Source organism: Sceloporus occidentalis, unplaced genomic scaffold, assembly GCF_023333645.1.
Source record: "Sceloporus occidentalis isolate IW3139 unplaced genomic scaffold, rSceOcc1.0.p SCAF_149, whole genome shotgun sequence".
NCBI lineage: Eukaryota > Metazoa > Chordata > Lepidosauria > Squamata > Phrynosomatidae > Sceloporus > Sceloporus occidentalis.
Genome location: NW_028317129.1, coordinates 1,608,306 through 1,680,394, shown reverse-complemented (window position 1 = coordinate 1,680,394; position 72,089 = coordinate 1,608,306). Strand labels below are relative to the sequence as shown.

General features: G+C 41.0%; 1 protein-coding gene across 1 annotated transcript; it reads right to left on the bottom strand.

The window, feature by feature from the left end:
- Positions 1–15,023: 15,023 nt before the first annotated feature.
- Positions 15,024–66,867, bottom strand: LOC149280694 (serine/threonine-protein kinase Nek1-like). The gene is made up of 33 exons (XM_089500162.1): positions 66,751–66,867; positions 46,871–46,967; positions 44,686–44,783; positions 44,501–44,584; positions 44,265–44,332; positions 44,096–44,182; positions 43,914–43,968; positions 42,991–43,191; positions 41,502–41,571; positions 40,666–40,826; positions 40,370–40,429; positions 40,094–40,159; positions 39,960–40,007; positions 38,374–38,448; positions 37,820–38,016; positions 37,632–37,736; positions 37,402–37,504; positions 34,408–34,491; positions 33,756–33,833; positions 33,521–33,616; positions 30,347–30,523; positions 29,990–30,055; positions 29,477–29,711; positions 28,554–28,697; positions 28,142–28,333; positions 25,897–26,017; positions 24,971–25,068; positions 24,329–24,540; positions 18,859–19,016; positions 18,332–18,588; positions 16,447–16,580; positions 15,775–15,907; positions 15,024–15,190 (listed from the first exon to the last, which is right to left on the bottom strand). The coding sequence occupies exons 1-33, from the start codon at positions 66,865–66,867 to the stop codon at positions 15,024–15,026; spliced, it is 4,044 nt and encodes a 1,347-aa protein (XP_089356288.1).
- Positions 66,868–72,089: the final 5,222 nt, after the last annotated feature.

The window sequence follows — 72,089 nt, the reverse complement described above, 5'->3', positions numbered from 1 at the left end:
TTCCAGCATGTGGGAACTCGATTCCTTTCAAAATTCTGGGATTGTGTAATCTCCTAATGACAGATCCTCTTTTTACAGTTAATACAAAAAATTACTGATGTACAACTTTTTTAGTGCTTTAGGGAATAGGCAGCCACGAAAAGGAGGATAAACTTAGTCTTCCCAGTGTCAAGTTAGGCTTTTTTATTGTCTAAGTTCCGTGCGTGAGAAAGGAATTGAGAAAACAGAGGTGTTGTGTCTCAAAACTTTACAATGTAATCAATTTTTAAAGCCCCAAAGCTTAAATTTATTTATTTATTTTTAATAAAAAAGCTTGTGGAAAAGAGGGAACAAATGTAAGACCACCTATGCAGTAGGTGAAATACACAAAGCAAAATATATAAAAAAAAATTTTAAGGAAAATGTTATCTGTTTATCTGCATAAGACTATAAACAACTGTTTAGTTTTAACCACCTCCTCAAATTCCCAAGAACCTTTAGAAGCAACTATGTATTTAAATGAATAACAAAGCTGAAATTTGTCTCAGTCTGTCCGTTCTAGTGTTGTCATACCCCTTGAATATGTTTTATAAGAAGTCCTGCATAAATTACGTGTGCTATATAAAAATAATAACAAAAATAATAATAAAATAAATAAAATGTTTTTTGTAACTTTTTCTGGTAAGGAAGATGTCTTTAAGACAGGAAATTGATTAGATATCAAAACATTAGCTCTGCCACAGACTACACCAATTTTTAGATTCCATGATAAAAACTTTTAAAGAGTTTATCTTGTGTTGCTTCCCTGGGGCCCTGGGAAAGTTTTTCTGATCTCTGCACCCTCCAAATCCGCCACACAGGTTTATTCACTAAACTGAGCATTTGCAGGTACCCTGTTTGAGTCGATCCTTGAGTTTTATGGCCAGCGACTGCCTGATGACGTAGGTACGGCCCGTGGCTGGGATTGGGAGGCTGCTTGCCACGTTTTTATGCTCACATAACGTGCAGCCGCGCATATTCAGTATGGGGGCCGCACACCGCAGCGTTGTCAGCCAGCAGCCTCCTGGGCATTTGCCCAGCTTGCCAGATGGCCAGTCTGCAGAAGAGTTGATTGAATTTCTCGGTCACACCAGTGCTTTACTAATACATTACACATTAATACATTACTTTACTAGTACATTTACATTTTTCTGTGCCTTTCCAACCAATAGAAAGCTAATGGTTAAAATCTGATTTGACTGTTATCAGTACCTGAAAATTAAGATCTCTGTGCTAATACCGTGATGATACTGTCATATATTCACATAAAAATTACATTAAAAAAATGTAAATGTCATCTGCCTCAATGACCTTCTAGTAAGTGAAGCACATCAGACCCGTAAAGGCACGCAGACCTGATCACAAGTATCTAAATGGCGCGGTTCCTGATACGGGGGAAATAATTTACTTGCCGTTAGATAACTCCTATAATATAGGACCAAGCAAGTGTATTTCCTATATGCTAATCTAATCACAATGGAAAACATGCACAAAGATAAACATCATTAAAATATTTATTATATGATTATATGTATGTATTATATGGAATAGTATGTGAATAGTATGTGAATCATATGAATAAAATAGACGTGTGTGTGTTGACACGTTGCTCCAATGACTCGGCTGTTATTGAGAAGGTTATTGGTTTATTGTTGGGGGGGGGGTTGTGATTGACTTTTGTTTCCCTCTCACGGTCTGCAGACTGTACAGAGCAATAGACTAGTACAGACTATCATCAGGCAATAGGCTCTGGTGTTTTCCTGAGTGACAAGAGAGGAAATATATCACAAACAAAATACATTTGTTACAGGCATTGTTTCACGGTATAGAAAAAATAGAGCTGCTGTGGACTATAACTCATGATGATGAGGGTGATGGGAGTTGTAGCTCTCAAAACAAAGTGCACCAGAGGTGTAAAAAAGTACATGTGAAAATGTGCTGTTTCAACGTATACATTTTCTTTAGTGTAATTCTGGAATTTAACTCCTTCTTATCTCTGCTACCCCTTCATAGAGTAGACTAGACGGGCAGGATATTTCTTATCCTCATCTGCCGTCAAGTTCTATGTCATATGCTGTCACCTGAGATGGTTTTGTGCAATCTATATTTATGTACGCCAGTCATTTATTATGCGGGTGGAGGGGTTAAGAAACGTATTTAGTTGCGCACACGTCACATATTGTTTAGTGAGCTGAGAAGCTGCTGTTGGATTGTAGGAAGGTAAGGAAGGTGTAGCCGGTGAGGAGTGTACTTTATAAATGATGGGGTGTGAATTCAGGTTGAATGCCGTTGGTTTACTATGACTAGCAGCCTAAGCGCTTCCTATATTTATCTTACATTCGTTTAGATGTCACTTTATCTATAAGGTCATCTAAATGAGGAGTGTGAGCTCTGAAAAAGAGTTTTGCCTCAAGGCAAAGAACAGAGAAAAATCCTGTTGTTTTCTTGATTTGGCCGGTAATAGGTGGTCAACATGGAACTATGGAAAATACTCAGTTCATTGACTTTTTAGCTTGTGATGATGCAATAAAATGAATTATTAAAGAGGAAAGTGTTGCAGAAGAGCGGGAAAGCCTGTTCGCTACGATTGTGTGCCGTCTTTTGTAGCCGGACTTCGACACTAATGGGTTGGTAAACCCTGGGTCTTTGTCAGACACGGAGTACAGGAAGCCAGACAATTGTCACAAATAAACATGCATTTTGCAATTCTTCGAGAAAATACATGGCTTGAGTAAGGATGTTTCTTTAATGCGTAACTCAATGGCCGAGAAGACCGAAGAAATCTCACAGATTTAACTATACATACAGTATATATACAGTCAGTAGAAGCTCACTGGGGTTGGACCTTCATAATGTGTAGTAAACTCAAGGAGTCAAAACCACAACTCTCTTTTCACCCTTTAGTGAATAAACCCTGTTGTGTCCCACCTAATCGAAGGTCAATGGCGAATGAAGTGCTAATCTGTTGTCACATTGGACTGTTGGCACGGGTCACAGAACTCCTAGTCAATACTGTTCTGTTACAAGGACAAAAACTATCAAGTGGGGCACAACATAATATTACTATAACACATACTTACATACTTGAAAATATAGTAAAGATAATGCAAGTTCCTCCTTAAAAGACAGTGAATATGTTTTTGTGCAGTCGTGATGCATGAAAACCAGCGTATTCCTAAAGCTGTTATAAATTCTTTCGCTAGCGCATGATTCCTTACTTTTTTATCAGCCTGTCTCTGAGACTACAATAAATCACCGGTACGTGAAGCCGCACTGACATTTCTATCACTGGGGCAGAAGGTCAAACATCCCAGCCAAAGGTTGTGAAAGAGGCCGAGTAACAAGCACGTGCATTTCATCCAATTTATCTAGGTAGGTGATGCGCTGCCAGCTCTCCTAAGGCAAGTAATCTTAATTCCTCTAGTTTAAAAACAAATCTATCAGGGACAGGGGTTTTCGTGCAATCAAGATAGCGTTTAAAGACAGCAGCTGCTGGCACAAAGTAACCTGATGTTCTAAGGTAGGATCTATTTGTACCGAGTCCCGTGTTTTGAGTTATTCCTTTAGAACCAATTACTTTATTTGCCCCAGAGCAATCTTGATGGGAGGAGGAGGAGGGGTATTTCTAATTCTAATCCATTCGTTATTACTAGTTTTTAAAACAATTCTAGTTTTTGCATAATATAATGCTTGGAGTGAGGAGGATTTGATTGTAGCAAAAGGTCAGATATAGAAGTCAGGAGCCAGGAGATCTTAAAGGTCTTTTTTTTTTTTAATGAAAGTTGCGGGTACTACGAGAGTAGATTATACGCTTCTCTGAACAGAGTGGATTTTATTTAAAATAGTTAAAAATAAAATAAGTGACATCCTGGAGATGACAGTGGGAAGAGCTGATAATGGTTGAGCGGCATAACGAACAGTGCTGCTAGGAGAGTTTCTGGAGATGGTGGTGTGGTTCTGTTTAGGACTCTGTAGGTAAGGGTCAGAAGAATTCTGGAGGGTATGGGGCGCCAGTGGAGGGACCATCACAGCGGGCAAGCCAATAATTAAAAGCAGAAAAGTAGTCTGGCAGAATAAATTGAAGCGGTGAAAGGCAGGAGAGGAGAGGCCAGTTATTAAGGAGTTAGAATTATGCAGGATGACTGATTTCTTATTATTGCTGGGGCTGTTAGATTGCGTTATTCTCAACTGAGATGGTGTTATCAGGAACTGGGAAAGGAGTGGTGTAACCAGTAGCTCACTGAGATGTTCAGCTTCAGGTAGTGGGAGGTCGGGAGAGAAAAGGTTGGCTAGAGTGTCATCAGAGGTGGAACTGGAATCCAAAAGAAGAAATTAGATTACAAGAAAGCAGGTATAGTTAGAAAAGAATAGAGGTCCTAGAACTGAGCCCAGCGGTACTCGAACAGAGAGCGGTAGGGGAAACTAGAAGTGGTGGAGGCTAATACCTTAAGGGACAGTGATGGGAAGATCCTTTGTGTTTGTGTTGGGGAAGGAAACTGGATTGAATGGGTTCAAACAGAAAGAGGAAACAAAGTGGGTTAAGCTATTATAGACTAAAAGTTTCAGTAGTTTGGAGGCCAAGGAAGAAAAACTCTACTTAAACAGGTTGTAGGATCTAGAGAATGTTTATTCAAGATAGAATGGTATGGCCAATGATGTAAGAGTTGATGAATAAAGGGGTTAAGGAAAATCTCTGACATTCCCACTAAAGTTAGTATTTTAATATGCATTCTTCAAAAACGCAAATAAGCACTTTCCTGAGGTGGAAGCTGCAGGTCTCCAGCTAGTGTCCTCCTCTGATTCTTGCTTGAAGCACCCAGTCAGTGGCATGTGAGCGCCCCCATTGAAATCAATAGAAGTCCTTTACACACATGCGCACGGAGGTATGAATAGACCCCCGCCCAAAGCGCCCATCGAGTCAGCACTGACTGGCAGCAAGTGTTTGTCACACACAAGAAGAAGTGTTCAGTTTGAAAAATAGTGGGGGGTTCGTGTAAAGAGGCAAAGGTAAATCAGTGAATTTTGGAGAATCCCCCATGCATTTGCAAAATTTAATAGGGCCCCTCAGCTGTCATATGTATGCATGTTCTGTTTGTCAAGCAATGTAATTGATTGGAGATATTACTATTTTCTACCTAATTCTCTCTGTCCCTCTTTCCTCCCTTGAGTTCAGAATGCTATCACGGCATATTACAGTCCTACCTGGAGAATGGGCAGTGGAAGTAAATGACAATTTCAAATGACATAACACACACTAACACACTGGTACAGAAGGAAAAGAGGGCTCTGGTCTTTGGATCTTACAATCTAGGGGGTGGTTGAGGGGAAAGTAGGATGGAAACGCTTGGATGAGTTGATTGAAGCATGGATGATATGGAGGGGTTGTTGATCTTGCAGAAGGTTTGATTAGGTTGCTGCTTGAGAGCGTTAGGAGGAAAGGTTTTATGCTTCTGAAAAAAAGTTGCGTTTTTAGAGAGCTTTTGAAATTAAAGCACGAGGGAGAAAGTTTCAGAGAAGGAGCAGGGAATTCCAGAGAAGAGGACCTCTGTTGGTCAGGAGTTTGATTTTGATTCTGGAGGCTATGGGAAGACAGATGAAGAACATCAAGAAAGGAAAATTAGTCCAATTGAAACAGGGGAGACCAGTTAGTAAAGAGCTGCAATAATATAGATGGGATATCACTTGAGCAGTGATTTCTTGAGCAATTGTCACGGAGCTTTCGATATTCAACGGACGAAGTGGCCATATAATGAATACATATAACTTAATTACACTAGCCTGAAGACTTATTATTTTTCATAATTTACATTTTAAAGACAAGATTTTTTAACACCTCCATAAAAGGTCTAGCGGGATTATTTCCCCTTTTTTCTTTTCGGTTGCGGTGAAGCAGGAGACATGCACTTTGTGTATAACACCAGATAGACACGGCGATTTAAAACAAGTTTTGCTTGCTATGCAGGCGATTACAGGGCTTATTCAGACGCAACCGCGGAGTGCATTAATCATCGTGACTTCCCGGTCTTTCGAGCTTCCAGGTGTAAGACAGACAAGGGACCTATATACGCGTTTACGGCTTCGGAATGTTCCTGTATCAGATGGGGGGTCAGGAAAAAAACACATTTTCAATAGAAAAATGAATACAAAACTTGCATTTTCAACACACAGGTTTTCCCGGCTTTCACACCTCAAACCTGACAATTCCCCACTGTCTCGTGGCCTGTGGATAGCGCTAAACCGTTACTTTTTTCATAATAGGTATTATTAAGGAATTCATTTTGACCTAAAAAGTATGAATACATTGTCAACAAATTCTCAAGTGCAACGTCTAAAGCATGTACAGTACATGTGCATATATATATATATATATATATATATATATACATACACACACACACACACATCTATGTCTGTGTCTGCATATACAAATATATATATATATATATATACACACGTGTCTGTGTGTGTGCATATACATACATAATTTTATATACATATATTAAAACAATATATACGCACATGCCTGTGTGTGCATATACATACAGAGTTTTATATATATCTATATATTATTATATTTATTATCTTTTCATGTGACAACACTGAAGAAATGACATTCTGCTGCAAAGTAGTGAGTGTACAGCCTGTATAACAGTGTAAATTTTCTGTCCCCTCAAAATAACTCAACACACAGACATTAATGTCTAAACCTTGGCAACAAAAGTGAGTACACCCAGATGATAGCAACGGGCATCCCCAAGAGGAACCAGCCCCATTGTCAGTAGAAAAACACTCTCCCAAGCCATTGCTTTTGTGCTCTCCAGCGGCCAGCTTCTAGCATGCCAGCTTCTGCCGACTACTTCTCTAGCTCTTTATCTATTGTTGACTACTATTCCCATAATTGTCAGCCAACCTTTTGTTCTCCAGCTTCTAAAAAACTACCACAATCATTGTAAGCCAACCTTTGGGTGACCAGTTGATTCTACATCTAAAGCAGCAGTGTAGATGCTGTGACCTAACACTCTCATCATGCCATTTCTTTATAGGGTACAGTACAGATTAATTAAGCCTTATGAACTTCAATAAATCCATGTCCAGGTCACTGTTGTTAATAATTTAATGTTTCTTTCACATCAATGACCTCATTTGCAAATAGCAGAATCATGACACGTTCTAGAATATGGAGGAACCCAACTTAAAATGTTTATTCTTACCTCCTGAAAACACTAGTGGCTGGGCCGTCAAAATCGGCTGCTAGAGCAAAAAGGTTTATGTCTGTTGTATACATTTATTACCGTATCTGCTCGATTATAAGACGACCCTGATTATAAGACGACCCCCCAAAATCTGAATATTAATTTAGGAAAAAAAGAAAAAGCCTGAATATAAAACGACCCTATAGGAAAAAAGTTTTACCAGTAAATGTTAATTCATGTAAACTATTACATTTTTTAATAAAAGCTATGATTGAGAAAAATATTTTTTTGTTTTTATTTCCTTGTATTTTCCAACCTGCCCACCAGCTACGCACATCTGCCCCAGGCTTGCCACTCCAATATGGCACTGTGGCCCATGATATGCCTTTTAACCCTCTATATGCCACTGTGCCCCATGATATGCCTTTTAACCCCCTATGTGCCACTCTGCCTCCAGAAATGCCTTATACCCCATATGCCACTCTGGCATTTAGGGGGTTAAAAGGCATATTATGGGGCCGAGTGGCATATAGGGAGGTATAAGGCATTTCAGGAGGCAGAGTAGCGTTCAGGGGGTTAAAAGGCATTTCATAGAGCACTCTGCCTCCAGAAATGCCCTATGCCCCCATTTAACACTCCCCCCCCCCACACACACACACACACACACTTACCGGTGCTTCCAATTTCCTGCTGTATACCGGGGCAGCAGTCTTCCTTCTGTCTCCCCCCCATTTAACACTCCCCCCCACCCCACACACACTTACCGGTGCTTTCAATTTCCTGCTGTATACCGGGGCAGCAGTCTTCCTTATTACGCTGCAGCCGGAAGGAGGTGTGGCTAGCAGCGGGGGTTGTCTGCGTCCATCGCGCAGACCTTCCCCGGCTGTCAGAGATCAGAGTTCCCCGCACCGGCGCGGGGAACTATGATCTCTGACAGTCGGGGAAGGTCTGCGCGATGGACGCAGACAACCCCCGCTGCTAGCCACACCTCCTTCCGGCTGCAGCGTAAGTTGTCTACGCGGATCGCGTGGACGTCAACCCGCTGCCCCGGTATACAGCAGGAAATTGGAAGCACCGGTAAGTGTGTGTGTGGGGTGGGGAGTCAGAAGGATCCAGGTCCCCTGCAGCGGTGCGGGGGATCTGGATCTTAGTCTCATAGTCAGACCTCTATTTGAGGTCTGATTATAAGACGACCCCAATTAGAAGACGAGGGGTATTTTTCAGAGCATTTGCTCTGAAAAAAACCTCGTCTTATAATCGAGCAAATACGGTGTATACTTTCACAGTAATCACCCTGTTATTTGGGATCTCCTCAGAACATGACAATGCCTGGGGTGTGTCTTTTCCAAAAAGCCAGATTTGTAATCTAAAACTAGATTTTTGGGTTAAAAAAAGATAGCTTTGGAAAAGATAAAATGGATAAACTCCATTCTTTGATGTACTCAGACTTCGTAATTAGAGAATACATGTCACGTTTTGAATTTTATATTTTGTTTGCTAAAAAACCCTAAAAAAAAACAAACAAAAAAAAAACCACAAAATAGATATTTTCTAAATAAATTAAGCAATACAATACATTAGATTATTCAATCCCAATGAAGTGATTGCTTCCTCCTAAAGTTATTCCAACCTTTGGTGGACGACGTACAATCAGGAAATTGTTGTGTTAGCCTTTCCACCGTTTGGCACAGATGTTGGCCCCACTGCGGTAAAATAGTCCCTTGGTACTTGACCGAATATCTATAAAACAATTACACTAACAAACTACAGGCTATAGGTAATGCTAATAAATGCACGCTGTATTTCTGTAGTATTCTGCCGCCTTTAAAATTGTACATTTTTATTTTGTTTACATATTGAAGGCAACGTTAAAGAATGCGATAAAAATAGCAATAATGTCAAAGAATAATATTTTCTTCTATTTTAGTAAGAAATATATGCTTTTTTCCGCTGTGGTTTTTGTTTAAAAAGGCTCCAAACTAACATGAAATACATTGTATAGCCTGTCTACACAAGAGAAATTTATGGTATAAATTAAGGGTTTAATTGGATTCAGATTCCCCATAAACCTGAACCAGCAAGAAGACCCGACATACAAATGGAAGCCAATTAAAAACCATTTAACGCAAAACAGGAATAATTCCTCTTGAAACCGGACACTTTACTGCCTTAAAGTTGGGGATACGTTGTGATTCAGCATGCATGGTACTAATAGATGGCACTTCCCTGGTGTAAGAGAATTATTTCTAAATTAATGGAGCTCACAAAACGGAGATCAGAACGATACAAGGCATCGTCCTCAGTTTCCTTATCTCACGTATCGAATGCGGAATAATGTCAGACTAGCATGTGTTTGGAATTATATAGCCTTTCCAAGCATCTGTAACATTTTAAGCGCCTCCGCCATTATAATAGAGGGAAGTTCACATTTCAGCGAGATTGTCATACAGTTGTACACTGCAATAGATTATTAACATGCAAGACGGCAGGACCAAAGCCTGAACATCCCAGTCGCTTTACCTTTTCAGATATGCGGTCATTCTAGGACCCTCTTTTCTTAGGTTAGTGTGACATTAGCTGCCTTAACTACATAATCCATCTGAAAACAAGAATTAGCATTACTATGAATGTTGCTGAGGTTCTTTTACATCCTGGTTAACGATCATGCGTTCTATGCAGAGTTAACACTACAGTGCTGAATGAATGAATGAATGAAGTCTAAGCTTGAGTGGTTGAGTAGGACATCGCTTGATGGCTCCAGATAAATATTAAATGCCATAGTACTTCGCATCACCATACACATTAAATATTTTAATTCCATTAAGATTTTCATCATGTAATCTAAAACTAGGCTTTTTATACTAAAAAAAATATCTCCATTTTGTACTTGCAGGATTAATGTTTATGTAAAACATCGATGTCTATGTAGCACACTACTATTACGTTCCAATGTCAAAGGAATCTGCATATGACGGCTTAGTGTTACCTTATAATTATTTTATTGCAGCAAATATACATCAGGATTCATCAGAATCCTCACTATATGTTCAGTCTAGTGTTTCTCCATCACGGCTCTTTTGCTGGGCAGAAAATGTGTTTAATCAGCAGTGTTTAGGGGCAAAATGGATATTAAAGAACATATGAACACATTCATGTTTGGTAGGGTATTCAGGGCACTATAACAACATAAGAATCTAAAAAAAAGGCAAAACTACAAAGATAAGTCTTTATTTTGAAATGTTAGAAATAATATACATATTTTCAACTTTTTGCATAACAAGATAGCGTATTTTAAATAGCTTTAACTTTTTCTGTTCGGTAATCCAAGCAAATCTCCCAAGGTCATTCCAATACAGCCACAAACAAAAAACATTTTTGAAGACATGTCAAATGATGCTAGTTTATCATAATACTACCTGTTAAGCATGAAATGTTTTTAAAAAGGTACATATATCAACGTTATGTGAACTGTATGTATAAATTAGGCTTTCTTCTATGTTAAACACTAGGCATTCATTGCAGGACAGGGAAGAATTACAAAAGATGATATGGGGTAGATATGAGGAATTAGATACTAAATTAGAAAAAAAAATGGTAATGCTAATGCTTTTATCGTGTTGTGTAGAAATGGTAATTTATTTATTTTTAAGAAAGAAAGAAAAGGGCTGCCAACTGCCAATAAATCAGTGTTTATATCATGAGAAAAACACCAATACATATATTTGTCTGATATTACAAATATACAAAATGTGAAATTTGTAAATAAACATGAATGCATTTGAAAATTTGTGACATGGACCAGCTGCCAGTCTTCAATGTCCAAACATGTATATGACGTGTCTATGGTCAATGTATATGGAGAAAAGCTATAGGAAATACAGATTATCGGCTCGGAAGATCTGCTCTGCCTCCATGGGACAATTTATGGCTTTCTTTCCATAGTACGGGACTGAAGACTGATGAAGGTAACGGCTCCCTCAGAAGAGACACGTGTGGAACATACACAGCATTAATAAGAGACGCTTCATTCATGCAACAGGAAAACGGCAAACGCAAATAAGAAGCGGGCGATGAAGGCTGGAGATGGGCAAAAAGAACCAAATCCCATCTTGGTCCAAGCAGCACGTAGAGAATATTAAAGTCCTGAGATATTTATTCATCATTGTCTGAAGGGAACAAGAAAACATGGGGGGGGGGGGACACATTAATAGGAAAATATAATGTAAAGAATATGCTTTAAAACTCCACCAGTGAACGGAATTCATAACTGGAGAAAGTATGGTACTTAACACTGTAAATAAAAATGCCTTGTTTCAAAAAGTGTGTTTAATAACCAATGTTAATATAATTTTTTTCTTGTTTTTAAGATCATGCCGTTCCCCCTCATAGCTGGCCCAGACTGGCCATCTGGCACACTTGGCAGAAGGCTGGTAGGGCTGCATACTTAACAGTAATTCTGCGTAAGTATAAATATGTAACAAGCAGACGAGCGTATCCAGCCTTAAAGTGTCTTAAAGTGCCAGCGCCCCCCAGTCATCCCAGTCTGGCCCATGTCACCAACATTAATCAAGTCAAATAGTGAGCCATTTCATTGATGCTCTCTGCTGGGTAACTATTTAGCTAGTATTAAAATGACTGTTTCTTGAATTACGGGAAAACAAATCTACCTTCCCGTGTTTAAAAAAACCTGCAGATCACGGATGACATTATTATTTATTGTTTTATAAGGCGCCATACAATGGGTGGACAGGACATAACAAGTAGTATGTAACATAACATTTTGATATTAAATAATAGTGTGCTTAACTCCTTGGAAAGACATGAGAGGTTCTACTCAACACCCCTTTACCGATTTACCACAGGGATTGCATCTTTTTAAAGCAAATTGTGTTTAATTAATACAGTAAAATGAAGGTTTCCCTGCTATTAATGGTGCTGTTCCACTCAGCCAAGCTCTAGCGTGGTAAATAAACCTTAGCAGATCTGTCATATTATTTAAGAACGGGTGGACTTTGTAGCGATCCAAAAACAACAAAGCAAAACATCCAAAAAATGGAAAAACTGTGGTTAGGATTGTCATTTTTAGTTGTCCTAGGGAAAGGACGAGACATACTTTCTCAATAAATACGGACGTCAAACAGTAAATACGCCGAGCACAAAAAGTTAAAATCTCTTGGTCACTAAGGTGTTAATGCCAAATTTCCCCTTCATTCTCCATGAATTATGACGGTAAAATGTCAGCCACCTTCCCTCCTTGAGGTTTTCCACATCCCAGAACTGGATGAATAGAGGCATTCAGTCCAGAAGTGGGACTTACAAACCGGCTCAAGGAGAGTTAGATGCCCGCAGCAGACGCGTTACTAAACATATGACACGTGCAAAGCTTAAAGTATTGAAGGATATGCATTTTGTTTACATGCAACTTACAGATTGTGTAGATCTGTAGATAGGCATATACCAGTTCTGGAGAGGGCCTATTATACGACTACAGACATCAAATAACACAAAGTCAAACTTCTAATAACAGATGCCCCAAATGGATGGTCAAATGGATACCTGACCATCACACCTATATGAGCTTACTGGACATCCCATTCCAAAACCATGGGCATTCATATTGATAATGTGTGTCCATTCAGCCAAAAGAGCCATTTGTGAGGTCAGGCATTGAGAAGACCTGGCCCGTAATCAGCGTTCCAATTCATACCAAGGTGGTTGAGGTCAGGGCTCTGTGCGGGCCACCTGAGTTCCTCCACACCAAACCATGTCTTTATGGACCTCGCTTAATCCCCAAATCCTAGCAAGGCGTCTATGTGAAAGTCTACGTAGGCGAAGTGAAAGCCAGGCAGCTGGGGGGGAGCTATGGAAACGTGTGAGCGATAAAATCTTATTTTACAAAGCAGAATGTTGCGGCTTAGAAATAAAGTATCCTTTAAGACAGATCGGTGGAAACGTCTGAATGCCGATGAGGTCATGTCCACACCCAGCAGGAAATCCAAGATAGCATGTGACTTATCTCTTGACACACGCGTGTCGTGTCTTTAGACAGCTTGTAGTTTATGATGTATCAAATGATCTCACTTAAAACATACTGGTTACTCCCCAAAATGGCAACACTTCAACTATTCGCAGAGCTGTTAAAATGATTCCATAAATGTCGTTTGTGATTGGAACTGCTGCTCGTCCGACACGCAGCACCGGGAAACATCTGTCCTACAATAATACATATTAACGGTCACAGGTATCCGACGTGATATTTATGTGGAGGATTATATTTTTAAAAAGTGAAACACGGCGACAGAATCCTTGTTCAGAAGACTTTCAGAAAGTACCTGATCAAAGTATACAGGGGATATAAAAAGTCTGCACACCCCTGTTAAAATGCCAGGTTCTTGTGATGTTAAAGAATGAGGCAAAGATAAATCATGTCAGAACTTTTTCCACCTTTAATGTGACCTATAACCTGAACAATTCAATTGCAAAACAACCCAAAAAGACTGACTGATGTAATAATATAAAAAGGGTGTGCACACTTATGCAACCAGGTTATTGTGAGGTTTTTTTCTTCTCAAAGATTTCAGCTTGTTTTGCAATTGAATTGGTCAGGTTATAAGTCACATTAAAGGTGGAAAAAGTTAACATGATTTATCTTTGCCTCATTCTTTCACATCACAAGAACCTGGCATTTTAACAGGGGTGTGTAGATTGCTGTCTGTTTATAGAACACACACAACCCCCACTCGTGTATTCCACTATTAATTATTTGGTTTTGGTAAGGCTTTACAAGTTTCTTATGTTACACTTTATTTTTATTAATCAGTTGGGGTTTATTCACCAAAGAAGGTTTTTGCAGGAGAATCCTTAGTAAGGGTTGACCCTTTTGTGATATATAATAAAGCAAACATGATGAAACTGCAGCTTTATTGCAAACTTCCACTGTAGTGAATAAACCCATTATGTTTTGTTACACACGAGGCACACAGGCCAGCCGATACCAGTCTTACTACTTTTCTATGAAGCAGTACAAAACGTGACAACGACGTGATCACAGTAATCATTCATCAGCAGACAATGGCTTGGCTAATTACAATTCTAATGAGACTTCCCAATATACCACATCACCTAAATATAGAAGCTGCCACTTAACATTCATAATATATTAGCCTGTATATTACACTCATCATCTTCACAATCTGCTACGACGGACTCCAGGGTTATTTAGAAACACAAACATACGCTCATTTCCCGCGGCTATTTTCTCTTTACACCCCGCTCTTCCTGAACCCGTCATGTTGCCTCATTGCCTGTCTGGATTTCACACGTTGGCCTTTAAAATGTCCATCATCTCAAAAAGGAACATGGTTGTGCTTGTTTTAACCACATAGGATTCTATATTGGATTATTAACCCCTTTGCGACCAGACTGGGTTTTGCACCCTTTGTGACAGTGGCTGTTTTAACATTTTTGTGGTATGTTTGTATTTAGCTGTAATTTTTTTTCTCTCTCATTTAAGAACCCACAGGACAAGAAGGAGATTCTTTAGATATTGTTATTATCATATCATCTAAATTTACTATAAATTTTTTTTATAAAATATGGTGAAAATTTGACAACCCCCCCCTTTTCTGCCTTTGTTTAAAAAAAAAAAAAAATATTCTACCGCTCTAATATTTATCTAATGTGAGTTCAGAAATACTCAATGTTTTTATGCAAATTATGCTGCAATGGATACAAGTAGCATATTGGTATTTAACATTTAACATTTTTTTTTACATTTTATGGTGGTATTTTAACACTTTCAATGCACTAATTCTACCATAACAAGGCATCTCGGCAACAGCGGCTGAGCTTCCTAAACGTTCTTTCCATATTAAAAGACATGACATCATTCAATAAGCGAATGTAATCACCCGGGAGAGCAATCACACGAAGCTCAGGCATACTTTTTTGTATTGCTGAATGTATTAAAGAAGCACCATCTGAGCAAAGAAAACGATTAACGACCACTTACTAAGCTCACTTAACCCCGTGATGTGCCAGGCATGTCAGTTACACCATTAAGGGGTTAAACACGCATTCAGTCATGGAATGCGTGAGAAAATCTAAATGCAGGAGAGCGTCCGCTCCCCGTGAGGATGAGATCATGGAGCGCACTAACCGCCAGTGCTGTACATGTTAATGTTTAATACGTATCATTCTTATTTGGCACTCAGAATGTACATCACTGCTACACGACGATCATCAAGTATTGTCATGTTAACTGGCAGCCGTAGCTTATTATGATGTAGTCGGTAATATTTGTCACACAAAGAGCAGTTATTACATGGAAAAATGTATGTATGCGCCATTTCACATGACTCGCATTTCATTCTGAAGGATTGGGAAAGGCTGCTGAGTCTAAACACTGCATGAAAATTGTATCAAGAGATGTCCCGTGGAGGGTGTACTTGAGAACACTATATATTTTTTTTAAGGAGTGGGATATAAGTGTCTTGACTGATAGATACGTATAGCCATACGTATGGCCATTAATGCAGCGTCTCATTTCGGACAGGTTCCTTACCTTCTTGATAAACTCCATCTGCCATGACCAAGCGGAGGATTCTGGGATACAGGTGCTGGTGTTCAGGGCCTAGAATGTTTTCTAAAACTGTAGAACACGTGTCAATATTTTCATCCTCATCTTCATGTATTGCCTAAAATCAGAGAGATCTGGTTATGGTTTTTGTTTGGTTTTTTTTTCTCCCCAAATAGATTATTATGTATTGTTTTATGTAGCAGGTCACTACAAAATGATATAGTATACTTAGTGTAGACCCACATAATGCCACATTGGCATTTATGACGAGCCATTTTTAATTTTGTTTTCGGTCTCATCTTAGATTCAGGATAGTCTTAAGACTATAGCATGGATGTCAGAATGTCCTTGTCGTGTAAACCTCTATCACTTCTGCTGGAAGTTTGGTCCACTTATCTATCACTCAGTGAAGTAAAAAAAAATGTAAGCCTCTGATCCTCTAATTCTAAACTATGATCTTTTAAGACGTCAAAACGTAAAGGTCATGTAACAAAAAACTCTGCTCTTTGAAGCAGTCCCCTAGGTGCTAGAATATGTTCTAATGAACAGGAAACCCCATACAATAAGGACGTTTATCGTCACTGTAAATAACTTCAAAATAACCATCACACACTTCCAAAACCGGCAGACTAAACAGCAAAAAAGAAAAGCAATCACCTTAATTTTGTTGTAAACTTCTATGAATGTATCAAAACCAATCTCGTGCTCCAGTTTGAGTCTCAGCTCCTCCAGATGACCAAAGACACTGTCCCCATCATCACATTCGCTGGCAAACTCCTCTCCGCTGTCATCTGCAGAGACAGAGAGAGCTAATGTGTCATAGACCCGATGATCCCAAAAGCAGAATTATTACATCATACCTGTTAAGAGAATTTATAGTGGTGCCGGATAACTGACTTTTTATATTCAGTTTAAGGAACGGGAAAATAAGTCAGAGATAGTTGCAATGAGCGCTTGTAGAATGGGTATTAGATCAGGGGTGGATTGATAGAGCTTAAGGTGCTGAAAGATGAACCTAAATGCGATAAACTTTCCATATAATGGTTTCGTCCATGTAGGATGCACACGAAGACCTGGAGAAGCAAAAGTTATGACGGAAGTCTGAAAGAGATGCGTAATAACATATGATCAGTGATATCGGGCGGCAGTTCAGGAGCTGTAGATCCCGTAAGCGGGATGCACATGCAGGGGCTGGCGGGATCTATAACATAAGATCAGTGATATCGGGCGGCAGTTCAGGAGCTGTATATTCTGTAAGCGGGATGCACATGCAGGGGCTGGCGGGATCTATAACATATGATCAGTGATATCGGGCGGCAGTTCAGGAGCTGTAGATCCCGTAAGCGGGATGCACATGCAGGGGCTGGCGGGATCTATAACATAAGATCAGTGATATCGGGCGGCAGTTCAGGAGCTGTATATTCTGTAAGCGGGATGCACATGCAGGGGCTGGCGGGATCTATAACATATGATCAGTGATATCGGGCGGCAGTTCAGGAGCTGTAGATCCCGTAAGCGGGATGCACATGCAGGGGCTGGTGGGATCAGATGCGGAGGGCAGATCTAGAAGAATCATTTGAAAACAGGGAATTTGCTACAAGTCATTCTTAGCTTGTGATAAACAACTGTGTGATGTGAAAGTCTGTAAAATGGAACAACTAATCCACAGGACATTTTGTGGAAAGAAAAGCATTTTAAGGTTTTAGTGTGGGAGCAGAGGTGGTTTAAGTTGCTTGTTATAAATACTTTATTCTGAAGCTTTCACGCCTGCCTTAAAACCATGAATTCGTACACATATTGGGATGTCAAGGGGCCAGAATGATTTTTTTTTTAGCAAATAACTCTCGGTGTCAGAAGAGGACACAGCAGATGTAAAAAACACTAGATTGTGTCAGACCTGTACTTATATACTAGATATGAGGGATAGTAACTCATCTCCCCCCAGAATCAGTATTCTTAAAGCAGGTCAAGACATATTTGGAGGTGTGAAAAGCAGCACTCTCTACACTCTCTACAGCGATATTCTGCAGAACAGACAGCAACATCAACAATCTAGTCTACAAGCCAACATATTGCTTTGGGTTTTGCTATTGCCGACGTGTAGCGAACATGCTGAGAAAGTAATTCAAGTGGAACTTTTTGCAAACTCTTAACCAAAAAAACAAAAACCTGTTACCTGGCATTCTGCGAAATGTCATTTTCTGTTAGCTAAGTAACGGTTATTTTTTTCTCGTCTTGATGTGGCAGGTGAGCTTTTCTGTTTTGAACAATATATTTTACTAAAGCCTCGTGTTTACTCAATGGATATATTTGCAGGTTAGGATTTTGGGCATAATGTGTCTTTTTTTAAAAACAAAAAAACAAAACAAAAAAATGTGAATTATACATATTTCTTCATGTCAGACACCCCTCATTGACTGAATACTGCACCAAAAGCTTTATGTCAGCGACTGACATGAAGTGATTTTTATTTGGGTTAGCGATTAAGTTTCCCTTTAATTCTACAGATGCCAGAGATCGCATGACACCGCACAGGCCGTACCAGAGTGCCATTCTTCATTGATGACGCTTTCACTGCTTGGCTGATTCTCCTCTTCTTCCTCCTCGTCGTCAGCCTCTTTCTGTTCTTCACCGTTACTTAACGTGGACTCTGTGGCCTCTAGTTTATTTTCTTCCATCGGCTCTGCATTCAGGACGGTCTCCTCATCACCGCCATATTCTTCCGCAGCTTCTTCTCTTAGTAACTGCTCCATCGATGCCTGCAATTCCTGCAGATCCCGGTCTGTCTCTCCAAACATGCTTGCAATCAAGTAAACATATAAACATTAGAAACAGAAAGTAACCTGGAAGGCAAACGACTTATTCTACAAAAATGGGAATTACGTTAAAAATACGTGTAGCCATGGAATTAATATGTTAACGAAAAGCCTAAAAATGAAACTCCATGTAAACATGCATTTTACTTTGACGCTTTTCTAAAGATGCTCTGCAACGTTCTTAGTAATAAAATTATGACAAGGTGTATATCATTGTATGCCGGCTGCATTATGTATTTGCCATAAGACTTACGTATCCTCGGAGTCTGAGTGATCAGCATCCTGAGCGGGCTCATCCTCTATGTCCTCGATTTCCAGCTGCTCCTCATTCTGCACGTCAGCCACGGCGGGAACATCAACAAAGGTCTTGAAAAGCTTTGAAAGGTCTGGTAGCGAGCAGGTCCTCAACATCTACAGAAGGAAATGCAACAAGGCACCAGCTCAATAAACCCACAGAGATTACATTCTGTCGCTCCCTTGTGCCGCATCAGTAACATCTACATTACGGGGATTAGTTTAAAGTGCAGTTCCACTTCAGAGCCAGTGCACTCGGTTTTCCTAGCTGCCAGACGGCAAGTTATCCAGCTTCACGTTCAGAAGGAGGGAGGCATCTTCTTTCTGTTACAGCATTTGTTTCTTTAGCATTAAACACAAGATCATCAAAAGTTGCTAAATCTCCTAATGGCAGGCAGAATGGTTCAGGGAAGACACACACTTTTATTGAGAATATTATGAAAAGCAGCCATGGTAAGGTTCAAGCAGTGACCACAACAAAGACAGGTGACGTTACCACCGGCACACAAACGATGCGGTACATGGATCCAAAAAATGGTGTGGTTGCCTTACATTTCCCTCTAGTTCTTTGTCACTAGTGCTGATGCACAGATACATGACGGGAAGGTTGGCATGTATACGGCGTACCTGTGGCACCCTTCACAAGAGCTTGGGCTACTAAATATCAAACATGTTAAAACAAACAAAAAAAAAACTGAAGACACTTATCTCACTAACCTCACATGACAAGGAACGAAACCCAAGCGGACTTAACCTGCAAGAAGACTGTGCTCGGCTCTGTATCATAATCACACCAGTGAGCTTCCTCGAGTATCATCTCACCAGCGGACCTATGGATTGGGCCTTTTTGCAGGAGAAACTTTTTGGGACTGGCACTTGATGATCAAAACGATGAGTTAAAATTGCATAAGATAAGATAAGATTTAGGACTAATATGCTCCTCAGAGAGCGAGCAGATTAAAATTGTATTTCTGCATCAAAGAGTCAATAGAAACGCCACAACGTATCTGATTTCTAAACTAATTAACCACCTGCCAACATACCTCCAAACAACCAGAAGAAAAATGTATATTTTTACACAAGTGAATTTTAAAGAATATTTTCCGTAGATCGTACAAACAATATTGTCACTTTTAGGGTTGTTGAACACTGTGACACACAGCAAACAGCCTGAGGTCAGAGATGTGATCATCAGGAGAGTAAAGGGATGCGGGACCCAAAGAACGGCCAGATTATCGATATATTTACCCACCGGGGCAAACACTACTACCAGACCTCTGCTTGTACAGGGCAAGAGATATGAAGTAACCACCACGGAGCGTGTAGAACGCGCATTAACGACGGTGGAGGAGGCAGGATTTCCATAATGTTAAACGCAGACCCCTTACGAAAATCTGGAAATAATTACTTTAGAGGTGACAGATGTCCAGGAAGATCTTCATCATTTGGTTAAAAGCCTGTATTGCAATTTAGGTATTTAAAAAGCTGTGAAAGCTCACGCTCGCCTTCTCACACGTAATCCCGGGCTCATTGTAAAAACTCTTCCAGACACCGCCCGCTGCAAAACACCAGAATTTTCGGCTTAGTTTCTAACTTATGGGCAAAGTATTTCCACCAAAAAAGAAAAAAAACATCAAATGTTAGAACACTACACTGCCCACGGAAACGTTTTCTGTCCCCACACATGGAGCACACGCTAGCTGATGTATTGTCTGAGGTTGCTCCAAATGTATAATAAAAGACACAAAGCTTAATAAAATGTTACAGGAGACGGTCACCGTTTACATAGTTTAACAAAAACATTTCATTTTTAATTATTTCATTTTCTAATATTCAGGGGCACTCCGTGAAAAAAAGGCACGATGCGCGCCCACGTCATGTTCTTCACCTAAGGTATTAAAACAAAGTCCTCTGTTAGCGATTTCCTTTTTTATTCAAGTTTATAATACTAAGCAACAGGTGACCGAGATAGACAACTGCAACGAAAGAGAGCGAGAAGCCTATACTCTTACTGCAGCCGGGTGGCCACTAGGTCCTGTCTGACAAGGGTTACTTTGATTAAGGATGAACATCACGTTAACACTTGCAGTAACAAACATCTATACACCGTTAATTAAAAGGAATATATACAGTTGACGATGTTCCTCTGAAGCAATGCCCCAATTCCCAATAGTTATAATGTAACACAATTTGAGGCTTATGGTGGCCTCACAATGGGACAAGGCCAAGCAGAAGCTTGCACATACACTATGACCCTATGACCAAGTCTTAAAAGATGTAGCTTGGTAAGTGTTTAGTTCTAATAAAGGGCGATGTAACCTCTAAACGGAAATTCTGAAAGCGTGATTTCCCAGCATCAGTAAACCCCAGGAGCGTGGATGAGTGTCCCGCGTTACTGCTCAGTCCTGCCCACGGCTCCGGCATACAGATTCCTTATTGACTCGTGTGGAAGTAACTGAGGTGAAGTAGATTTTTTTGTGTAGCTTTTTTGCAGTCACTAAAATTAGATGTCAGTTTTGATAGTTGAGAAAACTCAACAGTAGAGATTTATCCTTGCCAGGTACATTTCCAATCTTTCCATCTCGACGGATTATTACGTCAGGTCAGAAGCGGATAATGAGGTCATAGTGTAACGGCTCAGATATATATTACAGCCATTTTTGGGTGGGTTTTGTTTTTGCTCTCCATGTAATAGGACCGTCTGTTAGCGGTGGGGTAAGGTACGAGGAAGAAATACGCTGCACTTAATTTCTACTAGAAAAGGAAAACGTTTATAATTTTTAACTTAATTAGCCAAAGATTTTCCAGGAGTACATACCAGGCTGCACTAGAAATGACATACAGGTCTGTAGCGCATGTGATAATATAATGTATTAATTCTTTATATATAAATGCACCAGAGCTATCAGACGTCACATCAGTTACGCTACAAGAAACTGGAAATAAAGCAGTTTTTGCCAAAAGCACCTGAAATTGGAACGATCTCCGCACATGGCTTCCGGTTTTGTAGGAATCCGGTAGACACCAGAATTACTGCACTTGGTAGACTGTGAAATGTGAAGCTTTATCTATTATATTATAACTCATTACACCGGTTATGTGATGTTCTACATGAAATTTTTTTGGGGGAAAAAAAAAATTTAAGCTTTAAACAGCAAAGACATGTACACTTCTCTGCCTCTCAACAGGGTTATCAGCATCGTGAATGTTGGGTGTATCTGACCTCGTTGACTCGGAAGGCATGGAGTTGCTGTGGAGGACGATTCCAAATAGACAGAAATAAGCGCTAAAGAAAATGTTAAAAGCACCCAAAGGAAGAATGCAAAATCCTATCTTCTGCTGTGCAGAGCCAGCAAAACACACTTCAAGCTTGTAAATGGCCTTTGTAATAAAATAATCATACGATTTCTGACATCAGAAGATGGGGACATCCGAAAAGCCACAATGTAATATCAACTTAGCAAGGATTTAAGTGCCTTTATACATTACGTTTACGGAGATCACATGACCTGCTAATGAGGGCCATCGGTGAAGAGCACGTGATACAAAAGCCAGACCCAGGAGGAGAGGAAACGTTTTGACAATGCAAAGACAAAAAGCAAAAAGACTTTTTTTTTTTTAATTAAAAACTACATTTCTGCAAAATAAAAACACCATAGTGTATTTAATTTCTAAACTAATGAACCATCTGCCAACACACCTCCAAGAATAATGTTTATTTTTTACAGAAGTGAATTTTAAAGTGTATTTCCCAAAAGGGATGCGGGTCCCAAAGAACAGCCATCCTCGGGGGACACCTCAGAGTATCCATACTCTCACCCACTGGGACAAACGCTACTACCAGGCGTCTGCCTTTACAGAGTAAGAAACATGGAGTAACCGCTATGGAGCATGTAGAACTTCCATGATGCCATAAACATATCCATAAAATGAGCAAAGACAAAGAGCATAAGGTTAACGGGGCAGGATTTGAGAATAATAGCGCGATTCTTGCATGTTTTAGGAATTGAGAGAAGGTGTATGGATAAAAAAAAAATTAAAGCAAGTTGTGACAAGCTGTGAGTGATCAGACTTTCGGGCTATGAGTAAATGAAACATCATGCGCAGCTGAGAAACTGCACAGCCTTCACGTGAAACTAAAGGAAGCCATGCACACGTGACGAAAAACAACCCAACGCCAAAGTCCCAACACGTGACGAAAAACAACCCAACGCCAAAGTCCCAACACGTGACGAAAAACAACCCAACGCCAAAGTCCCAACACGTGACGAAAAACAACCCAACGCCAAAGTCCCAACACGTGACGAAAAACAACCCAACGCCAAAGTCCCAACACGTGACGAAAAACAACCCAACGCCAAAGTCCCAACACGTGACGAAAAACAACCCAACGCCAAAGTCCCAACACGTGACGAAAAACAACCCAACGCCAAAGTCCCAACACGTGACGAAAAACAACCCAACACCAAAGTCCATTGGTAACCAGACCCCGAATCGGCACACGCCGAGCAGCCGCGTGGCACACAGAGCGCTGGCAATGCATAGAACATGGTCAAAAGGCAACCATTTTAATATGAACCTATTTGCGGGCTTCACTCAAAGCAAAATCAGACAAAAAGGTCACATTCTAAGAAGGGGCCACAGAGCCCTATGATAGGCTAAGATAAACACTAATAACACTCCGCAGGGAACCATATTGTCATCACAACAATACCAACAAACAATCACTCGTTCTTTACGGCTTTCACATTTCTCTTCTAGGTTTGAATGTCCTGGAATGACTCGTGTTTTTACCCATTCAATAACAGGTACCGGTAGTACAATGCGACATGACAAATGACATCTCCCAGCTATGACTGCATGCCGGCACTGAAATAACACGTTTATGAAAGCACGCTGCGCGTGGCCCGGGTATAACTGGGATATTCCGAGATCCAGAATATTCCTGGGAGAGACAAACTCACTGCTCCAAGGATCCGCATTTATAAACCGGAGTTCACAATCTCATGGCAAACACTTTTTGCTTTAGCAAAGTTTTTTTTCTTTGAAAAAGTATATTATGTGAGCAGTGTAGTTAAATGGGGCTGTAAACCTATAAATAAAAGGGATATACTACACAATATGTCCTGCACACTATTTAAAAATAGGAATTTAACTGACTAATGCCACTTAAGTACTGCAATTAAAAACAATAAAATTAAAAATACAGATCTTATTCAGGGCGGATCTAAGGTCCGAATAAAAGATGGTCTTGATTATTAGACAAGGTCATTTTTCAGAAAAAAAAAAAAAAAACTTGCCTTATAATCAAGCAAATACAGTACGTAACCATTTTAAAAGCCGTCCCAAAAGTGTTTTCCTGAGCAAGTAGCTGAAAACGTACGGTTTACATGGGATTTTACAGATACGATGGGTAACGCCACACTTGCCTTTGGATTATTAGCATCGAAGAGACCAGTGGAGAGCCCGATCAGCAGCGCGGTTTTGCCTCTGACTTTGGTAGGAGATGCAGATCGAGATCGGGGTGGCAAGGAATCATCAAATGACGACTGAGAAGAGACATTTGGGGTAATGGGGTAACGTGGAAGAGGAACTTTTTCAAATAAGGGTTTGGGTGCTTCGGCATCTCCAACAGCATTTTCTGTAACGACAAAAAGAATTATTGATTGGATAAATGTAAATACCATTTATGATACTAGCATCATTTTAATAAACGATACAGTCGGCTGATTTATGTGACCCGTAGATCCCATACAATAAAGGCAGAGAAATATATACTGAAAGCACAGAAGCTTAAACCAATCTGTGATCTAGATCTTGGTCAATTACCGAATATGCAGTGAACCATTACATGGGCCCCTCTTTACGGTGAATAAAGCACCCCCATATTTTCAGAGCTACCCAGCATAATATTTCATAGTATTCTAGGCTGATGAACTCATGTAATTTGTGTAATTACATATAATAACTATTATTGTATTTTTAACATACTTTTCATTTAGAAATGTATCCTACTTTATATATTTGTGTAATGGGTATACGTAATGGGTATATGTAAGTTTGCCTCTAACCTGTGTCATCGTCTCCTTGCACTGAATCTGGCTCTGAATCTAATTTAACGTCTTGCTCCAGAGACGTGTGTTCACATGCAGCGTCCTCCTGATCCTCACTGGAAAAGAATACATTTAACGAGCATATAAATTCAGCGTAATGAGGAAGACGAGTGCAAACGGAGGATTAACTTTAGTGTGGTCAACCAGCAGAAAAAAATTGTGCGGCTTGAGTATCAGATGATCTGTGGTTATTGGACACTCATACTATCTGTCAACGATTATGCATTAAGCAAACCATTCTAGAGTTCAAAGAATGCCTCTTGTTAGATGCACACAAAAGAAAAAATAATATCACAATTTAGGGGCATGTGAGAAACCTGTTTTGCAAACATTACAAAGCACTTTATAGATACTTGCAAAGTTTTTTTGGAGCCGCACGCATCATTTTGTATAGCTTCTCCCGTCTCCAGACACTAACAATACATGTGAGGTTGAAAATAATCAATAGCTTTGTTTTTAACCCTCATTCTTCTGCCATTTCATTGTTAACAAACTACAAGTATTTTATGCAACCAACATTATCATAAAATGGTGAAAATTTGAAATAATGAAGCAATATTGTACAGTGTGACTTTATCCAGGTTTTGGCATTAGAACAAACATATATAGAAGCTGAATTTACATTATATTTTATGATATAATATATGACTTTTATAAATGTTACATTCACAACCATATTGTGGAGCTTCTGCTTTCTGGATGCCAAGGAAGCCAAAGCGACTGCAGATAAAACATTGTCCTTACGCAGATTACGACATTGGATACTTGAACCAACAAACACGAGTAAAATAATGTATGGAGAAAGAAACACAAGGATGACAGGGCTCCAATTCAATGCTGTGATAATCAAGACAAACCCTCAGACACTTGCATCGTCCTCGTACCTTTGCTCCTTGTCGTGCTCCGTCCAAACGTTTTTGACCTGAACAGGACATTCTTCACCAGCATCTCCCCCACTGCCTTCAACATCCAAAAGTATTTCAGCTTCCAAGTCGTCTGCCTCTTCTGTCAATAGACAAGAATAATGACACAAAAAGCCAAGTATATGCTATCATTAGAGATATTACAAGCACAGAACAATGGAAGCTGGATGTATGCATTGTATTTGTGAGCTAGAATACTGTATGTTTCACACCAAGAGGTACCTTCGATTATGAACCGCTACTGACGTTACCATTGCACATCTTGTGTTTCCCTTGTTCCCTTTAACTTTAGATGTGTAAGCTTATGAGCAATACCCCCATCTATTATTATTATTATTTTTTATTTATATAGCGCCAACAATTTACGCAGCGCTTACATCATAAACCCTTTTTTCTGTTGTCGGTTACATACTGCGTCACTCATCCGGCCATCTAAATGGCTGGACTACTATATGGCTGACTCCATAAAGGTGCTTTCTGCAGATCAACCTTTTTATAGAAGTTGCTGATTTGGAGAATCACGATCAAGAGAATCAGAATGGATAAAACTGTAACAAAGGAGTCTGCGTCTTCACCCTTTTCCTTGTGATGAGCCCCGAGCACCTTGCTCCCTTTGTCCTCGTTCTCACAGGGCACATGAAGGGCTCTCCCATATCAATAGGGGGATTAACGAGGGAATGTGTGTGTCTGAAACCCGAGGCATCACTATTTATCTCCATTATCTTCTCTTAATAACACAAAGGTATCCGTTTACAGCCAACACGAGAATTAAATACAATATACATCGTTGGCGATGGACACAGGCTATGCATATTTCATAATTAAACCGCTCGGCTGACTCATTAACCACAAGAGAGGCATCTGAAATAATGTTAACAATGTGCCATCTATATACATCACACGTAAAAATACACGACATAGTTCACGTTGCTTCTCGTCCATCTGTCGGTAGGAAATAGTTTACATGGATTTTACTATCCAGTATAAAGAACAGATGCACCCGGGGGCAGGTTTGGACTAGACTGCTGTTTAGACCAAACATGAAGCGGTATGAAAGCCGTCGCCGAGAAATGGCATTTAGCGCCACCTAGTGGGAGTCCGTGGAGCATGCAGCTCTCTGTAGTCCATCTCCAATGCCGCTTCTAGTTAATACTCAATGGGGGCCGTCAATGAGGATAGAAACTGTGCGGGAGGCCTCTGAAACAGCACGTCTCAAGGCATGGGGATTTCTAAATACCGTCCTTGTTACATGTAAAATAAAGTATCTTTTACCTGTGGATCGCCGACTCTAAAACAGCTTAAAAATATATTCTTCCTTTGAACTCTACATTTTTGAAAAGGCTTAATATGATTATGATGGCGTAACAGCGGGAAGGTGCCTTTTGGTTGTTACAGACCGATTTCAGTGATTATGTTTAAATAGTACATTTATCTAAATTTTCATCTCAGATGTCCAAAAAGTTCAGAAGTTAGCACTCTATCATTTTTACAATATATCCCAACATAGAAGCCGTTTTTACAGTGATTTTTTACTAGACCCTGCGGAGGTTTCGGCTGAGGGCGTAAGGCTCTTGAATACAAACTCATTTCACAAGCAGTGAAATGCGCAGTATTTATTATATTGTTTATTATATGAACTCTGCAGACAGACTCAGACACCCCTGTTCTCTGCCTATCCAATACATGTTTAAATTTCCTCCCCATGCCAATATCTACCACTTTCTCAGCAAAGTTAAAAACTAGGCCTCTGACCCTCTACTTTTAGGCTATAACCTTGTCCTAATATTTCTGCTCCTCAGAAATATACTTCCCTGCCGTACTTTAAGAAATGCCAAACTTGCCTTGTATATCTAAATCAGCATCTCCCCGCACTGACTATGCATTATGCAGGGCTAGCTCTGTCCTTATTACAAGAAAAGCTCACTCTGCTTTGCCCCTCAAAATGTATAGTGACACCGGGGAGTGAAAAAGTTCAATCGCTGAGGTACCGACAAAGCCACAGCTTTTTTATTCCCGAGAAGATTCTCGATATGATAAAGGAACCCCATGGTACACGTCAGATGTTTTAATATATGACCCTTGGTAATGATGGAAGTGTAAGACCCCTCAGCTTGTAGGGTTGGTTATAGGAACATCTGGGAACACATTGTAACACTGATTTTATGTAATTACACCAAGCTTGCATTAGAAATGTAAAACCTCGTACCACATGGCTGGTCCAGTGACTTCTCAGCAACGAGCTCGACATCTGGTTCTGGTGGGTGCTCAGGCTCTGGTACCTTTTGAGCTTTAGATCCAACCAGATCATCACTGACGCCAGATGAATCTTCTAGTATTTCCTGAACGAGATGCTGATCTTGCTGAGCATCAGCTTCATCGGTCTCGGTGCACGGTTCAACTACAGAAAGAGATTATAGGCAACACACAGGCCAAATTCCCTTAGCCATTCATCACAATGGGTAAGACCAAGGGATAAAGCTGTGATGTGCGGCAAAAGGTTGTAGGACACTAACTGCTGGGGGCACAACTACAAACAGAGTAACCTAGAAAAGAACAGCACAAACTCCTGAAATATCCCTCACAAATCCAGCGGTATTATCGCACACTGTGAGGCCTACCTGCTGTCACTTTGAGATATTCGGTCTGGAGCTGAAGTTCAGCTTCGCCGAGGATTCGCAGCACGGAGTCAGCCGGACTTTTCCCCCACAGGCGTCTTTGTGGTTCACCTACATCTAGCTTGATGACATCCTCACTTGTAAGACCTACGAGAATACCACACTAAAAACGGGAACACTATATACTGTACAACGCTATTCCCCAGAATTCATTTATGGATATAAACCATCTAGGAGTTATTAGGATTATATTAAAATCCTGAATGACCTGAATAACCACTTTTTAAGACCCAAAGAGGTCACATTTGTTCCTGAGCTTTGAGGTTCTGACTTAATCCACAAAGCATTTCACGTTTTTCATTCTGAACACAATAGTGGAGCGAGAATCGGTAAACCCGGAATAATCTTGTAAATTATTAGGTTAATATGGAAATATTAAAAGGTATTGGGGAAAGAAAAAAAAAAAAAAAAAAAAGGAAAATAACATTTTCATGGCCAAAGCTATGCTAATGACATGTCTAATCATCTATGATGAAGTCGTCTGTCAACAAAAAGAAAAAAAAATATCAAGTATGTATATTTGTAACTAATATGTGCGAGAAGATTAAAAATTATAGGAAAAAGGACCCCAATTACATATCTGGATTATATTAAAGTCTTATTATTATTTATGAAATAATAATTTATTATATTTATGAAATAATAATAATAACAACAATTAAAGTCCTAAATGACCAGAATAACCACTTTTTATAACCCAAAGAGGTCAAATTTCTGTGGCCTCCTACCGAGCAAGCCTGAAAATACGACAACCTTGAGGTAAAAATGGCCTAGGATAAATATTGAGCGAGAAACCTTTGAGAAGGTAGCTTTGAGCCAATTATAGTGCAAGCAGTCACCAATACTGCCGCTTGGCGGGAACTTACTCTCATCAGCCACCACCGTGTCCTCTATCAGCGTGAGCTGGGCGAGGGGGATCAGCGGAGGAGGTTCTGCCTGCCATTTCTTCCGATCACCCGCTTCTTGATCTCCACCCTCCTGCTGAGATTCCTTGGTGGCGCCTCGTTCACCCTTCACTTCCGGGTTCTGATTGCCGTCTTCAATTTCTTCCTGAGCTTTGAGGTTCTGATTTAATCTACGAAGTATTTCACGTTTTTCATTCTGAAAACACAATAGTGGAGGGAGTCTCGATAAACCCGAAATAATCAGGGCCCAACGAGTTTCATTTAACAACAGACTGGTGGATAATGTAAAGATCTTTGGTACGACGACCTCTGCCATTATAATACACGGTGTAGCCATATTGGCAGGTTTCTGTTGTGGTTGGGAAAAGCCCTGCTTTTTGGCACCAGACAGGACTTTAAAGAAACATTACTGTGCTAAAGTGCTCAACATAATGAACGAGCGTCAAAAAAGAAAAATCACAAGTCACCACCTACTTGGATTGAGGTTTCTGGTTTTTTGGACTCTGCAGCACTCCTTACTTCTGCTAGCGCAGCTTCTTCCTTTTACCAAAAGAGAAACAAACAAAAGATTAGGTAAACCTCACTGGAAGAAGCGCTTCTTCAGCACCATTAAGAGGCCAGATTTAAAGAAGCCTTGCAATAGTTGTGCATAAATTAAATTTGTGTAAAGTAATGACTGGCTGATGCCTGAGGTTTATACCTCTGTATTGATCATGGAGCAACTTTTATTTTCTTTCATAATTTTGTCAATAAAATGATCCTAAGGATAACAAACGTATTACTTTTTTAGTACAGAACCCCCCCCTCCAAAAAAACCCCAAAAAAACGTACAGCCCCCACATTCTTCAGCGCTGAGGTCATGGAAATTACTGGTGCAGAGAGTTTCACTGGAGCTGCGCCTCTGACCGGGGAACCCTGGGCTGAAACATTTGCATGGCTGGGAGAACCAGGTGCTGCTCCTACTGCACTAAAAGGCACATTGTGGTTCTTGATTCCTCGTGCTGCCAACTGCAAGACAAGAACCGCATTAGCGTTAACAAAAGAAGAACCGCGTTAACGTTACCAACAGAAGAACCGCGTTAACGTTACCAACAGAAGAACCGCGTTAACGTTACCAACAGAAGAACCGCGTTAACGTTACCAACAGAAGAACCGCGTTAACGTTACCAACAGAAGAACCGCGTTAACGTTACCAACAGAAGAACCGCGTTAACGTTACCAACAGAAGAACCGCGTTAACGTCAACATTACCATTAACAACAGAAGAACCACATAAATGTTAACAAAAAAAGAATCTCATTAAAGTTAACAAAAAAAAGAACCGCATTAACGCTAACAAAAGAAGAACCGCATTAACTCTAACAAAAAAAAGAACCGTTTGTTAACGTTAATGCGGTTCTTTTGTTAGCATTACTGCGGTTCTTTTTTTTGTTAACAGAAGAACCACATTAATTGTAAAAAAAAGGTTTACAAGAAACGCTGCACATAATCCTCGTTTTTGCTAACTTTTGCAATTTCCTTTTGTGAATGGTATTCGCTGGGTATGCACTCAATCTTGGTGTGTTTTGTGTACTTGGCTTCAGAACAGCCATATGGCTATCCCAACACTGTTCCACTTACCTACCACCTTCTCTGTAAATTAAAACATGTAATTCTCTACCAAGTCCAAACGGCACACACAAAAACCACAGATTCTTCCCTCCTGCTTCACACAGCTAAGAAATCCTTTCCCACACCCAAACCCGATCTTCATGTATACAGATCTCAGTGAATGAATAGGAATGACACTGGGGCATTATACGTAACGTGTGACCAGGAGACACTATTTCTTATCATACTAAAGAGGATGACCTGGTGTGTGTGCTGATAAAATAATCCCAATGGGACAGGAGCATCGCTACAGCCGGGATAACACTCTTGGTAAATAACTTGTCTCGGGATACCGTTCCCGCTAAACAAGCGTAACGGCATTTACTGTATTCTATATCTCAATGAACGATTCACAGAGCCTATGGAACAATTCCAGTTGCTGCTCAGACATAGTTTGGTAGAAAGTTATAAAAATCGCAACTCGTGCATCCGTCACCTTCGTACAAAGCGTTTCACCGTTCGGGGGATTAAGTCAAACAGCTTCAAGTTGTTAAAAGGTAGATGGTTGTTAAAAAACGAAGCCATCGTTGTAAATGCTAGCTGTACGTGCAAAGACAAGCGAGGGAAGCCACATGTCAAATAAACAGGTCCTGCACCTGGAAGACCACACAAGAATAACTTTAGTAACAATTAACCTTTCGCTGGCAGACAGGGCCACTGGCTTTAGGCGATCATGTGTTTTGTCTCGGGTTTTGTGGCTACGGTGTACACTTTAGACAGGGACGCCATTCTGTGGTCACGGAAAACCACATGCCAAACACCTAACCACAAACCGACAGGGCACGCAATTGTTTCATTTTCACTACCCTTTACATTATGGTATAAGATTTTACATTAATAGAAAAGCCCAGTTACATTAAACTATCACTTATTTCAGTTCTTTCTTTCCGCCATGTAAATCGTTGATGGCAAGCTCTGCAGGTTCTATCCTGTTCCATCATTGTTCCTACTGCTAGCCCCATTTTACAGCCATTCATCCGGTTTAGACTCGACGTCACGTAAGATAAAGAGACTTGGACTTTTTCTAAAATTTTATAGCTTTTTACCAATAACATCGTTCTGTTCTGTAAAATAAGCGTGCCGTCTAGAATTGTAAAGCTGTATGCTTCAGATCAGTAAAAAACGTATAGACTTTATATAGCAAGAATATATAATAAAAGCAACTACCGGAAACTATCTGATAACATATCATAGCACAAAGCTGTCCTTTATGTATGGAAATTAAAATTATTTAAAAAAAAAAAAATAACCAAAACCGGTCATGGCTTGACCTTGAAAAAGCTAGCTTTCCCCCTCATCCAGCAGCACTCAAATGGTTAATGGCAGTACACGGATCAGCTAACCGTGCGGTTCTGCTGCAACTGGAGCGTGTATATAAAAAGAAAATGTATAGATCTCGCGATGTGTTGTTCATTATACTTTTTTTTCCTTCCGTTTTAATTAGATTGATATCTAGGGGATCATAAAAACAACATGCCTGCCTGTGTCAATGAGCCCATTGTATCGTCTCGAGACGGACTATAAACTGCTAACCCCGACAGCTTTATTCCCGTCTGCTCCAAGCGCGGAGAACGCAGCCCCGGAACCGGCGCCCCGTGCTTTACTACACGCCATAATGGAAACGCGACCGCTGACGTCTCCGGGGAAATCAAAGGAGGTAGCAAAGCTGCCACAAAGAACAAAAATATGGGCTTTACTTACAGCTTGCGTATATTACGGGGCCCCCCCACGGAATTCTTTGTAAGCCTGACACATTTCTGCCTCATTTAATATTAAGCAATTGTGCACAATTCACGAGGAGGAATAAGAATTCTCACGCGCAGCCAGTCTGAGGTGTTCAAAAGAGGCTCAGCTTACATTCAAAAGAAAAGAAGAGTCCTTCTCTACCAGCATGTCTTAAAGTGACACTCCAGACATCATTTACACTTTAAAAGAGTCCTCCGGAGTCACAGGGAGTCCACTAAAGACACTTTAGTACTCTCTAAGACAGTTCATATGCGTTGTTCAAATGGGGAGGGGGTACTTTACACCTTGGGAAGAAGCTGCAGAGCTACAGCTTCCCATCCATCTCATGTCCTGACATTCTGCGCCAATGATTGGATGATTGATGGGGGGGGCACAAGATTTTTAAGAAGCCTTCTCTACTGCAACAGCTTTCTTCAAGCTACTGGTACTCATCTGATGTCAGGTTGCAATTAAGCTCCCCGAGACGTATAAATATTTGACACGAGTACAGTATTTCTTCCGGGCTCCCACATATCGTAGCGTTAGGAATGTTGCCGGAGGATAAGGTACAACAGCGATTTTTATTGAAAATGATTATAAATAATAATGATAAAAGCAGCTTTTCCTCACATGCTCTTCCCACGCTCTCTTTTCTCTTTCATCCGCTTCTCTCCTTTTTCGCTCGAGTTCCTCCTTTAACACAGCTGCTCTGGCATTTGCTTGGGCCTGTAGAAAGAGGAAAAAACAAAGTGTGAGTACGTCCGGGATTGAAGCCCTGCAGGGCACTCACGGGGAACCTTACAATTACAACCTGAATTAAAGGTGTCGGGCCAGCACTTTCATGTAACAGCGAGAATCCCAATACCTTCAAGGCTTCAATTTTCTTTCTTCTTAATTCAGCGTCTTCGTTGCTGCTGTTGCTACCGGTGTCACCTTCATCCCCCTATTAAAAAGTAAAAAAATTAGTCTTACTAAAGAATTTGACTACTAACCCATATAAATCCTGCTTAAAAACACAATACCAAGTTTCACACAAAGAGAAGGTGGTGAGCACCATAGTCTAGGCACGGCTTTTTCAAAAGAAAGGCCAAAAATGGCACAAGAAGAAGCCGTCATCATGTGCCAATGGCTGTCGGCTTCTATCATACACAACTTGCCCCATACAGAAAATACATAAACCCAATACAAGAAGGAACTGAAATGAATGGTCAAAGCTTAGCAAAATCTCCAGCATCATCGGATGCTCCTCTGGACAATGTCCAAGTGTAAAGTCCTCTGTCGAGCATTTGATATAATCGTAAGATGCGAGTTTTATCTATATCCCATATGACCACGATGAACCCATACATATCATGGTCAGGCAGGAAGTTATTTACTCTATTTGTGAATGTTTATGTACTATAGGTTTGTTCATTAATTATACCAACGCGCCGTGGACCACACAAGGTGCTGCACCGACCCCAGCTACAGTGTACCAGCCTCAAAACACATACGCTATAGCTAGACGCGCCACTCGCCTTCTCTCCACGTAGCTTGGCTTTGATTTGTTGTCGTTCGTTAAAATTCTGAAGCCTGATCTGGCGCAGTCTTGCCAAATATTCCTGTGAGAAACAAGATAAAAACTCCTATGTTTTACCTGCAAACCGGGGCGGCATGTTCCGCTCGCCGGCTACACAATGTAATACATAAAAGATGAGACAGGGTCCTCACGGATGTCAACAGGATTTTAGAGCATGCAAAAAAAAAACAAAAAAAAACGCTAAAGGGTAAAAAATGTAGTCAACAGAGAAAAACTGAATTAGAAAACAATGTTATGTTTTCTTATTTTTATCTGAGTAAGTAAGACTAGGCTTCGGGAACTGAAGCAATGCAGTTCTAAAGGGGAAATCCAATGGGAAAAAAATATTTTACTCCATGGTGATAAAATATGATACTGTATACAATTTTGTTGGATAGCATTGACAAAAAGCTAGTTTTATCTTATTTTTGTTCCAATAAACCTCCTTTATCTGCAGTCAGGGAATCAGGCTGGCTATTTGAGACTGAGCATTCTATTGTTAATAAGAACATTTGGTGGGAACTCCCTTTAAACGTTTAGGTGACGAAGCTTTTCGATACAGAAAACATTTTTTTTCTCCTTTTCAAATCGCATAATAATGTATACATGCAAAAAAAAAAAAAAAAAAAAAAAAGGGAAAGTGCCAGGAAGGTTTGTGAAAGTTTGTGACTTTCCGTGACTTTATAAATTTAATTTCTAAAACTAAAAGAAGTAACTTGATAAACCATTTATTTTCTTTTTTACTTGCTCGCTTTCTAATCAGAAGACCAGCGTCTGATTCCTCTTTGCTAAGGACTACAAACAGCGTAAATTGCTGGCGCTACATAAATAAAAGATAATAATAAATAATAAATTACAAGTCTACATGTATGTCTCTGCCCCATCAGATATTATATACAATAGATCATAGATCTGCTGAATTATACACAGAATATTTATTAGTTACATGAATAGATTTTATAATGTTACCAAATACCCATATTGTATGATGCATAACCCCACCAAACGGTAATGGTATCTAAAAGAAGAACAGACTACTGCCCCCAGCTGGCCATAGAGTGCATTTCCCCTGTATACAACTAAATCATTTTTATCACACAAACTATCTAGGGAGTTATGCAAAAATTAATTACTGTAAGTTAGAAGGGGAAAAAAAATTCTGATGTTGCTGTTTACAAGTGGACTTTCTCCAAAGGGCTAAGCAACAGATCCCATGGAAGCAGTCGTGCACAGATAACATGACTGGTTGACAATATACGGATAAAATGATGTTTACTATATAATTACATACTGATCAATTTACAAGTAGTTTAGCCAGCAGCCCGAAAATACAATCCAATATATTTCATGAAAGTCGTTTTTTTGTATGACAGGTACAATTTAATGTACTAGCCAATGAAAAACCAGGGCTCGGAAATGGTATATCTAGAAGATTGTAATTTTGAGGCTCAAAACCTATACTGCCAAAAATAATGCATATAATAACAATAATAATAATAATAAAATAAACTACAATTTGCCTTCATTCTTACAGTATAATTTGCCAATAGTGGATAGATTACACGTATGTTGAATTGGCCACCAGGGGACATCTCTAGGGTCCGCTATCCCTTCTCACTCCAATAGAGGTGAAAATACAAGTTTTGTTTTTTGTTTTTTTGTTGTTATGCTTGGTGAAGAAGAACATTGATGGTTAAGGACGGATAACATGGAATGATTCCAGACAAATGATTAAGGACGGCGGTAGGTAGGGCTAATCATCACATTGTTTTAGCATGGCAAAATTAAAAGGTCCCAGAGGCAGGTGAAGGGTTTATCACATTGGAACATAAAACACGTACAAGACGCACGGAGCAGATATAGATGCGGGAAGTGATCGCAGCAAACCGTAGCGTGTTAGTACAGTTAACATACAGCTAAGAGGTCCTGGGAAATATACATGCACCGTTATGTTAATGGCTTGCGATGCCAGCCACATGGCATGCAGGAAGCCTACCTGTTCTTCTTTGTTTCGGGTCTTGCCTCCTCCTGAAGAGATTGGCCTGCCTCCATAGACAGCTGCCAGGCTGTACAGGGCATCCTGTTCACCATTTAACGTATCAAGTGTAAGAATGGTGGGGGCTACGGGAAACCTTCACAATGTCCCCCAAAATGCCTACCCGCTGCCAAGAATTAGACCAAGAATGACGGTCTATGCGGAGGAATAAGGGCATAGTGCCCTGTACAAATGTGTGTGCATTGATGTACCTTTGAACTAATTTTAAAAAAAATTCAAATACTTGGACCCTGATACACACAATTCAACATCAGGAGAGATATTTTTGTGGGCAAAAAAAATATTTACGGTTTATTTAAAGTGGATTTATAGATCGCAGCATGTCAATTAAATGCTGGAGTGTAGAACAAGAAAAGAAGTTCAGCCAAACAGGTTTCTGCATTGGTGACCTTGTTGTAGGGTAGCAACGCCGATTATATGAATCCATAAGGCAACTCACGGACAAGTATTAATGCAAAGCCAGCACAAGAGAATGGGTTAATGGCATGATCTAGAAGCAGAAGCTTATAGGCGAATATATGTTTATAGAGCTCTTCTACACACCCTGGTAATTTCACCCAATTTCCACCCAAATTGCTAAACCTTCTAAAAGCTAACAAAGCCGCATGCCCCGAAATTAACATTTGTTTCCTTTTGCAAATGTAAGGAGAAATTCAGCAGAATGCCTTAATGATTAACATATGTATAGCCTAAGTGATGTTTATGACCCCAATAGCTGTTCTTGCTTCTCAACTAAGAGCCAGCAATCTGGTCTAGTAAATAGAGATGATGCTAAGGGCCGGTTCAGTTTGGCTTCCGTGATCTCTGGAAGCTCATTCCCTACCATGAATAGACGTTCATTGAATGGTACCAGCCACATGTGATCACAGTATTTAAAAAGCAGGCAGACGTCCATACCATATGTCCCTCGGCACGTGCTTTATTTTGCATTGCCTCCCTCTTCCTCTGCCAAAACTCTTCAACCTGTCTGGCCCTTTCTGCAGCGGCATGACCTCTATGTCTGCAAGACGAGCGGAAGGACACATCAATACACCAAATACGTCTCACGCGGGGTATTTCAATGATACATAGTCTTAACGATCCGCAAATCAAATTATTTTTCAACAGCTCTAAAATGAAGACCCAACCTGTTTGCAACTGCCTGTTTTGAAACGTCCTCCAGTCTCTTCAGTTCTTTCTTCACAGCATCACCATCGGGGAAGGGTAAGTGAGCAGCGGGGCCATTGGGAGCCCTGGAGGTATAAATGAAGCAGTCGGTTTCTCTGTGATTGCTCTGGATTCCTAGTACGAAGACAGCCGATGAATAAGCGCATACCTGTTCACGAGGTCAGAGGGTTCCTTGCCGCCTTTTAGCTTGGCATCTCTTTCCTCTGCTGCTTTCATGTGTTCTTTCTGCTTCTGCATTTGGTCTAATATGGAATGGTAATGTTCATAAGATGCCCGGGCCACCGCTTGCTGTGAGAGTACCACGCCGCCGCCACCACCGCCTCCTCCACCTCCAAAGCAAGGAGCCTAAAACATGAAAAAACAAATACATTTCACTATAAACATTAATCCAAAACCGATGAACCTGAATTAACTTTATTGATATTTTCAATATTTTAACGGGAAATACTATAAAAGTACCATAAACAGAAGAACTTATATGGAGTGTGGAGGGGTCACCAAATATCAGAATGTGACAAAAGGTCTCCTGTGCTTAAGGAGTTATGGTAGGACACAAAAATCTGTTTCATTTTATCAGTTTCAGGAATCTAAGGGTGATTTTATTTTGACGGCTGCCAAGAATCCGCATGATATAGTTTTCCTAAACATGGTATAAATGGCATGCAAATGTAGGTATAGATCTCAAAGGTTCACACCAGATACCTTCATGTCTCCGCTTCCTCCAGACCCAATTACATTTCTCCAGCCCTGCTCTCTAGCTCGGTTTATTCGTTCAATCTTAAACGCAAAAGATAATACATTAATAATGGAAAGGAAAAAAAAAGACATAATGGGTAAGGAGAGCTGTAGGTTTCAGAAAAATACATTGCAATAACCAGCATAGAGGTATAAAGAATAACGCTAGTCTGGAAGTTGTGACTGGGTAAAGGGGGTAAAAACACCTCCACTTCAAATTAAGGGGGTAGGAGAGGCAATATTAAACACTAATCTGCAGCCACCAGAAATTTAACAATGCCTCTGCTACCCCCTTAATTTTAAGTGGAGGGGTTTTCCCATCACAACTTATGTTGTGTGTACATCACATATTGCTCAAAGTCTCAAGCCATAAACCAGTAATCCAGCCTCATGCTGATGAGTCCCATTAAGGAGGAAACCGCTGTCCATGAGTGTTGGTCTGGCTTCTGCACCTCTCTCCTGAGCTGGGGGGGTTATAGGGGTTATTAATGCCTCTGCTACCCCTATAAAATGTTAAAGCAGTGGGTTGTCGGCTGTAATGACTCTAAAGGCCATAAACATATTTGCTGCCATCTGGTGGTCTATAAAAGGTACTGCCACAGACAGTGAGAAACCCTGGTCAGTGAACGTTTGCACTAATAACACTATACTGAATTTTTTTTAATTAAAGGGTTTGTGTATTACACTCGGCCAACGTGATCTTTCTGGCAGGAGAGAGTTGGAAGGCAGGTCCTTCAGGAGTGTTTCACCATCTATGACGTCCTTTTTTCTGAATAAACCTCAGTGACACAGTTGTTGCGCTGTGCACAAGTCCTTTCCAAGTCAGTAGCGCTCTGCTCTGTCGTACATTACCAGTCTCCTGTACATAAAGCTGTTACACTCGGGAACCGCTCGGTAATCTGCCATTTTAATACATGCAGCATTTGGCACTATATCCTTTTATTAAACTTACCGGGTAGTTTTCTAGGATGTCAGCTACTAGTGGTAACAAGAATAAAAAAAAAGTACTCACAAGCGTCACGTGGTGAAAACACTGTAAGCTCTGCGGCAGTAAAGCGCCAAACCCTACACTGCCTGCATTTTCAGGCCAGTTGTCAAATGCGGACAGCAAAGCCCCCCACTGAAGTAAATTGGACCGCTATCTCGACTGGGGGTCTTGTAAGACCCTCTGGAGCATTAGAGATAACTGGCAGAAAGCATACCGTGCAAGCTCGCTCGTAAATGAATGCATCTCCTGTGCGTCAAATGTATAGAGACGATTCAGCTAAATTCTTTTATAGTGGCTAAAGTCAGCGAAGTTAGTCAATTGCAAATGTGATAGCGTAACCTACCAGTGCAAGAAGCAGCCAACCGCGTTCCTACAATAGACTAACTATACTAGAAAGGCCTGCTTTGTTTAAGACTCCTCGTTCACATTTACAGTAGAACGTAACACGAAAAGCACGCGTATGCATGCAAAGACCTTGCAGGAAAGCTTCTGGCTCTTCCAATTCATTCTGCCCCAGATTATTAGTATTATTTTTTATTCCCTTCTCCATATTAATGTATCATACCCGTTCCTTTTCCAGTCTCCGCATCTGCTCCGCCTTCAGCAAGTTTAGCTAGATTAAAAAAAGAAATGTTTTAAATAAATGTCGAGCTCAGAGCAATGCTAATTCACCACCGTGATTTCTGGACACCGCCGTACCTGCTCCCTTTGTCTTTTCTCCTTCTCAAGCTGTCTCGCGTCAGGTCTTTTTTTCTTAGCTGCATCCTGCAAAATACGCCCTATTAAAAACCGCAAAACGCATCAGACCCTTGCCGGAAACATGTGGGTTAGCAAAGGCAAGCTTGGAAAGAACCAAGGAGGAAAGGTTTGAAGTTTAGAGCTTAAACAGAGTGCTCCGTACTAGATATTTCTAGACCCTCCAGCTCAGAATAGGGATAATGAGCTTAAAAAGAAGCAGGAGGGGCAACGTTATACCTCAAACATTTTCCTCCTTTCTTCTACTGGGTTGACTTTCTTCATTGGTATATGTGGAGCCTGGACAAAAGTGAAACTACGAATTAGATGGGGAGATTTCAGTTTCAAATGAGACCCAGGATATTAAGATTAACGGAACAAAAATGGCGAAGGAACATATGCGCTGAACACATAAATAAGTGCAATAAACAGCTGTACACTGTTAAATAGGTTGGTTGGAGAGAGAGAAGATTTTGCTTTATTTTAGCACTTAAGCGATTTCAGGAGCCGACGATTCTATTTGGTTATACGGTTACCTGTCTGTGTCGGATCTGTGGCTTCCTGTCATGGTACTTTTTAATCGCGTCTGCAGACTTTTTGATGGTTAAAGGCACTCCATACTTAGCAGCTGGTTTGGTTATCTTCTGAGCCGGAGGGGAGGCAGAGGGAACGGCTGGAGCTGGAGCTGCTCTTTTACCTGATTGTAGAAACGCAGGACAGATCTTCATGAAATACAAAGACTTGAATCATTGTTTTTATTTCTAAAATCTTGTATTCATACAAAACTATTAAATAGAAACGGTGAAGATGTTTATAACCCTTAAAGGCCAACCCCTTATCCACCAGAAGTGGAAGTAAGAAAAAAGAGAGTGAAAGGTAAAGATAAGATTAACAGTAGACTTGGCGCCGGCTTAGTGTTCATATTCTATGAATATTCGCCTATTCCCGTGTTCGTTTTGGGCGAATATTCGTATACGTTCTTTGTATTCTCTTAGTTTTCTGCCATTTTCTAGCCTAAGTCTTCCGTAGCATAGCAAGGGTTAGTAAACTTAATAGGGAAGCCGTAGGATCACGCCAGGATTTAAAGGTCCGTAAGAGCAACCAATAGAGTCGCTCTTATAGGCCTTTAACATTTAAATCCTGGTGCCAAAGCCATTGGTCTTCCCAGGCCAAGTTGCTTGGAGGTGTACCTTGCCCTGCTCTTTGCCAGGGGGACTCAAATCCCAGTTTACGGGAAGGAGGATTATAATTTTTGGTATAAACTTACTATACCACGTTAACTATGAGAAAAAAAATTTCCAGCGAGTACCACCAAAAAAAAAAACAAACAACCTTCACCACTATTCCAACACTAGTTCAAGTATCTACTCACCAGCTACAGCAGGGACAGATGGCTTTGGTTGATTGAGAACACCTCCCAAACCGAATTCTTCAGCTATAAGCTTCAAAAATAGATATAAGTAAACAAACTGAATAAAATATGTTAAGAGCAGACAATGTTTCTATAAATTACATCATATACATTAAAATGTAAAATTTCAAAACACGCTCCTGTAACACTAAAAGGAAGCTTGAGGATGATCTGTCGAACACAGCACCGGTCAGCCTACAATCATAATAAATGAATACCGTATTCGCTCGATTATAAGACGAGGTTTTTTCCAGAGCAAATGCTCTAAAAAATACCACTCGTCTTATAATCAAGGTCGTCTTCTAATCAGACCTCAAAAAAATTTCTGCTGGGGCCAGGCTGCTTACCGGGCTTTGGCCGCGAGCAGCGTCTTTGCTACTAGCAGCAGGAGAACAGGAAGCTAGCGCAGTCCTCACATAACTACCTCCCCCTCCTTCCTCTGGGGGCGGGGCCAGAGAAGTTGCTTGCACAGCCGGGCCCCTGCAGAAGTCTTCGAGTGAGAGATCTGCAGTTCAGGTAAGGGGGTGGGGGAGGGTTTTTGTGATTAATGTGTGAAGTATGTGTGATTAATGGAATGAATGAGTATTTAAATGTTTGTGAATGAGTGTGTATGTGATAGCATGGATGTGTAAGGGGGGTGGTGGTGGTAGCATGGCATAGGGAGGCTGTAATCCCACTACTAACATCCCCAGGTTCCAGCATGTACTGGCTGCCTTGGCTTGATAGGAGTGTGATTGCTGTGAGCAGTTTATATATCTCCAGAAATGCATTTTAACCCCCTATATGCCACTCAGCCCCATGATATGCCTTTTAACCCCCTATATGCCAGAGTGGCATATAGGGGTATAAGGCATATCATGGGGCAGAGGGGCATATAGGGGGTTAAAAGGCATATCATGGGGCACAGTGGCATATAGGAGGGTATAAGACATTTCTGGAGGCAGAGTGGTATATAGAGGGTTAAAAGGCACATCATGGGACAGAGTGGCAAATAGGGGGGGTATAAGGCATTTCTGGGGGCAGATGTGCATAACTGGAGGGGCAGGTTGGCCATTAAAAGGAAATAAAAAAATATATTTTTCTCAATCATAGCTTTTATTAAATATGAAAAAATAGTTTACATGAATATTTACTAGTAAAACTTTTCCTATAGGGTAGTCTTATATTCAGGCTTTTTGTTTTTTTCCTAAATTAATATTTTGATTTTGGGGGGGTCGTCTTATAATCAGGGTCGTCTTATAATCGAGAAAATACGGTACATTTAGACCGGCTAGATTGTCATAAATTTTAGATTACTGAATTCTTAATGCTTGTAACCTTATATGCGATGCCTCAACGTCCAGCATGAAGTTAGGATATTCCGACAAGCGTTCTGCCATTTTATTTAAACCAGACAGAATACTAAATGCAATTAAGTATATATATTCATAAACCTCAGTTAAACACTTACCTGCGGCGGCAGAATTTTCTCTATACGTCTATATACAAAAGGCTTCTCCAATATGGAGGTGACTGACGGACGATCCTTGGGATTCCTCTTAAAAAGCATAGAGAGTAGATTGCGAAGGTCATAGGAGTAATGCAGAGACACGGGTGGGTACGACCCTCTGATTATCTTCAGTACTAGGTTTTTCATGTTACCAGCTTCAAACTACAAGAAAAAAAAGCCATGTTGCAAAAGTTGGAAGGGAATATTATTCAGAATATTACATTAGATGCCAAAAGACTACAAGAGAACCTCCGGGCTGCGCAAGCAAGATGAGCGCCATTCACAAACTTTTGATGTCGGTCTTCCATCTGCATACTTCCAGCTGGCGTAGCTTTGGCACAAGTATGTAAGAAATGTACCACAAACATAAAACACACCTTTGGGTTTTTTGCACAACAAAAAAAATGACAGCAGGACTTAATGTGTTATGGCGTCCCATAACATACATAACTCTGAAGAGCAAATATAACTCTATAAATCGCAATAACCTCTCTCTCTTCATATATATAATCGATATCTATCTATCATATATATATATATTTACACAAATTATATATATATATATATATATATATTATATATATATATATATACACACACACACTGTTGGATAATTTACCAAGCAGAAATCCAGGGCCGGCTTTGAGGCAGCTTTAATGATCACAAAAGGATGCTGTATGCACAGTGTGGACATAATGTGCCACAAAATAGTGCTGCACAGCTAACAACAAGGAGAAGACCTGCAGTCACCCAAACTTCAACATTCGAACCAGAGATTAAAATTGTAAAGTGGATACGGCCAGTTAATAGTAGATATCCATTTCAAGGTAAAACCGAACAGCAGAAATAAAGGGTGGCTTAATTTAATTATGAACTTAACTCACTGCATGTTTGAGGGTGCACATTTCATACAGGACACATCCCAGAGCCCAAATGTCACTAAAAAGAAGAAGAAAAAAAAAAACCACATAAGGTAAACCAACAAAGGGCAAAAGCATGCGTTCTGTTATTTTGTCCATGAGACGGTGTAACTCTCGGTTTCAGACATGCATCACGTCGCACAAACCTCTTGTTGTTATACGGTCTGTTCTCGCAGATCTCAGGAGACAGGTAGTATGGGGTCCCTATGCAAGTACGAGCCAGCTCGACCGTGCTAGATAGGAAGAGAGATACTTTATACCTCCACACCAGCACATCGGTTCCTCACACCAAGACATCGGAGATCAAGGCCTCACCTGTTTAATACCCGAGCTATCCCAAAGTCTCCCAGCTGGATTGTCCCACTCTTTGTCAAAAAGATGTTCTACATTTGGGAACACAGAAGAACAATGGATTTTTGAGAAATATATTTTTTTTGCTAGGCCGATGGATAAAGTACCCACCAAAAAATAAACACCCAAGCTAAAAATAATAAGCATTAAGCTCGGCCCACATGGATACGTATGTCTATAGATTGCCATAGGTACGTTACCTGCGACTTTATATCCCTGTGCAGAATTTTTCTGTCGTGAACGTGTTTTAAGGCCAAACACAGCTGAACAAACCAGTCCAGGATCTACGTGGAAGAAAAGGTTATAAATTGCGCTGGATAACTGGCATTGTGACCATCAAATTTGCTATTGTCGTACGGCACAAATGGTGATGAGATGAATTTACCTGATCTTCAGAAAATAAAACGCCTTTTTGGGCATTTATCCTTTTAAAGAGATCCCCTCCTTCACAATAATCCATCACAATGTACAGACAGCCACTTTCTGGAAAAGAAAAAACACAAAGCTTGCACGTTTCTTCCACAAATTCAGTGTTTTACTGTCCCTGCGCAGTCTTCCCTCCCGCAACAATTGCCATCAATGCTATACAGACCTAAACATTAAGTAATATAAACCAGATTTAGAAAGGTCCAAAACACTACAAGTTTGTACTAATAATAGTTTTTAAGAGATCAAAGGAAACAAAATATGTATTAATTTAATTAAAATACCAATTGTATTACTAGACTCAGAATACAAAGAAATGGTCAAAAATATTGTGGAGTTTTCTTTTGTTAAAACCGTCATAATTTTAGGTGGCTGAATATTAGTGATTTCTATGTGTTGCAGCTCTGTTATCTTATCACAATCTACTAGACAAACAACATGACTCCTTATCATACGCCCTGCGGTAAACAGTAGAATGGCTTAGTCTTAACCAGCCAGCCTGACTAATAAAAGCCTATGGAGGAAGGGACTACTTAGCCTTATCATATGGATTGAGTTGTCACCCACAATACTACCGTATTTGCTCGATTATAAGACGACCCTGATTATAAGACGACCCCCCAAAATCTGAATATTAATTTAGGAAAAAAAGAAAAAGCCTGATTATAAGACTACCCTATAGGAAAAAAGTTTTACCAGTAAATGTTAATTCATGTAAATTATTTTTTTGTTTTTAATTTCCTTTTATTTACCAACCTGCCCCCAGTTATGCTCATCTGCATTTGCCCAGGCATGCCTTTTACCCTCCTATATGCCACTCTGCCTCCAGAAATGCCTTATACCCACATATGCCACTCTGGCATATAAGGGGTTAAAAGGCATATCATGGGACAGAGTGGCATACAGGGGGACACTTACATACCCAGACACTAATATACCCACCCAGGCACTAATATACCCACCCAGGCACTAATATACCCACCCAGGCACTAATATACCCACCCAGGCACTAATATACCCACCCAGGCACTAATATACCCACCCAGGCACTAATATACCCACCCAGGCACTTCACTCACCGGCGTCACCGCGATGCCTCAGCAGGCGCTTGCTGCAGCTCCCACAGGATTACGGCATGACCCTGTGTGACCCCGCTAGAAAATTGAAGAGGTCTACCGGATCCGCTTTGGGACGGCACAGTGCCGCCGGGGGTCCGGGTCCTGCTTCTGGAGCAATCTCCCCAACCGGCTCTGCTTCCCCGCAGTGAGTGGGCTATCCCGGGAGCAGGAAGGTACGCGCGTATGCAACCTCGGCTGCTGCCGGCACTTTCGCCAGCGCTCGCTGATAGACGCCAGCAGCAGCTGAGGTTACCATACAGGAGGATCCAGCTCCCCTGCAGCGATGCGGGGGATCTCGATCTTAGTCTAATAGTCAGACCTCATTTGAGGTCTGATTAGAAGACTACCTCGATTACAAGACGAGGGGTATTTTTCAGAGCATTTGCTCTGAAAAAAACCTCGTCTTATAATTGAGCAAATACCGTATGTTTGACAACAATGGCAGCCTCCAGGTCTTCAGATAAATAGTTTATTGGTGCAAAAATGAAATAAAACCATGTTTTCTGTCGATGCTAATGTACATTACTGCATATAGCACTGTATTTTATGCTCGAGGAGGAAAATATTTCAAAGGGACTTCCCTGTTAAACGTTTAGAATCGGACCAGACATCTTATGGTGGTGATGAGGGTCCGAATGCGAGTTCCTCCCTACTTTATTAATATTTGTTTTTGGTTAAAGGATGAAGAGGATATTAAGGTGGTTTTCCTTGATCTCAGACATTCTTAGGTAGGCTGATCCCTTTAAGTCAAACATACCTGGCACAACCAGGTCTAAACAGTTTTATTAAATATAACTAGTTATGATAAATGGTGACGGGTAGAGTTTATATATAATAATCATATATCTAAAATACGTGCTGTTATTAAATGGCTACAAACTCTGTATTCGATTGAAATACTGGCTGGATTGCAGAGAACCCATTAAATACGTATTATTTCAGAATATCGAGCTTGGGATAGCCATAGGAAAGGTGCGACCCTTTATTTGAAATGAGTTCCTGTAAAACGATCAATCGAGTTCTAACCTTCAAACGATTCCTTGTACTGGACAATATTGGGATGCTTCATGTTTGCCAGAACAGCAACTTCTCTCCTTGATTCCGCTCTCTCTTTGTTGGACATCTTAAAACACAAAAAAACAAAAAACAGAAATACGTCAAGTTTCCCTGCGAATTGTTAATCGAGCCAATTTCTTTATGTGTGGAAAGCGCAAAGATTAAGAGGTAAGGACAAAAAAAAGAAACAGAAGTGTCCTCGAACAGCCTTGAAGGGTGAAAAGTCTTCTCTGTTCATTTTTAAGCTCAGCTGATCTATAGGTAACACCGTAATTGTCTTGATACGGTAAGAACTTAACTCTAATTTAAAAGCTGAGAAAAGGCTCAAGATGCCACAATTTTCTAGATATTGTGTGAAAAAAATTATTTGTCCACTGTCTGATTATCTGCATTGTACTAATAACTTTCCATTTCCAAAATATACTTCAACCCGTACCGAACCGTGATCATGGGCAAGGAAACAAGACAACTGCAGTTTAATTAACCCCTTCATTCCCCTATAGACGTACCGGGACGTCCAAAAAACACCCATTAAGAAACCCCTATGGACGTACCGGTACGTCTAGCCCTTCGTGCAGCGTCAGGGACACATCCCTGCCGCTGCACGGGAGATCAGGATGTCGTTTGAGGACAGGACAGGGTATCCCTGCAGGGTCTGTCTAGACCCTGCTGGGCTACCCTTTCACTCCGACGAGGTATGAATGCCGGTAAACTATTACAGTTGGAAATGCCCGATCGGGCTTTCCCTTCCAGGTCACGTCACTACTGACGTGACCTGGAAGTTCACAGGAGGACAGGGTATCCCTGCAGGGTCTGTCTAGACCCTGCTGGGCTACCCGATCGCTCCGATGAGGGAGCTGTAACACAGTTACCGGCACAAATGCCTCCAGTATGTCATTAGCCTTGGGGGACTACCCCACACCCGGGGCAGTTCCCCAGTGCCACCCATCCGGCAGTAACGTCACACGATCGCTGTGATGACCAATCACAGCGATCGTGTGACCGTTACTGCAAATGCTCTGCCTCTCTCCTCCATCTGAGAGAGAGAGACAGAGCATCGTCCAGAGCTGCAGTAATCAAAAATCAGTACATAACCACCCAAATACCGTTTGTTTTTTTTTATTTGGGTTTAGTTAGTTTGGTGGGTGCCCTGTAAAGTCCAGAAAAGCACAAAAAAACTAGGCATGTGGGGTATTTCCGTAATCAGGAGAGGCGGCTGAACACTTTAGGCTGGCTTTCTCTGCCATAGCGTATACCATGTGCAAAATATCCTCAGCAACACAGATGTGTTGGCGAAAAAAGCGCATGAAATTATTGCTACGGCTGACTTTGGCAGTGATTGATGGCCAAATGGCTGCATGGAAAATGGCCAAATGCTCCTGGTGAAATACTCTGGTAGACCGCTTTCCAAAAATGTATACTTTTATGGGAACATGTTCTCCTGTGGGACTGCTAAACTGCTTCATAGATAGCATTGGCTTAGCACACACCGTGATCCAGTATTCCAGCACTTTACAACTTATGCCCTGTAATGTCCAGAAAACCACAAAAAAACTAGGCATGTGGGGTATTTCCGTAATCAGGAGTGGCGGCTGAACACTTTAGGCTGTATTTCTCTGCCGTAACATATACCCTGTGCCAAATATCCTCAGCAACACAGAAGTCAGCAACGGCTGACTTTGGCAGTGATTGGCGGGCAAATGGTTGCATGAAAATTGTCCAAATGCTCTTGATGAGATACTCTGGGTTGTCTGCTTTACAGAAATATATACTTTTATGGCGGTATTTATAATTAGGAGGGTGCTAAACAGGCCTAAAAGAAACATAGGTCTACTAAAGCAAAATGTGAAAATTTCATGTTTGGAATCTATAACGCGGATGGTCCAGTTTGTGCCCTGTAATGTCCAGAAAACCACAAAAAACTAGGCATGTGGGGTATTTCCGTAATCAGGAGAGGCGGCTGAACAATTTAGGATAGATTTCACTGCCGTAACACGTACAAAAAATCCCAAGAATACTACAAAATACTAAGACGCGTTGGTGAAAAAAGTGCAGGAGTGATTGGTGGCCAAATACCTGCATGTAGATTGCCCAAATACCCCTGATAGGATAGCCTGGATTGTCTTCTTTACATAAATATATACCTTTGTGGGTGTTTTTATTTTTATTTGTTTAACCCCTTAAGGACCAGGCTGTGTTTTACCTTTTGTACCATTGGGACCGAGGCTGTTTTAACACTTTTGCGGTGTTCGTGTTTAGATGTAATTTTCTCTTCACTCATTTAGTGAACCCACACAAATTATATGTTGTTTTTTTCAGGACAAGAAGGGCTTTCTTCAGATACCATTGTTTTAATCATATTATCTAATTTCCCATTAAAAAAATAATAAAATATGATGAAAAAAATGTAAAAAAACCCCACATTTTCTGACTTTTACCCCAAAAATCTTTTACTCATCCAAAAAAGCTAATGAAAAAACCTACTAAATATATTCTACTATTTGTCCTGAGTTTAGAAATACCCAATGTTTTTATGTTTTTTTTTGCTTTTTTCTGCACGTTATGGAGCATTAAGTACAGGTAGCGTTTTGCTATTTCAAAACCATTTTTTCCAAATCTGGTAATTCTTCCCCCTATGTGCCATTTCGGGTATCTTTGAAGTCGGCCAATGCAATTTACCCCATCAAATCATATATTTTTGAAAACTAGACATCCCAAGGTATTTCAAATGCTAGTATTTTAACCCTTTCCATGCATGAGATTCTACCACCAGCCTTTGCCACACTTTGTGTTAGTATTTTTTTGGTATTTTTTTTTTTTTACACAAATTGTACTTTGGGTATACATTTATAGCTCCAGGTATACGTCACCCTAATATGTGTTCAACAACATCTCTCGAGTACAGTGATACCACCCATGCATGGGTTTGACTGCTGTTTGGGGTTAAAAGGCCACATTTGGGAAGTGTGCTTTTTTTCCCCTATTTTGGTCAGTCTGTGCCTATGCCCTATCTTTGAGCCTGGCCACTACAATTTACCTCATAAAACCATATATTTTTGAAAACTAGACACCCCAAGGTACTTAAAATGGTAGTATTTAACCCTTTCCATACATCAGATTCTACCACCAGCCTTTGCCACACTTTGTGGTAGTATTTTTATTTTTATTTTTTTCACACAAATTCTACTTTGGGTATAAATTTATAGCTCCAGGTATACGTCACTATCAAACAACACCCTAATGTGTTCAGGAACATCTCCCGAGTTCAGTCATACCCCACATGTATGGGTTTGTCTGGTGTTTGAGGTTAAAATGCCACATTTTGGAAGTGCGCTTTTTTTTCCCCCCATATCGGTCAGTCTGTGCCTATGCCCTATCTTTGAGCCCGGCCACTCCAATTTACCCCATCAAACCATTCATTTTTTTAAATTAGACACCCCTTGGGTATTTGAAATGCTTTTATTTAAATTTTTCCACGTCAGGATTTTTGGGACGATACAGCGCTAATTTTAGTACTTGTTCATAATAATAAACTTAATTTTTTTATTTTACTCTTTTTTGACTTTTTTTTTTACATTTTGCTGGAACTGGATAGTTCCTCTAAAGCATAATAATTTTTAAATGTTACCATGTTTTTTTTAAGCTTTTTCTTATTTTTTTTTTTTTTTTTAATATTTTTTTTAAATATTTTACTAATCACAGTGATTAGAAAGCTGGGCTCCATTGACTTGTATGGTTGAATGCAGTACCTGTATTCAACCTGCAAGTGGAGCCAGAGTTCTCTAGAGGGTCTGGAGACTGTCTAGCGAACTTTTTCAACTTTATTATTTTTTTTCCCGGGCCGCCGCCATCTTGCGGATGGTGAAGACTGCGTGCAGCTGCGGCTGTGACCGCTCTCCGGAGCGGTCACAGTCCATCAAGAGGTAAGTGTTTGGTGTCGCTGGATGCCTCCTGATCGAGGCATTCCAGCGACACCATTGAAGTTTAGGAGGTGATCGTTGATCATGTATGGCGGCTGTTGACGCCCCGGGGAGGGGCCAGACATGGCCCATCATGCCGATCTCGGTGTTGCTGAATGCCTCGACATCGAGGCATTACAGCAACACCGTTTAAGCTTAGAAAGTGATCGTTGATCACTTTCTAAGCTTGTTAAGTCTGATGACGTGTCAGGCACGTCATAGGTCGTTAAGTGACCGTTTTGCATGACGTGCCTGACCCGGCAATGGACGTTAAGGGGTTAAAATTAGAGTTGCAGTCCCATCATAGCTAATGTAAACATTTAACGGCTTTGTATAAAGTAATGTACACCTTATAGTATGTTGCCTATATGTGCTGTGAAAATATGGAAAATCTATATAAATCAGGTATTTCTGAAATCAGGACACCTGAATTGATAAATGTGGAAGGAATTTTCTGTCACTTTACCTAATTTTGTGAGGATTCAGAGGGAAAATTTTAAAAAAATTGTGGTTTTTTTCTAATTTTTGCTAGTTTTTACAAAATTTCTCATCCTAAATTTTAAGCTAATCATCTACCTATGGTATCAAAAGAAAGCTCCATCTCTCCTTGAAAAAACAATATATAGTTTTCATGGGTACACTATTCACAGGAAAAGAGAATAATCGCTGAACCGACATAGCGCACAAATGGCAAAATTGCTCCGGGCTGAGGTACCAAAAACCCCTGGGATTGAAGGGGTTAATTAAGTGTCTGTGTACGTAAACATGCAGGTATCAGCAACAGTGACATTACAGGTCCCCTCTCATCAATATAAGAATACATCACACCCGACACACGTTTATATGAATAAAAGTATTTTTTAACCCCTTGGCTGCTAAGCCATTTTCCACCTGGGTGCTAAGCTGGTTTTCGGCATTTTGGTGCATCTCTCGTTTAAACGCGTTTAGAAGTACATTTCTTGGGAATAAACTATACAAACCATATATTGTTTTTTTTCAGCACATACAGCAGATTCCAAACCATTTTTATATGTGTATGTCTCATTAGATTTGCAAAATAAAGCCGAAAAATGGAAAAAAAAGTGTATTTTTTCACTTCCGACTCAATAAAAACTAGTTTGTAATTTTATTTTTCTAAATTCTAATTAGGGCTGCAACAACGAATCGATAAAATCGATAATAATCGATTATGAAAATCGTTGTCAACGATTTTCATAATCGATTAGTTGAATCGATTTTTATCGATTTATAAAATTATGTTTTTCAGAGCAAACGCTCTGAAAAACTCCCGTCCTTCTATAATCCGATCTCAAACAGAGATCGGATTATAACTGTAGAATCCAGACCCCCCGCAAAGCTGCAGGAGACCTGGATCCTCTCTGCCACCCGGTGAGGGTCTGTGCAAAACGCGCAGACATCCTCCGCTTCTCCCCTTCCGCTTCTCCCCTCCACTTCCGCCGGGGCTTCTATTACTGAACCCGGCGTCATGTGACCTTCCGGTGCGGCTTCCATCATGGAAGCCCCAACGGAAGCGGAGGGGAGAAGCGGCTGTCTGCGCGCATCACACAGACCCTGCGCCTGCAGGGGATTTGGATTTAAGTGGGCGATGTGCGCAACCTCCGGTACTTCATCTCGCTGCCACTTCCACCTGCCCCACCAGGGGTTAATATATCAACAGAAGAAAAACAGGACAAGTAAGCAGCACTGGGTAAGTATTATCTTTATTTTTATGCTCATTTGCCCTGTGTTTCTTCTGTTGATATATTAACCCCTGGTGGGGCAGGTAGAATTTTTGCGGGATCAATTAATTATGTGCATTTGTGGGTTTTTTTTATGTCTATAATATTTGATTTATTGTCCATATATTTATATATATTTATATTGTATTGTGTATTTTTTTTGTCTATATTTAATAAATATAAAAAACAATTTTAGTGATGTCAGTTTTTCTTATATCGGGGGGCATAAGACATATCAGGGGGCACAGTGGCATAAAGGGGCTATAAGGCATATCAGGGGGGACAGTGGCATAAAGGGGCTATAAGGCATATCAGGGGGGACAGTGGCATAAAGGGGCTATAAGGCATATCAGGGGGCACAGTGGCATCTCAGTGGCATATAGGGGTAAAAGGCATATCGGGGCATGGTGGCATATCAAGGGTAAAGGTATATAGGAGGCTATAAGGCATATCAGGAGGGCACAGTGGCATATCGGGGCACTGTGGCATATATGGGGCTATAAGGCATATCAGGGGGCACAGTGGCATATTAGGGGACAAAGTGGCATATCAGTGGCATATAGGGGGCTATAAGGCATATCAGGAGGGGTATAATGCATATCAGGGGACAGAGTGGCATATAGGAGGTATCCCCTTATACCTCCTATATGCCACTCTGTCCCCTGATATGCCTTATACCCCTCCTGATATGCATTTCTGGGACAGAGGCAAGCTGGGGGTGAGATGTGCATAACTGGGCAAAAATAGTTTACATGAATATTTACTAGTAAAGCTTTTTTTGGTATTTTTTGAGTTCTTGTTAAAATATAGCTTTAATTATTATGTCAGTAAAATAAGAAGGCGAATCGTGAAATGCCATTGTAAATTATACGTTTTTATTTAAAATAAACGAAAAATTTGCTTTTTACCCGATTAATCGAAAAAATAATCGGCCAACTAATCGATTATGAAAATAATCGTTAGTTGCAGCCCTAATTCTAATATCAAAACATGTGTTGCTAAATATTTGTAGTAGGGCTGCAACTAACGATTATTTTAATAATCGATTAGTTGGCCGATTATTTTTTCGATTAATCGATTAATCGGATAAAAAAAAACAATATGCAAATTTTTTGTTTATTTAAAATAATTTAATGAACTGGATGTTAAAAAACAACTTAAAACTTACATTAACATTCTTATTTTGTTATGATGTAATAAAAAAACAATATTTTCAAAGTACAAAAACCCAAACACAATATTTATGAAACAAAATAACCCCAAAACATTCTGAAAAGAGGTGGACTATTACTGTTCAAGAAACTTTGCACCCGGCACTTTGCACCCAGCCCTGGCACTTTGCACCCAGCACTTTGCCCCACCCCTGGCACTTTGCACCCAGCACTTTGCCCCAGCCCTGGCACTTTGCACCCAGCCCTGGCACTTTGCACCCAGCACTTTGCACCCAGCACTCAGCACTTTGCCCCAGCACTTTGCACCCAGCCCTGGCACTTTGCACCCAGCCCTGGCACTGTGCCCCTGCACCCAGTCTCCAACTCTGCCCTGCACCCCCACCCCCACTCTGCCCTGCACCCAGTCTCCTGCCCTGCATCCCCACCCCCACTCTGCCCTGCACTCAGTCTCCTACCCTGGCCTGCCCCCCCACCCCCACTCTGCCCTGCATCCCCTGAAACCCCACCCCCACCCCCGCGAACCGCTCTGTGCGAGTGGCTCCGTTCGGAGCCACTCGCACAGAGCGAACCGCTCTGTGCGAACGGAGCCACACGCAACTAGAAGAAGGCGGAGAGTGCAGCGCGTGTAGCGGAAGCGGGGAACGCTCGCGGAGGTAAGTAAAAGGAGCCGAGTGCTCCAACAACGAATCGATCACTCGATTAATCGATAACGGAAATCGTCGACAACGATTTCCGTTATCGATTATTATCGATTTTATCGATTCGTTGTTTCAGCCCTAATTTGTAGTAGGTAACCGGTCTAAAATAAACAGAAATTGAGAACAGCAGACTGTGTTTTTCTAATATTTTATTGCTAAAAGTTAAATTTATTAGACTATCACAAAAGGCATCTTTACATTTAATGCATGGCTGGCGTCAGTTAAACAGCTCTAGCTGCCCGGGATGTTAAAATATGCCAACAAAACTATATATTTTTAGAAACTACACCCCCAGCTGCAGCAAATGAGGTCTTAGTTGTATTTGTATCACAAATCTGACGCGCACAACAAATAAGTGAATATCACACTTATAAAAATTTTAAAAAAATTTAATTAAAAGCGACAAGTTCATTTATGTCTTGCGCACTCCAGTCTTGTGCTACGGATACATGCAGCCCCTCATTTGATGCGCCAAGGGGTGTAGTTTCTGAAAATATATACTTTATGTACCATAATTTAACTTCCCAGCTGTCTAAATGCAGGCACCACCCCTTAATGTTTTAAGACAATTTTTGACAAGATTCTCCAATCCACCATATCTGAAGTTAAAGTGGTCTAGACCAGGGCTCGACAAATCCCAGGCGCCAGGTCGCCATGGCGACTCAGAATTTTGTCCTGGCGCCTAGGAGTTTGTCAGCCTCTTAAATCCACAAAAAAAATTGTCTGGGCAGACAGCACAGCCACTCAGAGCCCGCCCCCAAGCCTGAGATCACTCCCACGGAGTGATCCTGTAGGCTGAAACCGCGATTGCAGGAAAACCAGCAATAGCGTTTTCACCTGCCACAGGCCGCTTCAGGAAAGGGGATTTAGTGTTGATTGGGTACCCCACACAAGTGTGGGGACCTGACACAACATCCCCCTGCTGCCTGATCGCTCCAGGAGAGCGACAGGGCAGCATTAACCTCTTCAATGCCACTCCCCCCTGCAATGGCTGGTCTATAGACCAGCAATCGCTTCCCAGCTGCCAGAGGCAGCTTCAGGGACAGGGGGAGAGGGTTCTTTCACACTCATGTGAAGACCAGACCCAACACCACCCTGCTGCCTGATCGCTCCATGAGAGCGACAGTGCAGCGTTAACCCCTTCAATTCCACAATTGTGTATAACACATTTGTGGCATTGCAGGGGTTAACATTTGTCCCCACAAGCTTGTGGGGACTAAATATCAGTCAATGCTGTGCTCCAATGGAGCATCAGCATTGAAACCGTTAAATAAATAAATATAAATATATATATATATATATATATATATATATATATATATATATATATATATCAAAAATAATAATAAAAAACACAACAAAAAACAGCACTGACCTGAAAGTCCAGGGTGCTTCCAGGTCAAAGGCTGCGAGTTTAGTAAGTGGGCTGATGATGATCAAATCATTCCTAACCAACTGTTAGTTTAAAAAAAAATCCTGGCTCCTAACTTTTTTAGCTGGCGCCTAGATTCACAACAAATTTGTCAAGCCCTGGTCTAGACATCTGGGAAGTTAAATTAGGGTACATAAAGTACACATTTCAAGAAACTACATCCCTTGGCGCTTCAAATGAGGGGTTACACGTATTACACGACAAAAGTTGAGTGCACAAATAATGACAGAATATGTCGCTTTGGCTAGAAAATGTTTTTTCTAACCATAGCGACATGTTCATTTGTGTCTTGCGCACCCCAGGTTTGTACTAGAAACACATGCAGCCCCTCATTTGATGCGCCAAGGGGTGTAGTTTTTGCAAATGTGTACTTTTTAAACCATAATTTAACTTCTTACGTGAGCAGTAATGCCACGTCAAGGCTTCAACCCTAATTACTGACCATTCACACGCCTTTCATATCTCCATTCTCTCGCAGAAGCACACACCATACTATCTGTACATTCACTCACAGAAGCACACACCATTCATTCCCCTTACAATCCCAAAGAAATGATGGTAAAGGGAGAAAAAAAAAATCACTTTTACAGCAAAAATAAGTTTTGCAGTAAAAATGCAAGGCGCTCCAGGGATGAGATGGTTACTCACGTACCGCACAGGCTAAATGGCTGATTTTAATAATATTTGCAGTTCATCAGGATTTCAAAAATTGCTTTCCTCTACCATTGGCTAAATTTAACCCCATGATCAAAGGGATCATGGGGTTAAAATGTAGCATCGGCCATTTTTAAAAAGGGAATGAGACTTTCCATAGCTATATAATCACTGTGGTAACATTAGCTAAATGATCACTGTGGTAGCCAGAATACTTAAACTTTTTTAAAGTTAAATTAGTTTATGTTTAGATAATTTAATTTGGGGGTCTCTAGGCAATTTTGATCTTTATTTATCTTCCTTTAGAGACCCCCAAATCATTTTTTTAACTTTTTTTTTACATTTTAATTTTTTTAACTTATTAGTTTTTATTATTTCACATTATACCGGTGAGGCGATTACCTTTCCAATGGTATATGTTGGGGGTCTGTAGCTGCTTAGATGCCTGAGATGCAGGCATCTAAGCAGCATGCCCCCATACCGCTTTAACTGACAATTGTCAGTTATTAATAAAGTTGCGTGGTGACGTCATCGCGTCATTGCGTGTGCCGTCACCCGCCGGATTGGGTGGCCCCGGTGATGCCCTTCAGTGTGAGGGGCAGATCGCCGGGGTAGGTGGTGATGGGGGTCCACAGACCTCCATCAAGGTAAGATAGTGCTAGCGACGGCATGGTGCCGTCGTTAGCACCTGACTGGGACTGCTAGCGACGGCACCATGCCGTCGTTAGCAGCAGTCAAGGGGGTAAATAAAAAAACAGGCTGATGGGATTTATAGTCCGCAGAAGCACATCACCAGTGGCGGATCTACCGGGGTCGCAGGGGTTGCGACTGCGACCGGGTCCCGGCGGCAGGGGGGCCCAAGCCAAGGGGCCGCCCGAAATCTTTTTTTTTTACGTTTTTTTTTTTTTTTTTAAATGAGGCAGGGGCGTCCAACATGCGGCCCGCGGGCCAAATGCGGCCCGCGAGACCAACCGATCTTACACGAGCCGCACCTCAAGCCCTGCTACTTACTTGTGGGAGGGTCTTCTGGACAGCACGGAGGAAGCGGAGTTCACGTGACTTCCTACTTCCTCTGTGCTTTAGCAGAGAAGGCAGAGGGAGGCTGCGCCCCCTGCTGAAGTCTGTGAGCGGCATCGAGGGAGCTGCAGTACAGGTAAGGGGGTGGGGAGGGTGTTTGAATGAGTGTGTGATTGAGGGAATGAATCTGTGAATTAATGATTATATGAATAAATGTGTGTGTGTGTGTGTGAGTGATAGCATGGATGTGTAAGTGCTGGAACCTAGGCATGATGGGACTGTGATTGCTGTTAGCAATCACACTCCTATCATGCCAAGTCAGACAGTACATGCTGAAACCTGGCTAGCTACCCCCCTTGTGTATTGATGCTGCCAGCAGTATGGGGTCTGCACATCACTTACAGCCATCCTGTACCAGCATGTACTGGCTGACTTGGCATGATAGGAGTGTGATTGCTAACAGCAATCACAGTCCCATAATGCCTAGGTTCCAGCATTTACTGGATGGATGTGTAAGTGCTGGAACCTAGGCATGATGGGACTGTGATTGCTGTTAGCAATCACACTCCTATCATGCCAAGTCAGCCAGTACATGCTGAAACCTGGCTAGCTGCCCCCCTTGTGTATTGATGCTGCCAGCAGTATGGGGTCTGCACATCACTTACAGCCACCCTGTACCAGCATCTACTGGCTGACTTGGCATGATAGGAGTGTGATTGCTAACAGCAATCACAGCGAGCACAGTCCCATCATGCCTAGGTACCAGCATTTACTGGTTGCCTAGGCTAACAGCAATCACACTCCTATCATGCCAAGTCATATTGCTAATTTTGTCCAATTGCGTGTTACCTACTTTTATTAACCCCTTCGAGACAAAGGCTGATTTTACTTTTTGTACCCTTTGTGACAATGGCCTTTTTAACATTTCTGCGCTGCTTGTGTTTAGCTGTAATTTTCTTCTTTCCCGTTTACTGAACCCACACACATTAGATATTGTTTTTTTCAGGACAAGAAGGGCTTTCTTTAGATGACATTGTTTTGATTGTATCATATTATTTACTATTAAAAAAATTATAAAATATGGTGAAAAATTTAGAAAAAAATGACTGTTTCTAACTTTTAGTTGAAAAATCTTTTACTCATCTATAAAAGGTAATGAAAAAACCTGCTAAATAGATTCTACTATTTGTCCTGAGTTTAGAAATACCCAATGTTTTTATGTTTTTTTGCTTTTTTCTACCCATTATGGGGCAATAAGTACAGGTAGCGTTTTGCTATTTCAAAGCCATTTTTTCCAAATCTGGTAATTCTTCCCCCCATGTGCCATTTCGGGTATCTTTGAACCCGGCCAATGCAATTTACCCCATCAAGTCATATATTTTTGAAAACTAGACAGCCCAGGGTATTCCAAATGCTAGTATTTTAACTCTTTCCATGCACCATATCTACCACCAGTCTTTGTCAAACTTTATGGTAGTCATTTTTTTGCATTTGTTTTGTCATACACATTTTACTTCAGGTATGAATTAAAATGTTCTAGTTTATGTCACTATCACAAAACACCCCAATATGTGTTCAGCAACATCTCCTGAGCGCAGCGATACCCCACATGAATGATTTTGCCTGGCTGTTTGGGGGCAAAAGGGCCACATTTGGGGCATGCGCATTTTTCAATGTTGAACTTTGGCATTTGGGGATCCACTGCCCATGCCCTATTTGGTACATCTTTGAGCCGGGCCATTTCAGTGTGCCCAATAAACCCATATATTTTTGAAAACTAGACACCCCAGGGTATTTCAACTCTTTCCATGCACCATATCTACCACCAGTCTTTGTCAAACTTTGTGGTAGTCATTTTTTTGCATTTGGTTTTCCACACACATTTTAATTCAGGTATGAATTAAAATGTTCTCGTATATGTCACTATCACAAAACACCCCAATATGTGTTCAGCAACATCTCCTGAGTACAGCGATACCTCACATGAATGATTTTGCCTGGCTGTTTTGGGGCAAAAGGGCCACATTTGGGGCATGCGCTTTTTTCAATGTTGAACTTTGGCATTTGGGATCCACTGCCCATGCCCCATTTGGTACATCTTTGAGCCGGGCCATTTCAGTGTGCCCAACAAAACCATATATTTTTCAAAACTAGACACCACAGGGTATTTTAAATGCTGGTATTTTAACTCTTTGCATGCACATATTTTACCACCAGCATTTTTTCAAAGTTTGCAGTAATATTTTTGTGTGTGTATTTTTCCCACACACACCTACTTTATGTATGAATTTACAGCTCCTGGTATATGCCGCTGTCACACGACACCCCATAATGTGTTCAGCAACATCTCCTGAGTGCAGTGATACCCCGCATGCATGGGTGTGTCATTTTTTGGGGGAACTAAAAGGCCACATTTGGTACGTGTGCATTTTTCTAATTGGAAATTAGATGTGTGGCCATCCTTCCCCCCGTGTTAATTGGGACGTTGTTGAACCTGGCCCATTCAATTTACCCCATCAAATCATACATTTTTTAAAAGTAGACACCCCACGGGCATTTAATATGCCAGTATTTTAACTCTTTCCATGCGAGAATTGTTTTAAGCTAATATGCTAATTTTAGGACTTGCTCACAAAAATATATTTTTTATATATATATATATTTTTTTTTTATTTTTATTTTTTAAAAATGTAACATTTTTTTTCAACTTGGAGGTTCCCCTGATAGTGACATCAGTGGGAAATGATTTTTACATTTTACTGTTTTTTTACTATTTTTTTCTAATTATTATTAATTTTATTTTATTTTTTAATTTATTTTTACTAATCACACTGTGATTAGAAAGCTGGGCTCCATTGACTTGCATGGTGAATGCAGTACCTGTATTCAACCTGCAAGTGGAGCCAAAGTTCTCTAGATGGTCTGGACTATCTAGCGAACTTTTAAAATTTGTGGTTCCTGTTACAGGACGGCGGCCATCTTCCTTGATGGCGAAGATTGCCGGCAGCTGCGGCTGTGACCGCTCTCCGGAGCGGTCACAGCCCATCAAAAGGTTAGTGTTTGGTGTCGCTGGATGCCTCCTGATCGAGGCATTCCAGCGACACCATTTAAGTTTAGGAGGCGATCGTCGATCGCCTCCTAAACGCTTTTAAAACGGGCGTCCGCCGCCATACAAAGTATGGCGGATGTTGACGCCCCGTGGAGGGGCCAGAGATGGCCCCTTCGTGCCGATCGCGGCGTTGCTGAATGCCTCGAGGTCGAGGCATTCAGCAACGCTTTTTGGGTGCAGAAAGCGATAGTAGATCGCTTTCTGCACCCGTTTAAAGACGTGCCGGTCCTGGCACGTCATTTGTCGTAAAGCACATGCTTTTCCGTGCCGTGCCAGGACCGGCAATTGTCATTAAGGGGTTAAACATGTGAGTTTTTATTATTATTTTTAAAGGTGGGGGTCATTTTCGGTTTTGGCTAAGTGAACCCTGAATGTTTTGGTCCAGAATTTTCATTTTAGTTCATCCCTAGAATAAATCTAAGGAATCCTGAATTTGTAGTCGCAAAACTTTCAAGGCCCAGAAATCAGTGAGAGGAAGAGTAAAGGTTTTGTGTCATTTTACTTTATTTAAATCTGCATATTTTATTAAAGGCCATATTTTTTGTCACAGTGAAAAATGAGTGCGGCCCGCGCACGTATACAATTCTCATGAAGTGGCCCACTGGAGAAAAAACTTGGACACCCCTGGATTATGCCCTTTGTACATGCGCCCCTTTTTCTTTGATTATGATTCAATATGTAAATTGAATTTGTTGAATTAGTTGGAAAAAAATTGTTGGGTAAAAATCATGTTTTTTGGGGGGGGGTGAGGGGGTGGGGGGGCCCTTAACAGATTCTCGCACCCGGGCCCTGAGGCGTCTAGTTACGCCCCTGCACATCACCCAAAATGTTGTTCAATTTACCAGTTTGGTAAAGTAGAGGGCATCTGAAGAGACGCTCTGGCAAGAAACCAAAAGCTTTCTTGACACATCTTAAGCCCCCTCAAACCACCATCTAAAGCATTATAGTATAGTAGGTTGAAAAAAGACTTAGGTTAATCTTGATGGACACACATACCTAGTTCTAAAGTTGATCCAAAAGAAGGCAAAAAACCCTACTTGGGGCAAATACCAATTATGCCACAACAGGGAATAAAATTCCTTCTTGATTCCATAGCGCCAATCAGATCACTCCCTGGATCAACTTTCTAATACGACTGTCCAGTTGTAGCCCTTTGTTATGTTTAACCCCTTCGTGACAAAGGCTGATTTTACTTTTTGTACCCTTTGTGACAATGGCCGTTTTAACATTTCTGCGCCGCTCGTGTTCAGCTGTAATTTTCTTCTTTCCCGTTTACTGAACCCACACACATTAGATATTGTTTTTTTTCAGGACAAGAAGGGCTTTCTTTAGATGACATTGTTTTGATTGTATGATATTATTTACTATTAAAAAAATGCGTTTTCTAACTTTTAATTGAAAAATCTTTTACTCATCTATAAAAGGTAATGAAAAAACCTGCTAAATAGATTCTACTATTTGTCCTGAGTTTAGAAATGCCCAATGTTTTTATGTTTTTTTGCTTTTTTCTACACGTTATGGGGCAATAAGTACAGGTAGCGTTTTGCTATTTCAAAGCCATTTTTTCCAAATCTGGTAATTCTTCCCCCCATGTGCCATTTCGGGTATCTTTGAAGCCGGCCAATGCAATTTACCCCATCAAGTCATATCTTTTTGAAAACTAGACAGCCCAGAGTATTCCAAATGCTAGTATTTTAACCCTTTCCAAGCACTAATTCTACCATCAGCCTTTATCAAACTTTGTGGTAGTTATTTTTTTGCATTTGTTTTTTCACACACATTTTACTTCAGGTATGAATAAACAGGTTCTGGTATATGTCACTATCATAAAACACCCCAATATGTGTTTAGCGACATCTCCTAAGTACAGCGACACCTCACATGAATGATTTTGCCTGGCTGTTTGGGGGCAAAAGGGACACATTTGGGGCATGCACATTTTCAATGTTGAACTTTGGCAATCCACTGCCCATGCCCTATTTGGTACATCTTTGAGCCGGGCCATTTCAGTGTGCCCAATAAAGCCATATATTTTTGAAAACTAGACACCCCAGGGTATTTCAAATGCTAGTATTTTAACTCTTTCCATGCACCATATCTAGCACCAGTCTTTGTCAAACTTTGTGGTAGTCATTTTTTTGCATTTGTTTTGTCACACACATTTTACTTCAGGTATGAATTAAAAGGTTCTCTTATATGTCACTATCATAAAACACCCCAATATGTGTTCAGCAACATCTCCTGAGTACAGCGATACCTCACATGAATGATTTTGCCTGGCTGTTTGGGGGCAAAAGGGCCACATTTGGGTCATGCGTATTTTTCAATGTTGAACTTTGGCATTTGGGGATCCACTGCCCATGCCCTATTTGGTACATCTTTGAGCCGGGCCATTTCAGTGTGCCCAACAAAACCATATATTTTTGACAACTAGACACCCCAGGGTATTTTAAATGCTGGTATTTTAACTCTTTGCAGGCACACATTTTACCACCAGAATTTCAAAGTTTGCAGTAGTATTCTTTTGTGTGTATTTTTCCCCCACACACCTATGTTATGTATGAATTTACAGCTCCTGGTATATGCCGCTGTCACACGACACCCCAATAAGTGTTCAGCAACATCTCCTGAGCACAGTGATATCCCACATGCATGGGTTTGTCATTTTTGGGGGGAACTAAAAGGCCCCATTCGGTACGTGTGCATTTTTCTAATTGGAAATTAGATGTGTGGCCATCCTTCCCCCCGTGTTAATTGGGACCTTGTTGAACCCGGCCAATTCAAGTTACCCCATCAAATCATACATTTTTTAAAAGTAGACACCCCTTGGGCATTTAATATGCCAGTATTTTAACTCTTTCCATGCGAGAATTGTTTTAAGCTAATGTGCTAATTGTAGGACTTGCTCACAAAAATATATTTTTTATATATATATTTAATTTTTTTGCCTTTTTGAAAAAAAATGTAACTTTTTTTTTCAACTTGAAAGTTCCCCTGATAGTGACATCAGTGGGAAATAATTTTTACATTTTACTGTTTTTTTTTTTACTATTTTTTTCTAATTATTAATTTTATTTTATTTTTTAATTTATTTTTACTAATCACACTGTGATTAGAAAGCTGGGCTCCATTGACTTGCATGGTTGAATGCAGTACCTGTATTCAACCTGCAAGTGGAGCCAGAGTTCTCTAGAGGTTCTGGAGACCATCTAGCGAACTTTTGCATCTTTATTGTTTTTTGTCCCGGGCCGCCGCCATCTTGCGGATGGTGAAGACTGCGTGCAGCTGCGGCTGTGACCGCTCTCCGGAGCGGTCACAGTCCATCCTGGGGTAACCATTTAAGTTTAGGAGGCGATCGTTGATCGCCTCCTAAACGCTTTTAAAACGGGTGTCCGCCGCCATACAATGTATGGCGGATGTTGACGCCCCGGGGAGGGGCCAGACATGGCCCCTGGTGCCGATTGTGGCGTTGCTGAATGCCTCGAGGTCGAGGCATTACAGCAACGCCGTTTGGGTGAAAAAATAAAAATAAAAAAATCGATCACGGATCGATTTTTTTCACCTGTTTTAACAAATGACGGTCCTGGCACGTCATTTGTCGTAAACGACTTGTTTTTCCGTGACGTGCCCGGACCGGCAATTGTCATCAAGGGGTTAACCAGAAAAGCATCCAGACCGTTCTTAAAAATATCCAGTTATTAGATAATACAACATCCTTAGGCAGAGAGTTCCATATTCTTATTACTGTGAAGACCCCTTTCCTATGCTGAACTCTTGGTGAATAGATCACTAGAGAGCTGTTTATACTGACAAAGCGAGGTACTTGCAAGTCCTAAAGGTATTCAACCTCATTTGCACTTTGCCAGATCTGCAAGCATGTTTACTAGTTCAGATTTTGTATTATTATGTATATTTTCCTGTATATGTAATAAATGTGTATGTTGGGGACAATTTCTTTTTTGGCTGAATGTTGATCTTGGGAAAGAACATTTCTTTATCTTAATCCCCTCCCCCTCTCGCCTCCTACACCTGTAACCCCGCCTGTTTTTCCAACCTAAAAACCTCTTCTCTTATGTATCTCTCTCTCTGTCTCCTCTTGTAGCTTTCCTGAAAGACCCAAGACCTCTGCAGATCCCCATCTGGAACCAAGCACTAACCCACCCTCCTATTTATTATTTATGCATTCTATTTTACATCTGGAAACCACTTACCCCTGATTACCGCTACAAGAGAGCTGCTACTCCCTCCCCATACTGCTCCGTTAGAGTGTAAGCTCATGAGCCGTGCCCTCATAAGCCCACCATTTCTGTCAGAAACTTTGTATAAAAGTACTATGAGGCTAGATGATAATCTTACGGGCAGGATCTCAACTCCTGGCGTGTCTGTATGCATGAATGTATATTTGTCATGTATGTTAATTGCCCTAACTAAATTGTACAGCAGTGCGTAATTTGTTGGCCCTTAATAAAGGTAATAATAATATATGGGGATATAATGGCAAACTATTTTGGGGTGTATTTGTATGTTTCCATCATTATACCATTATACAGGACAATGCCTTAGCTATAAATCATAAAGATCTGACCTCAGCCAGCATCTCCAAGGAAGGTCACGTCTACCCCTAGCTCGGTGACACGGCTTTCAAGGAATCTCCTCATATTAAATATACATTAGTTTGGCAAGAACACCAAATAAATAAACAAATAAGCCTGGAATATATTTTAAAGATGTCGAGGGTGTTCTGCCCCCTATGGACTAATGGTGCAGGCTACGAGAGAATGCACTTGCATTTACCAGCCAAAAGGAAACACTTACTAGCCCACACAAAGCAATGTATATGAGTCCACCTTCATAAGCCTTAGAAAGGATAAGATAATAGACTTTAAAACATACATAGAAAATGTTTTTCTAATTAGTTCAATAAAATAGGTTTTGTATCCTGTTGTCCTGCGTGTTGCAGCTGCCATCTTGCTGCCTCGCCTTATTTGTGATAAGGAGAAACTACCTCGTGCTATAGAAATAGGATATAGATATAAGAGATAGATAGATAGATAGATAGATAGATAGATAGATAGATAGATAGATAGATAGATAGATAGATGTCTTAATGTGAAAACGATACACTTGTATGGGCTGATGACGGGGGGTCATGGGAATAGTAAAAATAAAATCGCATTAGATCCCTTGGCTATACTCCACGTGGAGTTACATATGATGTCATAAATGTACAAATGGTACATTGAACACCTCTTCTGGACATATTAGTGACTGTGTTTCTGAAATGTAAGGGCACGTATCTGATAAAAGCCCATTAAAAAATTTAAAAAAAACACGTTTCATAGACCCTTACAGAAGGGCTTATTCACTAAAGGGTGAGCTGGCCCTGTATAACGCATGATTCAATGTGCGAGGAGACTGAAGACGGACTTAACTATGCATTATCCCGTCCGGCACTTCCTGCAGAGCACTGGGGTTGGACATTCATAACCTATAGTGATATCACGGAGCTGAACACAACTCCTCATTTAGTAGACAGACCCCTGCACTTGAATAGAGCTAAAGCTGAGGCCAAGGTTATCGCAGTCCTTGCTGGCTGGTTTTATACCCACTATATTTTAAAAACATCAGTGCAGGAAGGCTGTTCAACCATCTCGAGGAATGTACCTCATCTCTACCCTACGAGCAGTGCCAAAAGACATTAATACACATTTCTGTTCCTTGAGCTGTAAATGTGATTTCTTAAGCCTCCTTATACAGAAAGCACGTGATGTCACTAGGGTGTAGCCTGACTGATTGCAGCACCATGTAACTTATTGCCATGTGCAGCTGGAAGTATATATATATATATATATATATATATATATACATACATACATATATACACATAATACATGTATACATATACACACATTATGTGTGTGTATGTAATATATATAGAGAGAGAGAGAGAGAGAGAGAGAATGTATCCTCCCAGCTCCACATGCACACTGTCATATATATATATATATATAAAATAAATACAATATATACATATATAATATCTGACTGTGCGCATGTAAGCCTGACTCACCTTAGAGATGCCGATCTCCTTGATAACGTACTGCTTGCCATCTTCCTTGGATTTCACCAGAATGGCCTTTCCGAAGGAGCCCTCCCCGATTTTGCTTACTTTCTCGTACTTGTTCATGGTTGTTCCTCCCCTACGGCATGACTGTCACTACGGGCCGGCGAGCGGAACTCTCAGTGGGCGACACACGGCGCTCTCTATCTCTCGCCGCGCTCGGCCAGCCCGCTGTCTGATGTTAGCGGTTGCTGGGCAGCGGGCAGCGGGCCGCCGGCGTCCGTCGCACATCGTGACGTCATCGCCCCGGCAGCATCTTTCTGTAGCTAAAGGGAATCTGTGTATCATTTCTGCTGCGTGAAGCATTAGCGGCCATTTTCAGTATGGTTTCAAAGGAACGCGTCATTTGGAATGGAATTGGGGCTTCATCTTTGTTTTTCTAAAAACCGATTGTGGTGATTATTTACTTGGATGCTCTACTTATAAAACATTATTATAATTTGTCAAAGTGATTTTTTTACGTCTGCTTTTTTTATATTAGGGCAATAAGCGAATGACATCATTAGCATAAGAAACAATAAGTATTTCATATATATTTGTATTCAAAAATGTCAAATATTTGTGTTCTGGTGCAAACATTAAAACATGGCGTTTTCAGGATAACAACCAATTGGAACCCATCACATAAACCACATTTCCAGCTTAGCAACCTTTAGGTGTAAATGAAGCTCATGGACACAAGAAGGCATAGTTTATGGGAACTGTCCCTAAAAAAAACCCTCAATCATATGTACATGTAGCTGCTTTATATGGATACATGTAAGTGCCTGCGGGGACAGGGCCCTTCATTCCTCTTATATCTGTATGTCAATTGCTGTATTGTACTTGTTATCTGTATCATTTTCTTCTTTGTACAGCACTGTGGAATATGTATGCGCTTTATAAATAAAGTATAATAATTATAATACAGTGATGTGTAGTGAATTTATATAAACCCTCCCAAGTCTAAATGGGAGATTCCACAGAAGGTTGTGGAGAATAACAAGGCTAAGATCCTGTGGGACTTCCAGATCCAGCAGGTACTGGCCAATCAACCTGACATCCTCGTATTGGTAGACAAGGACCAGAAGACAGCGGTCGTGATAGGTGTAGAGGTGCCAAGTGACAGCGACATCAGGAAGAAAGAGTATAAGATGTTGGACAAGTACCAGGGCCTGAAAGAAGAACTAGAGAAGATGTGGAATGTGAAGACCAAAATGGTCTCAGTGGCCTCTGGTAGAGGAGTCAAGGTTGAGGAAACCCCTTAGGGGCGAGGAGGGAATTATATGTATATATATATATATATATATATATATAAGCGCTTTCTACTTCATGTTTTCTGCACCAAGGAAGCTTATAAAAGCTGTTACGCGAGAAGTCCATCAAGAAGGAGGTCAATTGCATGCTGGGATACATCAAGCGCCAGCACAAGACCAGACCTGGAAATGGAAGTTTTACCTGTAAATGTCATCAAACAGCAGTTTCGCTGCCTTACGATGAAATAATAACGTAACATATAAACTCATTTCTAGAACATCTTTTAACGTTATATTATGATTACGTAAGTGATATGTAAAGTCATGCGTTTTTACCACCCCCTGGTAGGGTATCTGACATAAGCTTACCTCCCAGGGCACCCTGGTCTGGAGGGACTGTCCATCAGCCATCACTGATCACTGGATAGCAGCTTTCTCGATTTCTACATCCCCCGGCTTCTTTACTGCCAGGTGGGAAAGTGTAACTGGCTATATTTTCAAGGCTTGACTCCAGTAGCGGCAAAGTGCGTTCCAACTGAAGGGTCAATAGACTATGCGTATTAGTTAGGTTTAATAATTATTTCTAGCTGTCCGGCAGAACAAATCTATGTCACACGTCAAGAGAATCTGTCATTTTCTAAGATGTTTTGTTTTATCCATAATTACACCAAATGCAATGATGTTGTTTATAGGGCTGAAACAACGAATCGATAAAATCGATAATAATCGATAACGGAAATCGTTGTTGACGATTTCCGTTATCGAGTGATCGATTCGTTGTTGGAGCACTCGGCTCCTTTTACTTACCTCCGCGAGCGTTCCCCGCTTCCGCTACACGCGCCTTCTTTTAGTTGCGGTTCGCTCTGTGCGAGTGGCTCCGTTCGCACAGAGCGATTCGCGGGGGTGGGGTTTCAGGGGATGCAGGGCAGAGTGGGGGTGGGGGGGGCAGGCCAGGGTAGGAGACTGAGTGCAGGGCAGGGTGGGGGTGGGGATGCAGGGCAGGAGACTGGGTGCAGGGCAGAGTGGGGGTGCAGGGCAGAGTTGGAGACTGGGTGCAGGGCAGAGTGTGAGTGTGGGTGCAGGGTGTGAGTGTGGGGGCAGGGCTGGGTGCAGGGCAGAGTTGGAGACTGGGTGCAGGGGCACAGTGCAAAGTGCCAGGGCTGGGTGCAAAGTGCCAGGGCTGGGTGCAAAGTGCCAGGGCTGGGTGCAAAGTTCTGGGTGCAAAGTGCCAGGGCTGGGTGCAAAGTGCTGGGTGCAAAGTGCCAGGGCTGGGTGCAAAGTGCCGGGTGCAAAGTGCTGGGTGCAAAGTGCCAGGGCTGGGTGCAAAGTGCCAGGGCTGGGTGCAAAGTTCTGGGTGCAAAGTGCCAGGGCTGGGTGCAAAGTGCTGGGTGCAAAGTGCCAGGGCTGGGTGCAAAGTGCCGGGTGCAAAGTGCTGGGTGCAAAGTGCCAGGGCTGGGTGCAAAGTGCCAGGGCTGGGTGCAAAGTTCTGGGTGCAAAGTGCCAGGGCTGGGTGCAAAGTGCTGGGTGCAAAGTTCTGGGTGCAAAGTGCCAGGGCTGGGGCAAAGTGCCGGGTGCAAAGTGCCAGGGGTGGGGCAAAGTGCCGGGTGCAAAGTGCCAGGGCTGGGTGCAAAGTGCCGGGTGCAAAGTGCTGGGTGCAAAGTTTCTTGAACAGTAATAGTCCACCTCTTTTCAGAATGTTTGGGGTTATTTTGTTTCATAAATATTGTGTTTGGGTTTTTGTACTTTGAAAATATTGTTTTTTTATTACATCATAACAAAATAAGAATGTTAATGTAAATTTTAAGTTGTTTTTTAACATCCAGTTCATTAAATTATTTTAAATAAACCAAAAATTTGCATATTGTTTTTTTTATCCGATTAATCGATTAATCGAAAAAATAATCGGCCAACTAATCGATTATTAAAATAATCGTTAGTTGCAGCCCTAGTTGTTTACAAATCAACAGCAATGAGTCATTATTAAATCCTTGATCTTAACGAGTTGTGACAATTCGCACGGTTTCCAAACTAATTGCATTCATTGTAGAAAGAAAACGAGCAGCTGTCGGTTGTATTAATGGATACATTTAATGCTAAAAGTACAACAACTTTCTCTGTGCTAGCTGGGCACATTGTCCCTACTTGGCCCGCACCCCGGACTGGGCAGGTGGCCTCTGGTGGAGGGTTATGAAACCTGTACATGGGATCTCACAATGTCAATTGCTGTATTGTACTTGTCGTTATCTGTATCATTTTCTTCTTTGTACAGCACTGTGGAATATGTATGCGCTTTATAAATAAAGTATAATAATTATAATACAGTGATGTGTAGTGAATTTATATAAACCCTCCCAAGTCCAAATGGGAGATTCCACAGAAGGTTGTGGAGAATAACAAGGCTAAGATCCTGTGGGACTTCCAGATCCAGCAGGTACTGGCCAATCAACCTGACATCCTCGTATTGGTAGACAAGGACCAGAAGACAGCGGTCGTGATAGATGTAGCAGTACCATCCGATCCACACATATGTCTCTTCTCTCATTACCCAAAGTGCGCACAAAATCCGGCTCCAACGCATTCTGCCATGCTGCTCCCACATTCTGGAACTCTCTACCACTTTCAATCAGAGAGGCTCGATCTTTAGAGACTTTTAAAAAAACACTTTTCTCCCAATCCTTCAGATAATTCACTCTTTCTCGTATGCATATACCTGTAAAGTGCTTTGAGTCCCACTGGGAAAAAAGCGCTATATAAATACTTGTTGTTGTTGTTGTACCAAGTGACAGCGACATCAGGAAGAAAGAGTACGAGATGTTGGACAAGTACCAAGGCCTGAAAGAAGAACTAGAGATGATTTGGAATGTGAAGGCACGTGACCTCTGGTGGAGGGTTATGAAACCTGTACATGGGATCTCACAATGTCAATTGCTGTATTGTACTTGTCGTTATCTGTCGTTATCTGTATTGTACTTGTCGTTATCTGGGCAGGTGGCCTCTGGTGGAGGGTTATGAAACCTGTACATGGGATCTCAGGGAAAAAATGCTTTCTTCTTGTGACCAAGATAACAAAGAGCGCCGTCTGTGATGTCATCAGAACACGTCCCTGTTTGACGTGCCAGGTGCAGGATAATGAGCACTGGTTACAGGCTAGTTAAAGGGACATCCATATGTACTTTATTGCAGAATATTGCCTTTTTGCCAACCCCCCCAGCTATATGTCATGGAGGAGATGTGTTCGGCTGAGTATATGTCAATTACCCCTAGTCAGCAGGTGGCAGCTCTTAAATCAATAAAGGCATCTCTATAGCTCTTTACCCATAATTGCTCCCACCAAAGTATTAGCTTATAGTAACCACCGTAGTAGAGGGGGTAATCATAAATAGTCCATATACTGTATAATCTCTGGTTTTAAGCAGTGTAAATATTTATTAAAAAAAGGTGCATATTTGGATTAAAAGTGGCCATTTCTCTTATTATTATACAAGCAATAACATTTTTCAGCTGATTTGGGCAAGGCCAGAAGCATGCCACCCTCAGCTTCAGAGCGTGGCACGGTGGCCACGTGGCTGCTGCAATGTTGGTCTGTGCTACAATAGCGCCATAAAACAATCCATCGTAGATTGCATTCATGACAACAATTGATTACGATACGCTGCAGAAAATAGGCAAGCGCAGTGTGTTTGTTCACGTGGCCACTTTTAGCCCTTTAAGGCTGGTATCAAAATATTATTTATTGATTTATATAGCACCATCATACTCTACAGCGCTGTACAATGAGTAAGCAGGTCATAACAAGTAGTGCATCACATAACAACTTGGACTTAAATAAACCTGTCAGAATGGCACTGCTCGAATGAGCTTATAACAAATCCCATGGTGGGAGAATAAAGGGGAAAACGCGGACAGAATAGCTAATGGCAGCAAGCGATAGCCCTGTGCGGCCGCAGACCCCTAAGGCCGGCTCTGGTGGGGGCTTCCCGGCCCCTTAGAGTGGCGGACCCAGTCGCAGTTGCGGCGGGCTTAAGGGGTCCTGCGTTAATGCGGCCGTAGAGG

What these genes read in the sequence shown, in the direction of transcription:
- LOC149280694 (XM_089500162.1), bottom strand. Translation starts at nt 66,867, where the DNA reads ATGAACAAGTACGAGAAAGTAAGCAAAATCGGGGAGGGCTCCTTCGGA. An exon ending in CCCTCTGACCTCGTGAACAG is followed by an intron (nt 37,737 to 37,819) that starts GTATGCGCTTAT and finishes TTATACCTCCAG; the next exon opens with GGCTCCCAATGGCCCCGCTG. An exon ending in TCGATGCTAATAATCCAAAG is followed by an intron (nt 19,017 to 24,328) that starts GCAAGTGTGGCG and finishes TTCCTTCTGTAG; the next exon opens with ATGTTGAGGACCTGCTCGCT.